The following is a 50,598-nucleotide window of genomic DNA, read 5'->3' as shown; positions in this document are numbered from 1 at the left end:
ATCCAGAAGCCAGTCACATCTCCCATGGCCAAGTGACCACTGTCTGCTGTCTAGATGAGTGTAAAGGACTGATAATTGGTCGTCTCGTTTGTCCTTTTGTAAAATCCTCTTTCCAGCAATTCTTAACCCAGTGGACCTATGAAAGTATAAATCAGATTCTGTCATTCCTCTGCTCAAACCTTCTAATTGCCTTCCATTTCACTGAGAGTATATTCCACAGTTCTTCCTAACACCTAAAAGGCAGTACATGATCTAAGCTGATGTTTGTCTGACTTCAATGTCTATTTTCCTATCCCTTTTGCTCTGCTCTAGCCACATCGAACTTCTCACTGTTTCTCAAACACTCCAGGCACATGTCTGTACTTGGCACTGCCCTGTGTCTGGAATCCTTTTTCCTCAGATACCCTCCTGCCTTGCTCCTTCCATCCCTTCGGCTTTTTACCTCAAAGCCACTTTCTCAGCAAGGCCTTTTCTGGGCATCTAATATTCCCACCACCCCCCTGCAACACAGAGAAATTCATTTTCCTGCTTTAGTTTTTCTCCTCTATCATGCTGTGTATGAATAAACAGTCAGATAAATAAACGCCTGATGATCAATTCCTTTAGAATATTAAATTTTGAGCTTATTGAAGGTAGGTTTCCAAAATTGCCTAGATATAAAGGCTTTTTACTTTTAAAAAACAGAAAGATTCAGAAATGTTTATTTATAGTTAGTTTATTTATAGTTTATGACTGTATAGATCCATCTGCTATAATATCACTTGAAAACAGTTGAAAATACATAGGACTTTTGCAGCGCGTCATGAAACATGTGTTTTGGAGCCAGAACTGCTGGGTTCGCATGCTGGGTCTGCCACTGATCCACTGTCCGTGCTCCAGCCGATTACTTGGCCATTCTGTGCCTGGTTTCCTCCTTTATAAAATACCTCAAATGGTACCTACCTCATGGAATTGTGAGCATTAAAATGAGTTTAACACAGGTACAATGCTTTAAATAAGACAGAGTAAATGCATAGTAAGTCCTGAAAGTGCTGATGAATAACATGATTAAAAAAGTGTTTCCCACCTATAAGCATGTAAGTAATATATTGCAAATAAGTTTTAATGCCAGCAAATGGTTGTCTTTGTTGAAAAGGGCAGTGAGAAAAACCCGGTATATTTCTTTCTGTCAAATAATGCAAGTAACATGTTTTTCCTTTTACTTTGACTGTCAGAAAGCTTGATCTAAATTTAACTCTTTATTATGTCACTATTTATACATGTTTTCTTCCTCCCTTAATGTTACTCTGTTAATGCTTTAATCCCTCTTGTAGAAAATTATTGTATTTTACATTACCTGTAAAACAAAAAATCTGAACACTTTATAAGCAGGAGAAATAAATGACAAATGCAGAGATTTTTATAAAACACAATAGTTTTAGATTTTCTTTGTATTTTACATATTTACTATTTGCCTGAAAGAAATTATTTGTTTTTATTTGTTTTAGGCCTGCAAAAAGAACATTTAAGAAACAGAACAAGGTATTGTGAAATATAAACCATCAACCAAATTATTGTTAAAAATACATTATAAAAGGTAAAGTAAAAAATAGAGAATCTTTTGTTAAAGACATTTGCTTTGAAAAAGTAATTAAGAAATTATAGTCATAGGCCGGGCGCGGTGGCTCTCGCCTGTAATCCTAGCCCTCTGGGAGGCCGAGGCGGGTGGATCGCTCGAGATCAGGAGTTCGAGACCAGCCTGAGCGAGACCCTGTCTCTACTAAAAATAGAAATAAAAATTATCTGGACAACTAAAAATATATATAGGAAAAATTAGCCGGGCATGGTGGCGCATGCCTGTAGTCCCAGCTACTGGGGAGGCTGAGGCAGGAGGATCGCTTAAGCCCAGGAGTTTGAGGTTGCTGTGAGCTAGGCTGACGCCACGGCACTCACTCTAGCCCAGGCAACAAAGTGAGACTCTGTCTCAAAAAAAAAAAAAAAAAAAAGAAATTATAGTCATAGATATCCTTTTAACACAAATCAGTACTTTTAAGAAGTATCTGTGTTTTTGCTCTTATATAAAAAAGGCTAATTACCACTCCTGTACATTTAGTTTATGCTGTAAATATTTCAGGGACATTTTGAAATAGTAATATTATGAATATTTTATAGATGAGAAACCAAACACATTCTATGGATGACCGTGACGATTTAACTTGCTCATCTGAAGCAGCTTCAGAGGATTTTGAGTTGCCTTCCTTTATTTATAAGAACTTTACATTGTTCCCTAAACAACTTGGAAGGCATCGTAGAGGTAAGACCACTGCATAAGTATAAGGCCTTTTTATGTATCTTCTAGTAGTGAATGAACACATTGCTTAGTGCTGTGGCATAGAGCACCGATTTCATGTCAGAAATACAGTTTATGTTAAAATAGAATGAGAGCTAGCATATGTTGTGCACTCTCAGCCAGAGAGCCATGAGAATTCCACTGTACCTTCTTCAGTGTGAATGGCACTCCTGGTTTTCTGTTGACTCTGCTTCTCTCCTCTGTCTTTACTCAAGGTCAGATTACCATTATCTCCCACCTGGCATACTGCAGTAACCTTAGCACTGTTGTCCCTGCAACCCTGTCTCCTGAAACCATGCTCTGCCTGGCAACCATATTATATACTGTTAAAAATTCAGATCTGATCATGTTACCCCCCCTGTTTAAAACCCAGCTACCACTTCTCATTGCTGTAAAGTTAAAGATCTTAATTCTAGCTTTATCCTGCATCATTTTATACCCTCTTTCTCTCTGTGTCCCAGCCACTGTTAGGTGTTTGTTGACATATGTATGATAAACTGCACGTATGTAAAATGTACAATTTGATAAGTTTTGGCATATGTATACACGTGTGAACCCACCACCGTATTGAAGAGAGTTAACATATCCGTCACTTACAGCGGTCTCCTCATGGCCCTGTATGCTCCCTTGTTAAGAAATTGCTAAATTATTTTCCAGATATTTGTACCATTTTCCATTCCCTTCAGTTGTTCTGTATCATTACAAACAGTTATTACCATTGTTTAAATGTTTAGCCATTCTGATGGGTGAATATCATGCATCTGATTGTGATTTTAGTGCCTACCACCCTAATGACTAATAATGTTGAGCATCTTCCCACATGCTTATTTGCCAGCTGTCCATTTTGTTTAGTGAGATGTCTCTTCAATCCTTTTGCCATTTAAAAAGTTAGATTGTTTATTTTTCTATTTGTTGAGTTTTAAGAGTTCTTTATATATTCTAGACACTGTTTCTTTATTAGCTATGTTTTTTGCAGGGAATTTTTCCCAGTTTGTGGTTCGGCTTTTCATTTTCTTAATAGTATCTTTTGAATAGCAGAAGTTTTAAATTTCAATAAAGTCCAATTTATCTACTTGTTTAATTATGGATTTGCTTTGTCATATCTAAGAAATCTTTACCTAGTGCAGGGTCACAAAGAGTTTTCTCCTATGCTTGCTTCCAGAAGTTGTATAGTTTTAGTTCTTATATTTAGATTTATAGTCCATCTTGTGTTCTGCTTTGTTTATGGTTTGAGGTATGGATTCAAGTTCAGTTTTTGGAAATGGAGATCCTGTTGTTCCAGCACCATATTCCAAAAAGGCTGTCCTTGGTCCAGGACATTGCCATTGTGCCTTTGTCAAAAAGAATTTGGCTGTACGTGTGTGGGTCTGTTTCTGGACTCTCTGTTGGGTTCCACTGATCAACAGATTCTCCTCAACTATAGGGTTGCATTCTGATAAAATCATCGGAAGTTGAAAATTCATTTAATGCCCCAATAAACCCATCATAAGGTTGAAAAATCAGAAGTCAAACAGTCTCAAGTCAGGGACCATCTGTATTTGGCTCTCATCATACAGGTTGAGCATCCCTATCCCAAAAATGTGATATTTGAAAGGCTTCTAAATCTGAAACTTTTTGAGTGTCAGTATGACACCACAAGTGGAAAATTCCACCCCTGGCCTCATATACCCCAATTTGATTTCATGCACAAAATTATTAAAAATATATAAAATTCCCTTCATGCTATGTATGTAAGATGTATATGAAACATCAGTGTATTTCACGTGTAGATTTGGATTCCATCCCCAAGATATCTCATTATGTATGTGTACATATTTCAGAACCAGAAAACAAAATCCAAAATTTGAAACACTTCTGGTCTCAAGCACTTTGGATAGGGGATACTCAACCTGTGCAAGTATCGTGCTGTTTTGATCACTATACATTTATAACAATTCTTGATATCAGCCCTGCAATACTGGTTTTATTCAAGGTTATTTTGGCTGTTCTAGATCCTTTGCATTTGCACATGAATGCTGGAATCGGCATGTCTGTTTTTAAAAGGTTGCTGGCCTGCTGGGAATTAGATTGGACTTCTGATGAATCTATAGGTTAATTTGGGGAGAATTGACATCTTATCAATAAGGAATCTTTCCACTCCTGAACAAGGTTATTACTCCATTTGCATAGGTCATAGTTAATTTTCTCAATAATGTTTTATAGTATTCAATGTGTAGGTCCCTCCCTATTTTATCAGATTTATCAGTATTTTATATTTTGAGGAAGTTGTAAATGCTATTTTTTAAATTTTGTTTTTATTTTTTACTGCTAGTATTTAGAAATACGGTTGATGTCTATATGTTGATTTTATAGCCTGTACCTTGATAAACTCACTTATGAATTCTGGTAGCCCTTTTGTTAGATTTTAACATCATTGAATTTGATTTGTTAAAGTTTTGTTTAGAATTTTTTACAGACTTAATTTTTTTTTACAGCCATTTTGGGTTTACAGCAAACCTGAGAAGAAGGCACAGAGATTTTCCATATACCCCTAGCCCCACACATGCATAGCTACACCATAGCAGATGTTTATTATTTCCTTTCCTCTTACTTTGGATTTAATTTGTCTTTCTTTTTTCTTTTTTTTTTAGTTTCTTAAGGTAGACATCAAGCTCATTCATTTGAGATTCTTGTAATATAGACATTCACTTCTAGCAATTTTTTTAAGAACTGTTGTAGCTGTATTCCAAAAATTCTGCTGTGTTATATTTGCATTTTCATTCAGTCAAAATACTTTCTAGTTTCTCTTTTCATTACGTCTTTGACCCAGGGTGGTTTAGATATGTTTTACTTAGTTTCCAAATATTTGAATATTTTCCAGAGATATTTTTGTTATTAATTTCTAATTTGATGGCTTTGCAGTCAGGGAACATACATTATAGGTCTTAAATCCTTTGGACTTAACCTTTTTATTAAGGGATATTGAAATCTCAGATTGTACTTGTGATTTTTGTCTATTTCTTTTCACAATTCTGTCATTTTTTTGCCTCATGTATTTTGAAGTTGTTATGTTACTAGGTGCATAAACATTGAGGACCATTATGTTTTCTTGATTAATTGAATCTTTTATCATTATGAAATGACCTTGTTTATTGCTGATAATATTTTCTTTTGCTATGACATCTACAGTACTTTGGTACTAATACAGCCATACCAGCTAAGCCTTCTTTTTCTAAGGGTTAGTGTGGTATGTCTTTTTCCTTCTTTTATGCAACTTGTGTCTTGCCATTGGAAGCGCATTTCTTATAGGCAGCATGTATTTGGGTTTTGCTTGTTTATCCACTCTGACAGTCAGCCTCTTACTTGGTGTTTTCAGACCAGTTTCATGTATGATGTGATTAGTGATGTAGTTAGGTTTTCTGTCATCATGCTGATTGATTTCTATTAGTCCCAGCTGTTCTTTGTTGTCCATTTTTTTCTCTTTATGCTTTCTTTTTTATGAGTCTAGTAATTTTTATGATTCAGGTTTTTTTTTTCTTTTTTATTTCAACATATTATGATTCAGTTTTTATCTCTCTTTTGGGGTGATTAGCTACAACTCTTTGTTTTGCTATCTTAGTTGTTGCTTTAGGAGTTTGAGTATGTGATTTTAACTTACCACAGTCCACCTTCAAGTAATATGATACCACATCACATATGGGATAAGAAAATACAACAGTATGCCTCTTTTCTTCTCTCCCAGCCAGACCCATCGTGCACCTATGGGATTATAGTTTTTACTAAGTTGAGAAAGTTTTTGACCGTTTTTTATCAAATTTTTATTCTATCTCTCTTCCTCTTTCTTTGGGGACAAATATTACTTCCTTGAAGTTTTCTCATAGATCACAGCATCTCAGATTTATGATTTTTTGTGATGTCTAATCTGTGTTTATTTCTATTCAGTGTAGTTTACATCTCTCACAGTGTAATTTACATCTCTATCTTTTCAGGTTGTTTAAAAAAAAAAAACCATCTTCCATGCCTATACTTATCTTGAGTTATGTATTGGGATAGAGTTGAGTTATTTATAAAGAGCTTGATCTTCTCTGGTCTAGCTTGTATGATTTGGGATGATGCCCTACTTGCAAGGCAAGACCTTTTTGATGATTCATTGTCTTGTGAAGTCTGTGTTTGTCCGGCCCTTTCTCATGGTAATGAACACGTCTTGGCACTGTGTGAGCACCAGGCATGGTTTCCTCCAATTTATTTACATGGTTTTTCCCTCGGTCTCGAGTAGTTTCCTAGCACACACGTACTATTTGTAACTCTGCTCACTACCTAAAAAGGAATCTGCAGATCTCCAGGGTTCTTTTCCTCTACTCTTCTCTCCTCTTCAGTGTTCTGTCCTGTGGTCTCTGTCTGCTTTGGTTTTTTCAGACTCTCAGCTTCATCACTGCAACTCAGAGTCTGGCAGAGTCTACCTCAGTGTTTTCTCCATGTGTCATGTCCTGAAAACTCTGTCAAAGCAGGGATCTGGGACATTCCTAAGGTTTTCTTTCTTTGTTTTTTGTTTCTCAGGGATCTTTGTCTTCATTGCCTAAAGTCCATTGTCTTAAGAATCTTTGTTCAATGTATTTATCCGTCTTATTTTATTTATCTTTTTGGTTGTTTCAGGTAAGAAGGAAACTCAGTACCTGTTCCTCTGCCTTGGCTAGAAGCAGACTACAGTAGAGCTTCAGCACCTGCCCTGGAGTGGCGAGAAAGCTTTTCTTCCCCCTTTGCTTCACCGCTCGCTTCTCACCCTCCATTCCTCAGTGTAGCCAACTCTTCCTCAGAGCCATCTTCCCTGGGCCCAACACGGACCACATCGTCCTGTGTGATCACACAACTGTTTTCTCGCAGCACCTATCTGAATTTATAATTGCCACCTTTTGTCTTTGTTCTTCACTACACTAAAGCTAAATAAGAGCAGAGGTCCTGTCTCTGTGATCTGCAGAGCTTAGTATAATGTGTTCCCCACTGCATGCACTCAGTATATGTTTATTCAGTGTATGAATGAGTGAGTGTAAAAATGTGCAGTCCTTTATATCGAAAAAGTACCCATATATTTTATTTCTATCTTTTTTTCACCCTGATACAGGCTCTTTTAGGCTATTGAAAAAACATACCACAGTCCTTTTATGTGAAAGAATGGCAGCAGCACTTACAGATCACTGTGAAAAACTTACAGAAAAAGCTAAAAAAAATGGAAACTAAGGTTAGCATACTTCAAAAGGAACTATCTGGAACAAAAGGAATAAAATCAGAGTTAGAGCGACAAAAATTTGAATGGGAACGAGATCTCTGCAGTTTGAAGTATGACATTCTAGTTTTAAAGAAATGTTTGAACTCTTTCCTTTAGGCTACAAATATGTTGGAGATTTTTTGAAATTGGTGACTTACCTTCTGGGGTTTAGCAGGGGAGAAATCATCTTAGTCTTGTGGAGTGTAACATTCTTGGAAATAATATAACAAGTTTCTAACTCTGAATATATCTAATAAAAGCATATTTTTAAAATCATAATTTTAATAACTATGTTAGAAGTTTACCATAGAGAAATCTCATTATTTATTTAACAAAGTAAATTTGGGGTTTAAAACTTTTTGTATTATAAGTAATGCTGTTAGAACATTTTTATATAAATCTTTTTCTATATTTCAAATTATTTGCTTTAAACAAATTCTTCAATATAGAATTATTTGGTTAATGTATTGGAATCTTATAAAAATGTCTTGGATCGCTATTCCTAAATTGTGCTCAAGAAAGTTTATACTAATTTACAGTTCAACTAATAGAATATGAATTGGCCATTTTTCTCAACTCAAAAGTAGTTTCTTTAAAAAATTACACACTTTTATTCTTAATATGCAGGGGATAAAACGTAAGATGGGAAGTGATTATTTATTAGCTTATTCAACATCTCTCTCTCCTAACAGATAAAATTAATTTAAAGTTTCTATGTTGAAAACACATATTATTCCTTATCATTTAAATAAATATTAGACCTTATTTTTTTCCAAAAGGGATTTTAAAGTTGTTTATAGAATACATAATAGTCAACAAGATAATTTGAAATTGTTTCCAAAAAAAGAAACATAGAAACAGTTGGGTAACAGATATTAGTCTCCTTAGCCTAGACTTGAATTATAGTAATCTGCAGATACATGTTGTGTGAAAGACATCTGAAGTTGTTCCCTTACACTGCAAATCAGTTTTAGCAATACCCACAGTATTTTGTGAGGATGAAAATTTATTTCCAGTGAACTTATCAACTAGTTTATAAACAGTAACTTTTCAATTAGTTATCTCTAAATGATTTGTCTGAGCTGAGGGGTCATTATGACTGTGTAAAAAATGAGGTAATTTTCAACTTGTAACTTTACTGAATAATTTCGAATATCCTTTTCCATCATATTTACCGGAGTAACTAGTAAAAGAAACTTACCAATTAGGAGAATATTTGTTCATGTCTACCTTGCAAGTGTTATGTTCTATGGAAGAAATTCAAGTGAGAAATTCAAAACCTCAGAACTGGAAAGGAAAAATATTTAAGAACATAGAAATTTTATTAGGATAACAAACCAATATGTGATGAGCCAGATCACAAAATAAACTTTTCATTTTCTAACACAATTAATTTGAAGAAAATTATATTTAACTGCAGATTCACCTTAAAACAAGAGGAAGAGAAGAGGAGAAATGATAATATAGTGTCTGAAGAAACTAGAGAAAAGTTAAGAAGTAAAAAAGAGCAACATAGGAAAGAAGTTGAAGTAAAACAACTTGAACAGACTGTGAGAACACAAGATGTGGAATTGATGGCCCTAAGAAAGAAATTGAACGGGATAAATCAATCTTTGGTAAAAATTTTATGATTTTTATTTTATTTCATCAATATTACTTGTAATATTCCTTTGGTTTAATATTTATTATTTAGTGCTAAAACAAACCCAAAATGTTACCCTAAAAATATACTATGACATTCATAGCTAAAGTTATTTATTATAAATCTTGGCCTCCAAGTAGTATCTTATTTCAGTATAAAGGCCTTTTAAAAATGGTGATATGTGATGTTATGTACTTAATGATGATTTGAGTGTTTTGTTCCTAATAAAATAGTTCAGTGCATTTCCCGTATTTCACATTTATTACTGTTTCAAACATAATGAGACAAAACAAAAATGATTACAATAGCAAATAATCTCATGATTTTCTATGAAAACGTATAAATTTTATCTTACTTATCATTAATGTTTTAAAATAGAAATCTTCTTGAAAGGGTGGAAACTTAAAAGGTGCTCACAGTGGGTGGAGAAAGAATTCTCAGACAAAGTTTAGTATGGACAGAAGTACCAAGTTTATTTATTTTCCTGAAAAAGAAAAGGAAAGAAAGGAGAGGAGAGGAGAAGGGAGGGAGGAGGGAAGGAAGGAAGGAAGGAGAAGGAATGAAAGAGGGAGAGAAAGAGAAAGAAAGAGAAAGGAAGGAAGGGAAAGGAAAGGAAGAAAGGAGGGAGAAATAAAGGGAGGAAGGGAGGGAGGAAGGAAGGAAGAAAGGAAGAGGAAAGGAACAGAAGACGGAAACAAAAGTAAGAGAAAAAAAGGAGGGGGCAGAGAAAGAGAGAGAGAGAGAAGTAGCCATGTCACACAGAAGAAGAAGTGAAAATGATAAGTAGAACTCCATGGCATACATATACCACATTTTATTAATCTACTCATGTATTGATAGGCACTTGGGTTGTTTCCACATCTTTGCAATTGTGAATTGTGCTGTTATAAACATTGTAGTGCAGATATCTTTTTTATAGAATATCTTTTGTTCCTTTGGGTAGATTCCCAGTAGTGGGATTGCTGGATCAAACGGTAGTTCTACTTTTAGTTGTTTGAGGTATCATCATATTACTTTCCATACAGGTTATACAAGTTTGCAGTCCCACCAGCAGTGTGTGAGTGTTCCTCTCTCCACATCCATGCCAACATTTATTGTTTTGGACCTTTTTGATAAAAGCCATTCTCCCTGGAATTAAGTGGTATCTCATTTGCATTTCTCTGATGATTAGAGATGTTGAGCATTTTTTCACATTTGTTAGACATTAGTCTATCTTCTTTTGAAAAGTTTCTGTTCATATCCTTTGCCCACTTTTTAATGGGGCTGTTTGATTTTTTTTTCTTGCTGATTTTCCTCAGTCCCTGAGACCTTACAAGCCAGAAGGGATTGGGGTCCCATTCTTAGTCTTCTCAAACAGAAAAATGATCAGCCTAGAATTCTGTATCCTGCAAAACTAAGTTCCATATATGAGGGGGAAACAAAGTCTTTCTAAGATGAGCAAACACTGAGGGAGCTTGTCAAGGTAAGACCTTCCCTGTAGCAAGTACTCAGAACTGCATTATACACAGATCAGCACAATAGACAGTCACCAGTGTAAAATCACCCAAAATCTAAAGGTCAAAGACCAGATACCGCAATGGCTCAAGAAATAAAGTAAAGCAACAAAGTCCTCCTCAACAGGATGAACAGAAATCCACCCCACTTATCAGTTTTTTCAATAAATCTGAATGGCTTGAACTGCCCACTGGAGAGACACAGCCTGGCTGAATGGATAAATATATACAAGTCAAATGTCTTCTGTCTTCATGAAACACATCTAACCCACAAGGACTCATTTAGACTCCAGGTGTAGAGATGAAAAACCATATTCCATGCAAATAGAAACCAAAAGAAGGCTGTTGTAGCATTTCTAACATCAGATAACTTAGTCTTCAAATCAACAAAAGTAATGAAAGACAAAGATGGTCATTATATAATGGTAAAGGGAACAATTCAACAAGAAGACATGACAATTCTAAATATTTATATACCCATCACAGGAGCACCCAGATTCATAAAGCTAATCCTACTCGATCTAAACAAAATGATAACCAGCAGCACCATAATATCCAGGGACTTCAACATCCCTCTAACAGAATAGGACAGATTCTCCAAACACTACATAAAGAAAAAATGGACTTAAAAACAGAACTCTAGAACAAATGGACCTAATAGACATTTACAGAACGTTCTACCCAAAAACCCCTGAAAATGTGTTCTTCTCAATCAGTTCATAGGACAGTCTCTAAGATTGACCATATCCTAGGCCACAAAACATGGCTCAACATAGAAATTATACCATGTATCTTCTCAGAAAACAGAGGAAAAACTTAGAAATAAACTCCAACAGAAACACTCATCTGTACACAAAGTCATGGAAACTAAACAACCTAGTGCTGAATGATAGGTCAAGGAGGAAATTAAGATGAAAATCAAAAGATTCTTTGAACTAAATGATGAAGGGGACACAAGTTATCAAAATCTGTGGGATACAACTAAAGCAGTCCTGAGAAGAAAGTTCATAGCCATAAATGCCTACATTCAAAAGGCAGGAAGTTCACAAATCAACAATCTAATAATGAATTGTCTCAAAGAACTGAAAAAGGATGAGCAAAGTATTCCCAAATGCAGCAGAAGCAAAGAAATAACCAAGGTCAGAGCAGAACTAAATGAAATTGATAATAAAAGAACTATACAGAAAATTAATGAAACAAACAGTTGGTTCTTTGAAACAATAAACAAAATTGACATGCCTCTCACCAGATTAAGCAGAAGCATAAAAGAAAGGACACTAATAATCTCAATTAGGAATGAAAAAGGAGAAATTACAACGAATACCATGGAAATACAAAATATCATCTCTGAATACTATGAAAACCTCTATGCACATAACCTGGAAATGTGGAGGAAATGGACAAATTCTTAGAAACAGACAGCCCCCCCTGGGCTCAATCAAGAAGAAGTGGAATTCCTGAACAAACCAATATCAAGTACCGAAATTGAAGCAGCAAAAAAAAAATCTTCCAACAAAAAAAAAAGTCCTAGATCAGATACTTTCATACCCAAATTTTACCAGAGCTATTAATACAAAGAAGAACTGGTGCCTATCCTGCAGAAATTATTCCACAACATTGAAAAAGAAGGAATCCTCCCCAACACATTTTATGAAGTCAGCATCACCCTAATACCAAAACAATCCCAGAGATACAGAGATGGTTTAACATATGCAAATCAATAAATGTAATTCACCATATAAATAGAAGCAAGAACAAAGTTCATATAATCCTCTCCATAGAGGCAGTAAAAGCATTCAACAAAACTCAGCCCCCTTTTGTGATAAGAATGCTTAACAAAATAGGCATAGATGGGATTTACCTCAAAATGATAAAAGCCATATACACCAAACCCACAGCCAACATCATAATGAATGGGGAAAAACTGAAAGCATTCCTGCTTAGAACTGGAGCATATGTCTTTTAAGTGGAACATTTAAACCATTATTGTTGAGTGATAGAATTTATATGGTATGATGTGTTCATCATGTTGGGTAGTACCTTATTGCTTTGTTTCCCCCCTTGTGCTATTGTTTTATAAGAGATGTGAGGTTTAGTGTTTTTATATAATTTTACACTGGTGGTTACCTATTGTGCTAATTCGTGTATAATGAAGTTACGAGTATTTCCTGCAGCACAGATCTGGTCATGATAAATTCCCTCAATGTTTTCTTGTCTGGAAAAGACTTAATTTCTTCATCAATTGTGAAACTTAGCGTTGCAGGATACAAGATTCTAGGATGACAGTTGTTCTGTTTAAGAAGATTGAAGATGGGGTCCCACTCCCTTCTAGCTTGTAAGGTTGCCACTGAGAAGCCTGCAGTTAGCCTGATGGCTTTTCCTTTGTAGGTCAGTTGTTACTTTCATCTTGCTGCTTGTAGAATTTTCTCCTTCATTTTGACTTTGGCCAGTTTGAGCACTCTGTGTCTTGGGGATGACTTATTTGCTATGAATGTTGCTGGTGTTCGATGACCTTCTTGTATCTGAACGTCTGGATCTCTGGTGATATCAGGGAAGTTTTTCTGAGTAATTCTCTCAAACAGATTTTCCATGCTTTTAGCTCTTTCTTCTTCTCCATCAGTGGTACGTATAACTCGTATGTTAGTTCACTTCACATGATCCTGTATCTCTCCAAGTGATTACTTAGTGTTTTTTATTCTCTTCTCTGCCTCTTTAAATGTCTGGGTTACCTCAAGAGCCTTATCTTCAAGCTCTGAGATTCTTTATTCTCCTCAGTTTAGTCTGTTGCTAAAGCTTTCTGCTGTGTTTTGAATCCCCTAAATTACTCTTTCATTTCTTTAAGTTCTGTAGTACTTTATCCTCTCTTATGTTGTTTGGCACTTTAGTGACTTTTTCATTAATTTCCTGAAATATTTTTTTGAGTTCTTTTTGTTGGTTTTCAACTTTCTTTTCAGTTCATTGACCTTATTTGACATCCATATTCTGAATTCCATTTCTGTAATTTTGGCAATTTCCTTGTTGTTGTAGTCCACTACTGTAGCTCCATTGTGATCCCTTGGAGATGTGAAACTGTTTTGCTTTTCATGTTGCCAGAGTTCTTTTGCTGGCTTCTTCTCATCTGAATCCTCTTCTCTGTGCTCTAGGCTAATAGGATCGCAGGGCGCCTGTTCTCCTTTGCTGGGAACTCTCCTGTTTCGTTAGGGGAAGGGGAAGACCCTAGATAGAGCTTTTGTGTCCTACTCTGGGGTGTTGACCCAGCAAGAGAGGTGCAGGTGCACTGAGAGCCTATAGAACAGCTGTCCTGTTTTGTCCCATTCCCCTGTGATTCCTTCAGTGCAAGCCAGTGTGGGATGATCTCTGTGCAGGGTAGTGGATTGTTCCCTAGGTCATTATTGGAAGTTTGAGTCGGGGGCTGGATGCAACCCTCTCCATGGAAGCTGTTGTTGTGAGGGTTTGCTCTGCACCAGGTCATCCAGTGGAGGTGACAGTGGCAGTTGAGTAAGTCCATCTATGCAGTGGTCACGGGTGAGTGGGTTGCGAGCATTTGCCCTAACCAGGTCCAGGAATAATGGCTGCTCAAGACTTGGGGGTCCCTGTTAAAGTGTTGGACCCCAGGGTTGTTCTGCCAGCCCAGAGACATTGGTGGAGACTCAAGGGTGGGATCTTGGGACCCAGGCATAACTCTAGAATCTTAGGGGTGGTGTTATAGGCCCATTGGGGGCCCTGGAGCAACAGCTGTAGAGCCTCAGTCTCAAGTGCAGTGATGGACTCTGAGCTGTATCTGGGGAACACAGGAGCAGAGCCACAGAGGTGGGGGCTGTTCCACCAGCAGGGAGACTGCTGCAGCCCAGTCACAGCAGCGTTTTCTCCAAGGGGCCTCATGACTGTGGAGGTGGGCCAGGGCTGCTGGTCAGCTAAGGTTCTCCCTCGACCTAGGTCCCACGGAGGCAGTCAACCAAGGCTTCCCAGATGGTGCTTGTGGTGCCTGAGTCCCGTCTTCTGCTCAGATTCCCCACAGCGGGGAGGGGTGCGTAGCTCCCAGTCACAGCGCACGGCACGGGGGAGCTTCTGTTCTGTGCGCTCCCTCCCTGGCCTAGCAGGGGTGATGTGAAGGCTACTACTGGAAAGCCGAGTCCTGAGCAGACCTGGTGGCATGCACCTAAGCATTCAGGATGGCATTAGCTGCAGAAACCAGGATTGGCAGTTGCCGTATCTCTGCAGCACCTGCTTTCTGTTGCAATGTCTTTGCACAGACTCTGAGCAGTCCCCCAATAGCCTAGAGGTCTACAGAGGTGGAGGGGTCCCCTAACAGCTCAAGCTGCCTGCAACTTTTACCCATCTCCTTAAAAGCAGTGCCCCATGGGCTGCTTCTATTTTTCTGTCTTCTCCTCACCAGCTATGTGAGTTAAGTTGGGATAGCCAGATTAATCTCTTGAGATGGTAAGTGGTGCTTGGGGGTAAGAATCAGCCATGCCCTGTTGGACTGAGTCAGTAGATGCTGTAATGGGCTGTACAAGTGGTTTGTGCTTGCAGGAAAGGGCCAGTTGCAATGTTGTTCTTTGTGCCTGTGACCATGGCTAGCCCCTCAGGAGAAGTGCCTGCATGCCACAGACAGTGGAAGGGGCCCTGGAGCTCCCAGGGGATTCCCAGTTCTCCACCTCAGTGAGGTGGATGAAGGAGTGAGGCTGAGTGGGGCTAGGTGGGGTAAGCCTGCCTTCAGGCTCTGCAGATGTAGGCCCTAGAACTGTCTTGCAAGGATCAACAATCAGCTCCCAGGCTACTGGGGAAAGCTGCTGGGAAGGATGCTGATGCAGTTTCACCAAACTGGAAAGTCTGCTCATGGGCAAGGGGCCATCTGGGATTCAGAGACTGGCTGTCTGGAGTGAGATTCACTCTTCTCCCTCCTTCCCTGCTCCGCAAGTCTCCCTCCAGTGTCTGGTTGCAAATGGACATCTGAACTCACTGAGTTTGCCAGCAACGGTGCCAAAGGTGGGGGAATTCCCTGTCCAAGGTCCCACCCCAGTCTGCAAGTGTGGCTTTCCTGTGGGGGGAGTGGTGCTCCACCTGTTTGCTGCAGTCTTGGACCCACGCTGCACTCTTCTGTCAGTTGTGCCCACGTGGGCTCCCTTTCTTCCCCAGTTTAGTTGTCAGATCTCCCCTCTGTGCCTCCAAGCCACCTGGTTGAGTCCTGGGGTTACAGGACCTGGCCCACATGCTGATCCCACTGGCAGGCATCCCCAGGGAGTGCTGGTGGGAAGGGAACTCCCAGACCAAGCAGCCCTACATCCACCACAGGTCCTCAAAGGGAAAGGTGTGGGCCCCACTCTCTGGGGAAACCTCAGACTCATGGGTACAAGAACACAGGGGAGACAGCCACTTTTGAGAGTCTCAGCTCACTCATTGCTCTTGGCTGCAGTGGGTGAGGGAGGGTGGGAGAAAAAGAGACTGTGAACAGAGGAGAGCCAGCACTCCAGCCCCTTCCGGTCCCTCTCCCTGAAGGGAAGCCCACACAAAAGGTCCAAGCTCCGGGATCACACAAATTCTCCAGGGCCACTGTCGTCTGGGCAGGAGGGGGAATTGTGTGGGAGCAGGTGATGTGAAAACTGAAGGGCCGGTGCTCTCTGGGGTGGACAAAGAGATGCCATTGGCAGAAAAGCAGTATGGTGCCTGCCATCTCGCTTCCAGACCATGGCTGTTTGGAGAGAGCCCAAAGGGGCTGGAAGCCTGGTGCTTTATTTTCAAGAAGCTCCTACTGCATTGGTTGCAGTAGCCCTTGGGCTCATGTTGGTGGAAAAGCTCCCAAGCAGCTTGGAGGCCACCTGAATACCACAGGTGTGAGGGATGGAGAAACCAATCCCCCACCCACCCTCTCCATGAGACACCAGGCTTCTCTGGGGTTGATCTCTGCTGATGTCTTTTTTCTTCCTGTTCTGCTCTGAACCTTCTTCCTGTGAAACCTCTGGTAGGCTCTGGCAACTTCTCCCTGAACTACACTGGAGCTGTGCCCTTTTCCCCCTCTGCTTTCTCTGAAACCCTTCCTTCCCTCCAGGATGATCTGACAGCTGGTGTCTCTACTCAGCCATCTTCCCCCCCTTCTCATATAAATTTTTGAAACTTTGGGAGTTGATGCTGTATAAGGTTTGAGGTTTGGATCCACCTTCTTTTTCCAGTTAGATAGCCACTGATTTGCAACACTTTCATTGTATAAATGTACAGGTTATTTTTTAACTTCAGAGGAAATTATGATATGCCATTTTATTGAGTAACAGCTAACACGCTCCCTTTGTTTCACTTAGATTTCTGCTAGTTGTGACAAAGAAACAGATCTGTTGCATAAGAATCACATGTTGTGTGATGAAATTGCCAGTCTAAGAGTAGAAATAAATGCAATAAAAATGCAAAATGAAGAAAAGGAAAAGAAATATTTGGAGGACAATAAAATCTTACAAGAAAAGAATAATGACCTTCAAAAGACTATAAAACTCAATGGGGAAAGATTCGCCAAAACAATATGCTTGCATGATTGCAATATCAGTCTTTTAATGCATGAGAATATAATACTAAAACATGAACTGGAAGAAGAAAAACAAAACGAAGAAAAACTGAAAACAGAAGTTGAGTCATACAAACTTAGACTGGCTGCTGTTATTCAGGATCGTGATCAAAGTCAGACCACAATGAAAGACCTAGGGTTTGTTTTCCAGCGAGCAAAGGATGAGTGGTCTGGTAGAGAGGAATATATGAATTCTCATGCCAACAACCTTTACCAACATCTTCATGAATCTGAAAGTAAATTCAGAAGGCTACAGGTTGAGTTCCGTCATACAAGAGATGCTCTCTAAGAAAAGACTGGTTTTAGAAGGTGCACAAAGAGACCTGAGGGAGACAATTTCAAAGGAAGGAAATGGGACAAATGTTCCAAGGTGAACATGACAAAGTGAATAAGTACACTATAAAGCAGGAGTCTTTGGAGGAGAGATTATCTGAAGAGCAGCGTAAAAACATGTTACTTCAACAACTATATGATGCTCGCAAGGAAGTTACCAATAAAGACAAGACATTAACTACTAACCAACATAAATTTCATGTGACTGTAAAAACACTTGAAGCTGAGAGTAAAATGCAAAGTATTCTGTTAGAAGAGAAAAATCAGAAGTTAATGCATGAATGTAATCATTTAAAAGAAAGAGTGTACCAACATGAAAAAGAGAAAGTGGAAAGAGAAGTAAGTATTAAGAAATAAATATTTTTCAAACTTCCTAGAAGAAAATTTCATTAATATTTGGTGATGGCTAAATGTTGTATCTGGTTGAATTGTGACAATATCAAGATGATAAATGTGTTTGTGATATCAGCCTAGATACATACCTTGTTTCCAGCAAATAAATGTTAGAGCTCAGAGATGCTTTACTTTGAGTAAAGACAATGAGTCGCTTAGGAAATTTTAAGAGTTTAAGTTACCAATTTTTAATAGATATTGAGTAATATTGCTAACATATTCTTTTAATATTGAAATAATTTAATCTCTTTATGTTGCCTCATTTTAAGACCATGATGATGCAGATAAAGAGAAGTGCTCATACCTGGAATGTGTATTTGGAAGTTAAGATTCAATTAAGTGGCTTACTTTGACAGTTAATACCAGCTTTTCCAGATGAACTGAAGTGTATTGCTGTACCTTCTAATAATTCTTCAGTGGATTTTTACACATTTTAGTTGCTATAATTTTACTTTTATTCATGTCTACTTGACTTAAGTCTGAAAATATTTTAATCTTAAATTATGTATTTTATGATCATTAATTCTTTAAAGGCATCCACTTTTAATTGTATCATAATTTGGGACAAATGGGCTGAAATTCAGCAAAACTATATTTTCTTTAGTCTTCCTACTAGTATTTATAATTTACTTTGAATATTTTTACAAACACTTTGCTCAAAGTTTTCATTTCAACTCTCGAAGATTGTCATTTGGATATAACTTTGTCCAGTACAGAGATTACTGTAGCTATCTGTGGTGTATTAGTTTGGTACTGGATCCCCATTTTCAGAGCAGTCAGGGGTGGTAGGATTTATGTAGAGTGGGAAAGGACTGGGTAGGGGACAGAGTTTGAGGACCTGAGGTCGGGAAGGAAGGTGGAGTCCATGTTACCCAGGGTCTGGAGGGCCACTAGAATTTTACTTTTCTTCTGAGATAGAAATCTACTGGAAGGATTTAAGTAAGGGATTGAATATGTGGGGAACTCAGAGGGAAAACGTTTCATGGTGTAGAACTGACCACCACCTGTCCCACCTGCATACCTATGAAGTTGTTCAGTGGGTTGTTAAGCATTTCACATTCATCAGGGGAGGAATGAATAGTGAAGTAAATCTGTGTGTGAGTAACAGAATACTGATTTGGCAGGAAGATAGCACCACCCGTGGTGTCCTTAGCCAAATTCGGTGATAAACACGAATGGGTACACACAAGGAAAGGAAGGTGAATCGATGTATGTGGTGATATTTTTCAAAGTATATATGTTAAATATTGTTAACATAATTTAATAATGAGTTGATTTATAACATCAGTAACAAAAATGTCTTATCAGGCAGTTGTGAGACAACTTCGGCAAGAGCTGGTGGATACTGTACAAAAGCTCTCTAGGTCCCAGACTTCGCTAGAGATTAAATCACGTTGCCACGCTCATTGAGAAGATGAGGCTCAGAATTCACAGAAGCAATTAAGTCAGGCCAACAGTCAAGTATGTATGAAATTTAACATGTCAACAGTTCATTTAGAGTTGGTTCAATAATATAAAGTATTTTAGGGTACAAGTTTCAGGGGACAGCTTTCTTTGGTATTTTTGTTATGATGAAATGTATTACAATTTTATTATCTTTATTTACACTTATTTCTTAAACTTTGACTTTCATTCTGCCATTTTTTCTAACCATTACCTATATGTTTTCTTATAATATTTACTCTTAGGAAACTTAACAATTATACATCCTTCAGAGAAGTTGAGAGAACATTTTTCCTATTAAAATTATATTTAGTGATATCTCTATTGCCATCGTGAGGCAAGCCAGATTAAATCAGAAGATAATATGTAATGGAATGATCTAGAACATAGTCTTACTTCTTATGTTCATTTTTGTGACTGGATACAGATTCTGTGTATACTTACTTCATGGGTTTCAGGTTCACTTGTACAGAAAGGCTATTATATTCTTCTCCAAATGCTTTAGGTTTACAGTTGTCAGGATAAAAATGAAATGCTTTAATCCATACCAATAATTTCTTCTCTGCAACAGTGACATAATAAAGTTTTATTCTAAATATATTTTAAGCAATCACATGTAAAACTGAAACTACTTGCTCTAATGGAGGAGAACTGTTCAATCAAATACTCATGTTTTTCTCCTTATGAAAAAGAAAATTTAAGTTAGCCTTCCTTCACTATGTAGCTTGAACTGGGATTTGTAGATTAATATCACTGCGCCAGCTGCAAACCTCTGGCTGCAGCCTTTTGGCTGTGCCGTTCCGCACCCCTTAATGTGCTCGTCAGAGTGCTTGCTAATGCAGCCCAGCATACACAGGCGCTGGGAATGAGCTGATTCGGGCATCCTGATTTAGCAACAGGCTCCAGTGTTTTCAGGCGAATGGCTTTACTCTTCCTCTAATGGTCATGTCAGTCCCATACTACTCAAGGCTCGAAGCGCTCTGTGCCCTGCGGTACATGATCATCCCACTGAGTACTACAGAGAGAAGTAAGCTGTGAATTCTTAGAAGTGGACAAAAGTACCACTGACTAGTGGAACTGGTGAGTTTTGTGAAGTACTGGAGGTGTATCATGGGCTTCATGCTTTCTGTTTGATGCCACTTTCAGAGGTGTGAAGGATGATTCAGTGCAACTGTAAGAGATCACTTCCATTGTCCTAAAGGATGCAATATTGTTAGAACATAAAATACAATAAAATAAGAAATCATGTTGTCAAGCTCATTTAGAAGATGAGGCCCAGGATTCAAAGCAGCAATTAAGTCAGATCACAAGTCAGGTATGTATGAAATTTAACTTGTCAACAGTTCATCTAGAGCAGGTTCAATAAAGTATTTTAGGATACTAGTTTCGGTGGGCAGCTTTCTTTCATATTTTCCTTATTAGTTTTATTACAATTTTATTATATTTATAATGCACTTATTTCTTAAACTGTGACTTTTGTTCTGGCATCTTTTCTTGTAATTACAAGTGTGTTTTCTTATAATATGTGCCCTTAGGAAAGTTGAGGATTATGCATCATTCTTCACAGAAGTTGACAGAATGCTTTTTCTGTTAAACAGTGTTTTTAGTGATTTCTCTATTGCCATGGTGAGGCAAGCCAGATTAAATCAGAGGATAATGTCTAATGGAATGTTCCAGAACATAGTCTTCTTTTTTATCGTTGCCTTTGTGACTCGATACAGAATCTGTGTATACTTATGTCATGGATTTCAAGTTAACTTGTACAGAAAGGCTATTATGCTATTCTTCAAAATGCAAATGTTTTAGGTTAATATACAACCTTTTTGAAAGGTTAGTTTCCTTCATTTTCCTTTCATTTAAATTGTGTCATAAAAGCATAGAGATATTCAGGCCATGTATAGCACATATGTGAAAACAGAGAATTAAGAAAATTATCCAGATCCTGCCATTGGATTTTTATTGAGGTCTCATTCACATACCATGGAGTTCACCCATTTAAATGTCTCTTAGTATAAAAGAAACCCTGCATCCCAGAGCCATCACCTCCACCCCCATCGTAGCCCCCCAGCTTCCCCAGTCCTGGGCGACCACCATCTACCTTCGTCCCCATGGATTTGCCTGTTCTGCACGTTTCCTATACCGGAGTCACATGGGACATAGTCCTTCATGACCGGTCCCTTTCACATAGCGTGTTTGCAGGGTTCGTCCATGCTGTAGCGGGTGTCACTGCTGCATCGGTTAATATTGTCCAATAATACCCTATTGTCCAGTGACCCATTCAGCACTTGATGGACCTTTAGGTTGTTTCCGCTTTTTGACTATAACGTATAATATTGCCATGAACATTCATTCATGAGTAATATGTGAAAGTACGTTTTTATTTCCCTGCCATTGAATATTATCCTCAGAGTTAGTTGGTGGATTTCACCATCTTTCTGCCTTTCTCGTGCTATCCTTGCTGCCTTTTCAGTTTCTCGTCATCTAGCCTCATGCATTCAGACCCGGCACACAATTTCCCCTTCTTCATGAAGCTTTTCTGACTGTTGTGACTCTCATTGATCTTATGCCTCAGCCCTTGTTGTCTAGTCTGTGCAGAAGTTAGTCTTTCATTTTGCATTGCTTTGATTTTTTTATGAGAGTTAATCTTGTCTAATCATAAATTTGTCTAAGGGAGGAATAATATCTGATGTGCCCATCACTTATCCTTATATAAATTGAAGATGTTTTATCTTTATAGTTGTTAGGGTAAAATTAAATACTTTGTACCATACCAAAAATCTCTTCTCTTTCAGATTGATGTAGTAAAATTGTATTCTGAATGTATTTTAAGCAATTAAATATAAAATGGAAACTACTTAATCTAATAGGGGAGAGCTGTTTATTCAAATACTCATGCCTTTCTCACTATAAAATAGAAAGTTTAAATTAGTCTTCCTTCATTACATAGTCAGAACTGGGATTTGTAGATAGGCACTGCTTTACCAACTGAAGAGCTCTGGCTGTAGCCTTTCTGATCTGCCACAGCACGTAACATTAATCTGCTCGTCAGAGTGCTTGCCAATGCAGCCCAAAATATACAGTTGCTGGGAACGAATTATTCCAGGCACCTTGATTTAGCAATAGGGTCCAGTGTTCTCAGGGCAGTGGCTTTAGCCTACCTCTGGTGGTCATGTCAGTCCCATGCTGCTCAATCCTGGAGCTGGTCTGTGCACTGCGGTACGTGACCATCCCACCGAGTGCTACAGACAGAGGAAAGCGATGAATTCTCATAAGTAGACAAAAGCTCTGCCGGCTAGTGGAACTGGTGACAGTTCTAGGAAGTACTAGGGATGTATTCTGGACCTCATGCTTCCTATTTGATGCCACTCTCAGTGGTGTGAAGAGTGATTCAATGCAACTGTCGGAGACCACTTCCATGGGCGTGCCACCTGCCTAAAATATAAAATTTTATTAGAACATAAAAAGTAAAATAATAATGTTAATAGTAACTATGTGCCCCATACTTTTCCAAGTACTTTAGGTGTATTCCCCAATGTAATCTTTTCCACATCCCAGGACGGAGGACACTATTATTCTCTCCATTTATAGATGAAGAAACTGAGCCGTTAGTTTGACCTTTTTGCGCAGGGTCACATACCTAGGAATGGTGGAGCTAGTATTCAGACTCAGGTCTTCTTTCCTGTGTGTAGACCTTGCCTCTCAAACTATTCCATGAAACTTCTCATTGTCATCTACAGAATCAACCCCACTGACCCTGTGGGTGAAAATGAAGACATGATCCCCTCACTCTACTGGAATCTGGAGGCTGCCTACCCCGGTGTAGTGATGCATAGAAGTCTAGCTTTTTTTCTCTTTTCCCTTTGTATTGGACTCAGAGAATACACTGTGTCTCTCCATGAATATAGACAGTTCCACTTACCAACTGGTATCTATCTGCTTTCTCTTGTTTAAAACAAGAAAAAGAAAACTTTGTGTGGTCGTATGTGGTCAGCAAAGCATGGCTCTGACATGGTTGGGTAGGTTAGGTGGGCGTTTTAACATGGCTTCTCCTTTGGCATGTTTAATTTTGAGGTTTAACAGTCGTCCTCACAGTTTAAGATGGCACTTTAAAAATAAATTCTCTCCTAGTGATGACGTGAGCCCTGCCACGTGATGGGAGAGTCAGCAGAACCGTAGGGTCCTACTTGGAATTGACATTCTCTATTGCACTTTTGATCCTTTTTATTTTTAAATTGTCTTTTTTTCTCCCTGAAAAGGAAATATGATGGTCAGTATTAGATGTTGAAAGTTTATAAGTTGTCTTGTTATAAAAAGCTAAATATATTCATAAAAATAAAATAAAATTACAGTTCAAGTGGTGGTGCTTGGAACACAAAAATAGAAACGCTCACCATAATGTAATTTTCCATCTTTTCCCATTTTACCACTTTTGTAAATTTGAGTATTTATCTGGTATGATGTAATTTGAAAACAAGAATAATGTATTTTCATCCTAGATCAGGGGTTGCTAAACTTCTGTGTAAATGGCCAGATAAATTTTAGGTTTTGTGAGCCAGAAGATCCCTGTTGCAACAGCGCCACTGTGCGGTTACAGCACAAAAGGAGCCATAAATAATATGCAGAATGAAGGGGTGTGTCTGTGCTCCAATAAAATTTAGCTACACAAACAGGTGATGGGCAGATCTGTGCTAGATTATTATTTTTTTTAATAAAAGTGTGTTAGTCTAAAAACCATGTTTTCTATGTACTACATTTTGTTTATCCATTCATGCATTGATGGAAATGCAGGTTATTTCCAAATGTAATTTTTAAAAAATTCCTTGTTTTAGCTACAAGAAGCGCACAATCAGCTGAAAGAGACTGGACGACGTGCTGAGAAGCTGGAAGACCACAGGACAAAGTACAATTTAAAGCAGCACAAAAAATGACTTGAGTATTATAAAGCAAATAAGCTTATAGTTTGAGAATTGTACCAGTTATGATAATAACTATATCTGTGTGAAGCCAAGGAAAAATTTCAGCTTTAAGCTATTTTGAAATCCATACTTTTTGTACATTAGTTCTAAATTTGCACATTTTCCATGAACACAGCTAGAAAATATGATAGGATTGCCAAATCATCTACTTTTCAATGAAGTCTTTAAGAATTTATGTAGTGATATCTTCAGATGTTTGGTTTGAAATTACATGATATTTTAAAAAATTATCTGAGATTATTTTATGATGTATATTTTAGGCTCAAAATAGAAAATACAAAATTAAAAGTTACCATCAAAGAGCAAGCAGACAAACTTGAGCAGCGTGAGAAACACCTGTTAAGTGCAAGTTCAGTAAGTCAGTCTCTTCCTTTCTGTCATACCCAAAAGGAATTTTATTTCTCCCATAGTGCAGGTTGAGTATCCCTCAAGGAAAATGGTTGGGCCCAGAAATGTTTTGGATTTTGGAATATTTGTATATATATAATGAAATATCTTGGGATTGGGATCCAAGTGTAAACATAAACACGAAATTTATTTGTTAAATATACAGCGTATGCACAAAGCCTGAAGGGATTTTTACATAATGTTTTAAAATAATTTTGTACATGAAACAAAAATTTGACTGTGTTTTCAATGCAACCTGTCACATGAAGTCAGATGTAAGATTTTCCAGTTGTGGTGTCATGTTGACCCTCAAGAAGATTAAGGTTTTGCAGCATTTTCAATTTCAGGTTTTGATATTATGATGCTCAACCTGTAGTACAGATTCTCCTTGACTTACAGTGGTGTCATACCATGATAAACCCGCCGTAAGTTGAAAATATCATAAGATGAAAACACATTTAATACATGTAAACTACTGAACATCATAGCTTTGCCCATCCTACCTGAAACGTGCTCAGAACACATACATTAGCCTGTAGTTGGGTAAAATCATCTAATACAAATCCTGTCATATAATAAATATTGAATATCTCACATACAACATATTGCTAGCCTGGAAAAAGGTCAAAATTCAAAATTAAAAAATACATTGAAATTGGGATGTGTCATACCATAGTAAAGTCAAAAAATTTTAAGTTGAACCATCATCGTTATGTCAAAATTGCAGTGGTTTCACACCATTATAAAATCAAAAAATTGGAAGTAAGACCATCATAAGTCAGGGATTATTTATATATAAGAATATTTTATACAATATGAAAGGTCTCATTGATGAAAACATTTACTCTATTTATAATGATAGTACTTACTAGGAGTAGTGCAAGTCCCCTTGACTTTATAGAAGAAACTGACTTACTTTCTAAAATTAATGATGTAGGTAGTAAGATTTCAATAGTGTAAAAATATTTTATAAATACATATACCAAATTTTGTTTATCCATTCATCTATTGATGGACATGTTGGTTTTCCAAGTGTAAATCTTTACAAATTTTTTGGTTTAGGTGCAAAAATCCCTGGCAGATCAATTGACAGAAGCTTTAAGATGGAACAAGAAGATGGAAGACCACATGCAAAAGTATAATTAAAAGCAGCACGCAAAATAACTTGAGTATTTATAAAGCAAATAAGCAGTGTAATATGAGATTATATCAGCTGTGATAATAAGTGCATCTGTGTGAAGCCAAGGAAAAGTTTTAGCTTTAAGCTATTTTGAAGTGCATACCTTTTGTACATTTTTCTAAATTTTGCATATTATCCACAAAATACAGCTAGAAAAATGATACAGTTGCCAAATTATCTGCTTTTCAAATCTTTAAGAAATTATGTAATTATATTTTCAGAGAGAAAAGAGATGTTTGTTCAAAAATTATTTGGTACTTTAAAAATTTATCTGTGATATTAATTGTTTCAAAATATATATTTTAGCCTTGAAATTGAAAATTCAAAATTAAAAGCAAGCATCAAAAAGGCAATGGACAACATTGAGCAGTATGAGAAGCAACTGTTAAGTGCAAGTTCAGTAAGTCAGTCACTTACTTTCTGTCACACTGAAAGGGAATTTTATTTCTCTGATAGTACAGGTTGAGTATCCCTCCTCCAAAATGCTTGGGATGAGAAGTGTTTTAGATTTTAGAATATTTGTATACACACAATAAAATATCTTGAGGGTAGGATGCAAGTCTAAACACACAATTTATTTATGTTTCACAAATACCTTATGCACAAAGCCTGCAGGTAATTTTATAGAATGTTTTTAAATAATTTTGTGCATGAAACAGAGCTTTGAGTATGTTTGCACTGCAACCTGTCACAGGAAGTCAGATGTGGAATTTCCCACTTGTGGTGTCATGTCCACATGCAAGAAGATTAAGATTTTGGAGCGCTTTGAATTTCAGATTTTCAGATTCAGGATGCTCCGCCCATAGTATAGATGCTCCTTGACATACAGTGGGGTCCTATACTGATAACCCACTGTAAGTGGGAAATATCATAGGGCAAAAATGCATTTGAAACGCCCAATCCACCCAAGCTACTGAACATTATAGCTGAACCTAGCCTACCCTAAACATTCTCAGAACACTTACATTCGCCTGAAGTTGGGTAACATGATCTCACACAAAGTCTACCTTATAATGCAATACTGAATATCTCCTGTACCACATATTGCTAGCCTGGGAAAACATCAAAATTAAAAATTCAAAACATATTGAAATTGAGATGGTTTCACACTATTGTAAACAAAAAATTTTAAGTTGAAGCATCATAATTATATCAAGATTGCAACGGTTTTATGCCATTGTAAAGTTGAAAAATTGTAAGTTGGGTCATCAGAAGTCAGGGACTAACTGTATATAAGAATGTTTTAGGCAATATGAAAAGTCTCACTGATGATATATTTATTGCAATCATACTGATATTACTTGCTACTAGCAGTGCAAGTCCTCTTGACTTTATAGAAGAAACTGAATTCATAAAATTAATGACTTTGGTATTAAGATTTTAATAAGGAGATTATGATAGCCTGAAAAGAATATTTTATATATGCCACATTTTGTTTATCTATTCATCCATTGATGGACCTTGGGGTTATTTCTGTGGTTTTTGCTGTTGAAAATAATGCTGCTGTGGATGTGGGTGCACAAGTCTCTGAGTCGCTGCCAACAGTTTATAATATATTTTAAAATTCTAAGAAGAGATTTGAGGAATGATTCTAGAATTCCAAAATTCTCCTGTAATCTAAAACTGTTCAGTGAAATTTTGAGAATAAATTGGTTTTAATGTTGTGATTTGTATTCCCCATCAAGAATGGGAACTAGGTCATTATGCGAGACTGTTCCTCTGAAGGGATGTGTTTTTCTGTTTGGATTTTAAAACAAAAGAGATGCCATGGCAGGCATTACAGGGTACCACCGTGCTCCTAGCACTGGAAGTTCAGAAACTAACTTACTTTCTCCCTTTCACATGGGTTCATCAGTCTTTTTAAGGCTTAAAAGTATGATCTCAGAAAAGACTGGGGTGTATTCCAGGATACTATAATAATTTATTGATGTGTAGTGAAAACTATGTAACTGTTTACCATGCAGAACAGGAGTCTTGTGTCATTGTGCTCTCCTTTGTAGGAATGAAGATCAGGTGACTTCCTTGTGAGTACTAAATTGGAGTAATGAGGCAGATACACCTAACTAGTTTCTTTAAGTCACAATAGGAAGATTGATGCAATTCTGTTTACAGATACACCTATCGGGGAAACTAGGACATTGTTGTTGACTGGCCTTTTTCTTAGGTTTCATATAAATAGGTCACATTTTATTAGCATAGTTTTCATATAAGTGACATGACAGTATTTTGATGATGAGTCTTCTGTGAGTGAGGATGGCAGGAGACATGCCCTAAATGTGTGTCTTACAGGAATATATTAAGGCATCAAAAATTGAAAAATTTGTAAGAATACTCAAAACCTATTTAGGTTATTGAAAAACAATGAGGGATTTTCTATAGATTCCCACAGAAATGAGTTAGAAATATGGCCTAGAATTACTTACCACTTTGAAGTGTACCCTGTGAATCAAAAATTTCATAAGAAACAGCTTTGTACCAACTGAATCAAATAGGCTTAACTTCTCCACAGAGCTCTCATCTCATGAATTCCTAAGCCAAAGACTGCCTGGGTTAAGGTATTCAATGGACACAATTTTGAGGTGAAGAATCTAGATTGGGAAGACACAATCCTCCAAATGACTGAGCATCTGAAAGAGCTTTACAAGACTTCCATAAGGTCATGTCTCTATGGAAAAGGAGATTATTCACAAGGAAACAAAGGCATATAATAGATAGTCTAACACTCATGGAAAAGTTTTGCATCATAAAAAGAAAAAAAAAGACAAAACATGCTGGTCAACAGCCCAAGGGTGAAGGTGCCCCCAAGATTAGAATATGACACTACGCTCAAAGTAGCACAATAGGAATACACATAGACTGTAGAACAGTAGCTGTATCTGTCTGCACAAGTAATCCACAGCAAGGAATGTTGCTGAGTGTGTGGCTGAGAACATTGTCGGTGAGAAGTGAACTAGAAGGAGGAGCCCTCAGTAAAGAGGTCAGGGCTGCAGACATAGATCAGGGAATCTGGGTTAAAGCCTTGATATTTAAGGGGCTCTGAGAGAATTTAAAAAGAGGAATAGGAGTAAACATCAGGGGTGCTGCATTTAGAAATAAGGTGGGGTCAGAGGAGCAGAGGAGAGGGTATGGTCAGTTGGTTCTGAGAAAAAATCGAATTAAGGACTAAAAATAGGGCCTTGATGGCCCTCAGAATGTTTTAAATGGAAGTATAGGATTGAAAATCAGATTTTAGTATAAAAGAAGACAATGATGAAAATAGATCTCTGGATGAGACTATATATTAAAGAATATTAGAGTACATCTAATCCCAGCCCTTTGGGAGGCAAAGGAAGGAGGATCACTTGAAGCCAGGAGTTCAAGGCCAGCCTGGGCAAAATAGCAAGAGCCTGTCTCTACAAAAAATTAGAAAAAAATTAGCCAATCATGGTGACACACACCTGCAGTCCCAGCTACTTGGAGGCTGAGGCTGGAGGATCACTTGAGCCCAGTAATTGAAGAGGCTGTAGTGAGCTGGGATGGTGCCAGTGCACTTTAGCCTGGGTGATGGAGTCAGACCCTGTCTCAAAAAAAGAATATTAGAGTTCAATGGAAGGAGAGAAACAGGATGATAGAAAACCCACAAGAGACCACACATGGTGGCTTATGCCTGTCATCCAAGTACTGTGCGAGGCCGAGGTGGGAGGATCACTTGAGCCCAGTAGTTCCAGATAAGCCTGGGTAATGGGGTAAGAATTCATCTCTATAAAGAAAATGAAACAATTATCCAGGAGTAATGGTGTATGACTGTACTTCCAGCTACTTGAGAGGCTGAGGCAGGAGAATAATTGGGCCTCAGAGGTGGAGGCTGTAGTGAGCTATGATCATGCCACCGTAGTCTGAGAGACACAGTGTGACCCTGTCTCAAAAAAAAAAAAAAAAAAAAGAAAGTAACAAAACAAAACAAATCAAAACCCCCAAATTAGAAAACAACCAAAAAATGAAAAGCTATAAGAATCAGGCAAAACATACATTATTAATATAGAGAAGACTGAAATTTTATTTTGTTTTGTAGATTTCTAGAGGGAAGGTGGCATCTGTTTTTCCCTTTAAATATTGCAGTTTCCATCAGCATTAAAACTAAATTGGTCTTTCAGATTAATGATTCTCGCTAGAGAATTACTTGATTATTAAGACCAGTTTGCATAAAACAAGAACATTAGGAAAAGAAAAAAATTTGATTTAGAGATTAGACCACACTCTTGAATTGTTCTTAAGAGACATAGTTCAATTTGTAAGAATTTAAAATGACTCTATTTTTCTTTGAATTATCAGATTACATGAGTACCAAAATAAGAATCATTCCTTTTTTAAAATTCAATTTAGTATTGAATTACATTAACTAGTTGATATAGATGATAAAAAATTTTAATTTCTGCTTTTTTGCATATTTAAAATTATTCTCTGAATCACTAACTCAAAACTTAAAAAAAATACAATAACTATTCATATTATAATTATTTAAAAATGTGTACTTTCAATTTGTTTTAGGCAGGACCATCATCTCAGATGGAAACTCAGTGGATCTCAGCGTTACATATGGGGAATCTGAAGTCTCCACAATAGAAACTTCTCAGGACGATTTAGATGAAACCACATTTAGGAGACATAATCAACTCTATTTGAAAGAATAAAAAGGTAGAAAATCCTCATCCAGTGTACTAAGTAAGTAAGTCAAAACATGGAACCATAGAAAATAAAACAAGCTCATTAATTTGCCTCAGAAACAAGTTTTGGTGAGGGAGGCTCACGAGATTAGTTGGAAGTGAAAACTAACTAGATAATATCATTTTGGTGCATGATGTTTGTAAAATTACCTTTGACATATTGCTTTAGGATAGTTTATGTCTTTCTCCCTTTTTCTGGTTTTATATACCTTTTTTCCATGTAATACCATGTAGTTAACTTGATCTCTTAGTCCTTAGCCAGGAGTCTGAGGTTGCTGTGAGCTAGGCTGATGCCACAGCACTCTAGCCCGGGCAACAGCTTGAGACTCTGTCTCAAAAAAAAAAAAAAATTTGTCTTGGCAGGCATGGTGGCTCAGTAATGCAGCTTTTTGGGAGGCCAAGGTCGGAGATTGTTTTAGGCCAGGACTTCGAGACTAGTCTGAGTAACATAATCAGACCCCATTTCTAAAATTATTTTTAAAAATTAAAAAAATGGTCTTCACACCTAAAATTTGTAAAGGCATTGAATATCATATTATCATTACCACCAGAAAGTATTTATCATGTTTAGTAGAGTATTTGAGATCCTGTTCTTGACATTTAGTGAGAGAATACTTTTATATGAAAGAGTCAAGAACATTCTAGGTGGGGACACTTGCAGTGTTGTTGAAATATTTTCACACATTTCGTAGTTCAGTAAATTTGTCAGATATTTCAAAAATTGGTAGTGATTTCTGAAAAGAAGTCAAAGTTACAATCAAAGAGCAATAGATTGTTTTATTTGTTTCTAATCTAATTCAAAGCCTTGAATCAAGGAAATGAAGTTTTAGAACTGGCTTTAATCTATATTTATTCTTCAAGCAGATTTTCTGAAATCTTGTATAAGAATAAGGAAAAGTTAATAATGATACAGACACCATAATATTTTTACTTAATTTTTTGCCAGTAGAATTTTCACAGGACATTATGACAGTAACACTTTCTTCATGTATGTATTTAAGATTCTATGCTGAAAAGTTAATAGCATAGAACATACCTTAAAATTCTAATTTTCAAAAACTGGAGAGTGGAAAGTTCATTTTGAGGAAAAATCCATTGAAATATAAAAAATAAACTTTTATTTATTTATTTTTTTAATTTCAGCTCATCATGGGGGTACATAAGTTCAGGTCATATACATTGTCCATGTCCCGCCCATCCCCCCAAGTCAGAGTCCCAAGCGCATCCATTCTCATTCTCCGGACAGTGCGCCTGGCACTCACCATACAGTCATACCTCCATCCCCTCCCCCCCACCTCCCCGAGTCTGCACCTTCAAGCATGACCATTCCCCAAAGGGTGTGCAATGCACTCATCATGTGGGCATACACCCATCCCCTCCCCCCACCCCCCATCCCAGTCTGATATCCAATTGGTATCCTTCCCCGATGTGCATTTAGGTGATGATCAGGGAAACCAGTTTTCTGGTGAGTACATGTGATGCTTGTTTTTCCATTCTTTGGATACTTCATTTAATATAATGGGTTCCAGCTCTCTCCAGGAGAACCAAAGAGATGTTGTATCATCGTTATTTCTTATAGCTGAGTAGTACTCCATGGTATACATATACCACAGTTTACTAATCCATTCGTGGATTGATGGGCACTTGGGTTGTTTCCACATCTTTGTGATTATGAATTGTGCTGCTATAAACATTCGGGTACAGGTGTCTTTGTTAAAGAATGACTTTTGTTCTTCTGGGTATATGCCCAATAATGGGATTGCTGGATCAAATGGTAGGTCTACGTGAATCTGTTTAAGGTATCTCCATATTGCTTTCCCTAGGGGTTGCACTAGTTTGCATTCCCACCAGCAGTGTATGAGTGTTCCTGTCTCTCCGCATCCACGCCAACATGTTTTGGGATTTTTTGATAAAGGCCATTCTCACCGGAGTTAAGTGGTATCTCATTGTGGTTTTGATTTGCATTTCCCTGATTATTAGGGATGTTGAGCATTTTTTCATACGTTTTTTAGCCATTCTTATGTCTTCTTTTGAAAAATTTCTATTCATGTCATTTGCCCATTTTTTGATAGGATTGTTTGATTTTTTCTTGCTGATTTTCCTGAGTTCTAAATAGATTCTTGTTATCAGTCTTTTATCTGATGTGTAGTATGCGAAAATTTTTCCCATTCTGTAGGCTGTCTGTTTATTTTCGTGACTGTTTCTTTGGCTGTGCAGAAGCTTTTTAATTTAATCAGGTCCCATTCATTTATTTTTGTTGTTGCTGCGATTGCCTTAGGGGTTTTCTTCATAAATTCTTTGCCTAGACCAATGTCTGTAAGAGTCTTTCCTACATTTTCTTCTAGAATTCTAATCATTTCCCATTTAAGGTTTAAATCTGTTATCCACTGTGATTTGATTTTTGTGAGAGGTGAAATCTGTGGGTCCTGTTTCAGTCTTCTACATGTGGCTATCCAGTTTCCCCAGCACCATTTATTGAATAGGGACTCTTGTCCCCAGAGTATGTTTTTGTCTATTTTGTCAAAGATTAGATGGTTATATGAGGATGGTTTTATATTTGGGTTTTCTGTTCTGTTCCACTGGTCTGTGTCCCTGCCCTTGTGCCAATACCAGGCAGTTTTAAGAACCACAGCTTTGTAGTATAGTTTGAAGTCTGGCAAATCAATACCTCCCATTTTGTTTTTATTGCTTAAGATTGCTTTTGCTATACGGGGTCTTCTCTGATTCCATACAAAGTGTATAATTATTTTTTCTAAATCTGTGAAAAATGATGTTGGTAATTTAATAGGAATTGCATTGAATCTATAGATTACTTTGGGTAGTATAGACATTTTAACAATGTTAATTCTTCCAATCCATGAGCATGGTATGGATTTCCACTTATTTACGTGTTCTGCAATTTCCTTCCTTAGCGTTTCATAGTTCTCTTTACAAAGGTCCTTTACCTCTTTAGTTAAATATATTCATAGATATTTTATTTTCTTTGTTGCTATTTTGAAAGGTATTGAGTCCTTAATTTGGTTCTCTGATTGAATGGTATTGGCATATATGAATGCCTCTGATTTTGTAACCTGAGACTTTACTGAATTCATTAATTAATTCCAAGAGTCTCTTGGTTGAGTCCTTGGGGTTTTCCAGATACAACGTCATGTCATCAGCGAAGAGTGAGAGTTTGATCTCTTCTGTCCCTATTTGGACACCCTTGATTCTGCTCTCTTGTCTGATAGCTCTCGCAAAGACTTCCAATACTATGTTGAAAAGTAATGGGGGCAGTGGGCAGCCTTGTCTGGTTCCAGTTCTGAGTGGGAATGCTTTCAATTTTTCCCCATTCAGTATGATGTTGGCTGTGGGTTTGTCATATATGGCTTGTATCATTTTTAGGTAAGTCCCATTTATGCCTATTTTGTTAAGTGTTCTTATCATAAAAGGATGTTGAATTTTGTCAAATACTTTTTCTGCATCTATTGAGAGGATCATATGGTCTTTATTTTTGCTTCTATTTATGTGGTTAATTACATTTATAGATTTTCGTATGTTGAACCACCCCTGCATCTCTGGGATGAAGCCTACTTGGTCGTGATGAATTATTTTTTTAATAAGCACTTGGATACTATTTGCTAGGATTTTATTGAGAATTTTTGCGTCTACGTTCATGAGAGAAATTGGTCTGTAGTTTTCTTTTTTTGTTGCATCCTTTCCTGGTTTTGGTATCAATGTTATATTGGCTTGGTAGAATGTGTTGGGGAGAATTCCATCCTTCTGAATATTGAAGAATAGTTTATGTAGGATGGGCACCAGTTCATCTTTGTATGTATGGTAAAATTCAGGTGTGAACCCATCTGGACAAGGGCTTTTCTTTTTGGGAAGGTTTTTTATTGCTGTTTCAATTTCAGTTCTTGATATTGGTCTATTCAGGAATTCTATTTCTTCCTGATTGAGCTTGGGAAGGCTGTGTGTTTCTAAAAATTTGTCCATTTCCTCCTCATTTTCCAATTTGTGTGCATAAAGATTTTTGTAATATTCATAGATAATGTCATGTATCTCTGTGGCATCGGTTGTGATTTCTCCTTTCATGTTCCTGATGGAAGTTATTAAAGATTTTTCTTTTCTGCTCTTGGTTAGTCTAGCCAGTGGTGTGTCTATTTTATTTATCTTTTCAAAGAACCAACTTTTTGTTTTATTAATTTCCCTTATAGTATTTTTGTTGTCCTTTTCATTTAATTCTGATTTGATCTTAATAATATCTCGCCTTCTGCTGGGTTTGGGGTCAGTCTGTTCTTCTTTCTCCAGCTCTTTGAGTCTATTCATTAAGTTGTCTATTTGTAAGTTGTCTGTCTTTTTGAAATAGGCATTTATGGAAATGAATTTTCCTCTCAGGACTGCCTTAGCTGCATCCCATAGATTTTGATAAGTTGTGTTGCCTTTGTCATTTAATTCAAAGAATGTTTTGATTTCTGACTTAATTTCTTCCTTTAAAAATTGTTATTCAGGAGAAGGTTGTTTAGCTTCCATGACTTTGAGTAGGAATGAGAGTTCCTGTTAGGGTTCATTATTACTTTTATTCCATTGTGATCTGAGAAGATGCATGGTATGATTTCTATTTTTTTAAATTTTTTAAGACATCCTTTATGTCCTAGGATATGGTCAATCTTAGAGAATGTCCCATGAGCTGATGAGAAGAATGTATATTCAGTGGATTTCGGGTAGAATGTCCTGTAGATGTCAGTCAGGCCCATTTGTTCTAGCATTCTGTTTAAGTCTACTATGTCTTTGCTTATTTTCTGCTTGGAGGATCTGTCCTGTGCTGTCAGTGGGGTGTTAAAGTCTCCAACTATTAAAGTGTTGCTGTCTATCATTTGGTTTAGATCGAGTAGGGTTTGCTTTATGAATCTGGGTGCACCTAGGTTGGGTGCATATATATTAAGTATGGTTATGTCTTCTTGTTGAATTGTGCCTTTCACCAGTATGTAGTAACCGTGTTTGTCTTTTATTACTTTTGTTGGTTTAAAGACTAAGTTATTGGAAATTAAAACTGCCACACCAGCTTTCTTTTGGCTACCATTTGCTTGAAATATCAATTTCCGTCCTTTTATTTTCAGTCTAAATGCATCTTTGCCGGTTAAGTGAGTTTCCTGAAGGCAGCAGATACTTGGTTTGTGTTTTTTTATCCATTGGCCCAGTCTATGTCTCTTGAGTGGGGAATTCAGGCCATTGACATTTAGTGAGACGACTGATAAGTGGGACCGATTTCTGTTCATCTTATTGGGTAGAACTTCATTGCTATGTTTTCTCTCTTGAGCCATTGTGGTGGCTGGAATTTGATCTTTAGCTCTTGGGTGGTTTTACATTCGTGGGTCTTTGTTGTGATGATCCGTGTGTAACTCTCTTTTGAGTACTTCTTGGAGGGGTGGTCTTGTCTTGGTGAATTCCCTCAGTCCTTGTTTATCTGAGAATGTCTTAATTTCTCCTTCATATAGAAAGCTTAGCTTAGCTGGGTACAAGATTCTAGGCTGGGCATTATTCTGTTTCAGAAGAGTGAGAATGGGGCCCCAACTTCTTCTTTCTTGTAAAGTTTCAGTTGAGAAATCTGGCGTAATTCTAATGGGTCTCCCTTTGTATGTTACTTGTTTCTTTCTCCTTACAGCTCGAAGAGGGGTCTCTTTAGTGGATATTTTGGTCAGTCTGACGACTATGTGGCGTGGTGTTTTCCTATTTGCTATGAATCTACCAGGGGTTCTTTGAGCTTCTTGAACCTGTATATCTAGAGTTTTAGCAAGGCCTGGGAAATTTTCTTCTATTATGTCTTCAAATAGTTTATCCAGCCCTTGCTTATTATCTTCTTCACCCTCAGGGATGCCTATAACTCTCATGTTAGGCTTCTTCACATAATCCCACATTTCTTGAAGACTCTGATCTTTTTTCTTATTTCTTTGGTCTATCTCTGTGACTGTCATATTTAATTGGAAAGAGTTATCTTCGATCTCTGAGATTCTGTCTTCTATTTGATCTACCCTGTTCTTGAGACTTTCCACTGTGTTTTGTAGCTCCCTGAATAAATCCCTCATTTCTAGGAGTGCAGTTTGGTTTTTCTTCAATATTTCTATTTCTTTAGTGAATTTTTCTTCCAAATCCTGGATTTTTTTTGTGGTTTCTTTGTGTTGGTTATCTATTTTTTCTTGTATATCATTCAGCTTATTTATAACCCAAAACTGAAATTCTTCTGGTAACATGTTGGTATTCTGAATCTGGTTTGTGCCAATTGGAGGAGAGTTGGTATTTCTCTTTGGGGGCGAGGTTTCCGTTTGGTTTTTTGTGCTCCCCATATTTTTCCGCTGAGCCCTTCCCATCTGGCTCTATCGTTAGATCTTTTCTCACAGCTTTAGTCTAGTTAACAGCACGTCTTATACTCTGTTCTTAGGCTGTGAAACAATCTAGGTATGTTGCTTCCTTTGTCTAGAGGGGGAGACTGTTGTGTGTTGTTTAGGGTTTTTTCTATCTCAGTTGGGGGACTGCTTCTGATGGGTTCACCCCCAGAGGGTTGGCTTGACCTAAGACCAGTTTGGCAAGTTAAATCACTGTGTTGTGGACTTTCAGTTAGTAGGCAGGATTCACACTATTTGCAAGCAGAAAGCCTCTTCTCCCTCTCTTTTTCTTTTTTCCCCCTGTCTTTTGGTTCTTCCTCTAGATGTGTGGTTTCTGTCTCTTTCCACAGGAAAGACACTGGCTAGGGGGAGGAGGCGGTGCCTTCGATCACTCAGTGTCCCAGCTGCTGCAGCTCCCACGGGCAAAGGTCTACCCTGTCCCAATGTTCCCAAGGTCCAGGCTCCCCACTCTTGCGTCTGGGGAAGCACTCAGTGTTCACACCTGGGAAGGGGACCTGGGGAGGGTCCACGGACCAGGGGATGGAGGCTCCTGGGGAGCCACCTGGCACCCTATGGCTCTGCAGCAGTTAGACCTTGGACCGCACAATTGCTGCTGCCCACCCGCAGATCACTGGCGCTGGGGGGCAATTTTCAGGGTCTGATAGGAGTCAGAGCTGGGGGTCTGAAGTGCTCAGGAGTATACGGTAGCTCCTGGGCTGGAGAGCCACCGAAAAGGAGAAAAGAAAAAGAAAGAAAAGAAAGAAAAAAAAAAAACCAACCAAACAAACAAGCAAACAAAAAACCACTATAATAATAGTAAAAAATAATAATAAAATAAAATAAACCAATATGAATAACAAGAAAAAGAGAAAACAAGAAAGAAAAGAAAAAGAAAAAGAAAGAAAGAAAGAGATAAAAAATCAATAACAAGAAAAAGAAAAAGAGAAAACAAGAAAGAAAAGAAAAAGAAAGAAAGAAAGAGATAAAAAATAAATAAAAATAAATAAAAAATAAAGAAAAAAAAAAAACAAAACCCTGTTATTCCGCGATCAAGAGTCTTAGCTCTTTCCCACTGATGTCTCCCGTCCACAGAGTTCACACAGAGCCACGGCTCTTGGCATTGGGTCGCGGGCTATGAAAGAGGGAGCTGCGCGGGGACCTGCGCGGCCCCCTATGGACACGCGGTGGCTAAGCTGTGGGAACCGAGATGGCAACCGCGCGCCCGCCGGTCTCCGGCGCTGGGGGAGAGTGTTCAGAGCTCGGCAGGCACCAGGGCCCACAGCAGCTCCCCGGCCGGAAAGTCGCCGAAGGAGAAGAATAGAGTAAAAAAATCCCGCTTTAATATTTCACGCTCGTGGCCCCTCACCTCGGCGCATGTCCGCGCCTGTGCCTTTAAGAGACAGGTCGCCGTGGAAACCCGCCAGAGTCTAAGCTCCTTCCCGCTTATGTCACCTGTCCTCGGAGCTCCGCATCTCCCGCGGTGATTCTGCACCACTTTCAGTCAGATCCCTGACCGAGTGGATGTGGGGGTCAGTGGGGAGATCAAGCCGCTTTGCTGTGGGGCTGAACCCGCCCCACTCGCCGGTGAGGCAGGTACGGCCGTCCCGCACTCCGCTGTCTGTTTTCCGTCCCGCACTCTCCAAATTATCTCGGTCTGATTTCCCACTCACCTCTCTTTTTTCTTGTTCTCTGTGTCCCACGGTGATTCTCCGTGGGTTCACACCGCCGTTCCTGTGGAGAAGCAATCCTCTAGCATTGTGGCAGGTCGAGATCCATGCCTTCCTCTCCGGGAGCACAAATCCACCCCGCCATCTTGCCGCCCCTCCAAAAAATAAACTTTTATAAAGAAGAGAGTGCTTCTAAGAATGACAAGGGAATACATTTGTTGCAAAATATGACTTGAACTGTTCAACCTTTATATTAATAAGAGGAAACATCACTCTTCTGAAATGATGTATGTTCAATAGACCAATATTAATTGTATTTTTTATCAGATTAATCTAAACAGAATTACACATAGATTTTCTGTTACATAAGCTTAAAACAAGTAAAAATTTTATTTTAGTCATCTGACTTTTTTAATTTAAGCAATTCTGAGGTTAGGTCTAGTCTCCAAAAAATGTTATTTAAAGGCCACATTTTGTAAGCAGTATATCATTCTCATGATAATGTCTCTGTTTAGCTTAAACGTTGTAAGTAATATTTGTCTTATTTCATATGCAGGAGTTGGGAAAAAGCATAACTGAGAAACTAGAAGAAGGTGTGTTGCCAAAATGTATGAATTGAGATTAGTTGTTCATTTCTGAAACAAACTGTAAATAGCAAGCATCTCTTTCCATTTCTTGGTAAGAGTACATTAAATATTTTTTCTACCAGTACCATGCTGTTTTAGTTACTATAGCCTTGTAGCATAATTTAAAGGTAAGGTGATGTCTCCAGCTATGTTCTTTTTGCTTAAGATAGCTTTGGCTATTTGAGCTCTTTTTCGGTTCCAAAGGAGGCATAGAATTCTTTTTTTCTAGATCTGTGAAATATAACATTAGTATTTTGATGGGGATTGCATTAAATCTATAAATTACTTTGGGCAGTGTGGACATGTTAACAATGTTGATGCTACCCAACCAATAGCATGGGAAATTTCCCCATTTGTTTGTGTCATCTGTGATTTCTTTCATCAATGTTTATTAGTTCTCCTTGTAGAGGTCTTTCACCTCCTGGGATAAGTATATTCCTAAGCATTTCATTTTCTTTGTAGCTATTGTGAATAGTATTGAGTCTTTGATTTGACTCTCAGCTCAACTGTTTTTGGTATATAGAAAGGCCATTGATTTTTGTAACCTGAGACTTTGCTGAATTTATTTATCAATTCTTTTGGCAGGGTCTTTGGGATTTTCTAGATAAAAGATCATATTATCAGCAAGAATTAAGTTTGTTCTCCTTTTTCCTGATTTGGATACACTTTCTTTCTTTCTTTTGCCTAACTTCTCTGGCTAGGACTTCCAGTACTATGCTGAATAGAAGTGGTCACCATGGATACTCTTGTCTTGTTCCAGTTCTTAGTGGGAATGCTTTCAGATTTTCCCCATTCAGTGTGATGTTGGCTGTGGGTTTGTCACATATGTCTTTTATAATTTGAGGTATGTTCCTTCTATGCATAGTTTGTTCAGGGTTTTTATCATGAAAAGGCGCTGGATTTTGTCAAATGCTTTTTCTGCATCTATTGAGATGATCATATGGTTTTTGTTTTTGCTTCTATTTATGTTCTGAATCATATTTATTGATTTACATACATTGAACCACCCTTGCATCCCTGGGATGAAGCCCACTTGAACATGAATTATTTTTTGATGTCCTGTTGGATTTGGTTTGATAGTATTTTGTTGAGGATGTTTACGTCTATGTCATCAGAGATATTGATCTGCAGTTCTCTTTTTGGTATCTACCCAAAGTAAAAGAGATCATTTTATCAAAAAGACACCTGCACTTGAATGTTTATTGCAGCCAAATTCACAGGTGCAAAGATGTAGAATCACCATCAATTCATGAGTGGATTAACAAAATGTGGTATATATACACTATGGAGTACTACTCAGTCATAAACTGGAATAAAATAATGTGTTTTGAAGCCAGTTGGATGGAACTGGAAATCATTATCCTAAGTGAAGTATCTCAGGAATAGAAAAAAAAACACCACATTTACTTTCTAATAATTAGGAACTATTGATGAGAACATATGGGCACAAAGAGACATAAATGTAATGGGAAATCAAGAAGGGGGATAGGGAGGAGAAGAGGGGTAAAAATCTACCTATCAAGTACAATGAACACTATTTGGGTGATGGACACACTGATAGCCCTGACTTAAGCATTATAAAAGGTCTTCATGTAACAAAAACATTTGTATTAATGTTTTGAAAATTTTAAAAAATTTCTTACACACATCTAATGAAAACTGTGAAAACATAAACATTCATCATGAAGAGTGTTTATATGCTTCATATATTCATTATGTTTTATAGCTTCAAAAACATCTCAGGAAGTCTATGCCTCTTTTTTTTTTTTTTTTTTTCTGGCTCTACACTTTCACTTCTGCCATCCCTGTGGAACTGTCAGACAGCACACTGAAGCTATCCTCAGAAACCAGAGGCCTTATCAACTTCTCAGGTTTATGGTGGTCATTTAAGGCCCAAAGACCCCACACTCATCTAGTAACACTTGGTCAAGCAATTATAGTTCGTAAGCAGTCCGTTGACAGGTGACATTTTCAAGCTCTAGTCATTTACTTGTCATCAGTTTTCTTTTGCCCTCAGGAAATGTTCCAGATTCCTTAGTATGGGACAAAAGCGCCTAAATCAATTTAGTTCTTGTGAAGTTATTTAGCCTTATCTCTCACCACTTACCATATTCTGCCCTTTGCTCTAGCATGTGGACAAACTAGACCACCAGAATTCGCCAGTGTTCTTCCTCACCTCCAGCTCTCTGCATTTGCTTCACCCCTCTGTCTGCTGTACTTTCTCCTTGTCCTTCAGATATCAGCCAATATACTGCCTCCACCAAAAAACCCATCATATTGACACAAACCTAAGATGTGACCCTTCTGTGTGTTCCAGTAGTGCCCTGTTTTATACCTGTCATGGTATCTATGACTCTGTACGGTAATAGGCTGTTGGCCTGTTTATTCAGGTTACAGTATACAACTGTTGAAGGGTGGACTGTATCTTTATCTTGTAATTCTGGTGCTTGCCACAGTACCTTGGCACAGGGTTGTTAAATGAAAGAAGAATGAGAGTAGCAGATGCTCTGCTACTTAACCACGATGATAATTAATTCAGTGTGCAACTATGGGTGAATTATATTTAATAGTAATTTTGTAGTGTTCATGCATATTTTTCATTCTTACTAACTGCTAAAGTTCTCAACTCTTTTTTACTGACTTACACTGAATTAACTATGTGTAGCTATCTGTTAGCTAAAGAGTATAATTCTTTCTTTTCCTTTCTAGCTGCCTCTGAATTTGCATCTGGATCCCATATATCCTCTGCTGATGAGCTCAGTGTAAATCAATACTTACTTTGAAAACCATATGAGAATATATACCAATTTTATGGGAAAAAATCTATGATCTAAAGAATAATAAAACATTATTACTGGGCTGTTTACATGGTGTTTTAATTGTTTCCCAATAAATATATCACATGGGAGAATCCTTATGAAAGGAAAATATTTTTGTACCATATATGTATGATGAAAATTTTTATAGTGTTTTCAATGATGTTTCTTGGCTTCTTTACCTTTTAAGTGAATTTTGCAATTGAAACCAGTGTTACTGAGTTTTACATACTCAAACTGCCCTCATGTCAGCTGTTTAAGCAGCCAAACAACCAAGTTGTCATTAATATTTTAGTGACATGGTGGGGTATTTGTATTTCGTAATTTTGATCACTATCTGTAGTGACAGATTCTGATTTAGACAGACATTATTTTGCTATACTGGTACTGTGGTCATTCTTAATGTTTGGATTTATTACAATTATGACACTGCCATCCAACTTAAACAATTCTTATTCTGAGCACTGATTTATATAGATATTTCCTCATGGAAAAGATCATTAGCAAGATTATTACATTATTTCACAACTTATGTTTATGAAAGCATTTATCCTATTCAAACATGTGCATAAAACAATGCTAATGATTAGAGGTAGTGCATGAACAAATAATAATAGTGTGTCATGAGTAGGGACTGCATGATAATTTTTTGGCTGTAAGGTTTCAAAAAGAGAAAACAATTCTGTGGAATTAACTGGGACCCTGTGACTGGGATGTACATCAGTTTTCTTATTTAATCTTCCCAATAACCTTGCCATTTATGGATTGGATATCCACTTAACATGTGACATCAGTAATGCCCAGAAAGTTTTTCTTAATGTACAAAAGTTTCATGATAGATAATGATAGAACTAAAATATATATACTTAGCTCTGTCGCCTCTGGATTTCAAACCCTCACAAACACTCTTATTAGGGAATAGATACCAGGTGGACATATTACCTGGATATGTCCCCTCTTAGATGAAGCATCAGAGACCCTCCCTTTTCAACACTACATGTTCACATGGTCACACTTCATGCCTGGGTGCCCCGACCAGAGGAGAATCTCTACCACTCACACATTAGTTTCACAGATGTTTCACATTTCAATGTACACATAGACGGAACCAGGTTATCATGTAACTCCATTTTTCACTGTTTCTGATGACCAGGACTCCAGTCCCAACTGACTCCAAATCTCATCCTTCACATGGCTGCATGACACAGCACACGGCTAGGATGTCATCCACTTTCAGTTACAGCATCACAAATTGCCCCAAGACTTTCCCATTTATTTGGTGTACTACTATATCTTGGTATGCTTCAAAAATATTTTAGACATTCCCCAAGACTTTTGAATCTCATAAATTCTCACTTCTCCCATCAATTTCCTCAAAAGGGATCACCATCTACTACCCTGAGGAATCAGGTAGTTTGAAGAAATGCTACAGGTTACTGTCAAGAAGTCTACAAATATTATTGGATTATTATGTATTAGTGACACATCTCCTGTTTAAGTCAAAAATTATGGGGAGCCAGTTACAAATTCCCCCTTTTCTTCATTTATTCCTCAATCTCAAGGAATTGGGGTATCAACTGATCTGGCCACTTCCTGCTGAAGTGGGGTGTAGTCGGGGCAGGAAGAATGGAAGTTTTGAGCTAGTTGCTGAAAGTGCTCATGAGTCATAGGTGAATGATTGAACGTCTCTACTACTATTACTTAACTGTTTTTGTTTGTTGTTTTGAAACAATTTTAGTCCATATTTAATTAATATATTTGTTATGAGGTAAATGAAGAAAATAAGTAGTAAAAGAGAAAGGCTAAATTTCAAGATCCCTGAAAGAACAGAGCAAAGATCCCGAGGAACTCAAAAGAATAGTCTTGAGAATTGATCTCCCATTCCTAGATTATTTCTGTTAACCTGTTCCAACCATGAAGTTGGTTGTCTAGTTTTATCAACATGTATTTCCACTTCTGTGGAAGTATTTATATAAGTGCAGCATGAAGAATTAGCTACAACACAAACACCCCCTTATTCTGCTAAAACATAGTAAAGAGCAATGTGATTATCAAGAACCACATGAGCTAATGAATCTAAAGATTTTTGTTGAGCAGCTATTGCTGATGCAGTTTCATCAACGATAGTTCTCAAGCTTGTGGATAAGTTGTGGAGCACATGTTAATGAGCTGCCACTCCCTGCCAGGGTAGTCAGGTGTACACAAAGAAGTAGTCATCTCCATCTGGGACTTCCCCTGGGAGACACTGTTTTGGGGTTACCCAGATGGAGTCTCCATTAAGATCCGTTATGGACCAAGAAGTGAGTGGTGAGGAGTCCTAATAAACAAATGCCCCGTTGTCCAGCTGTTCAAGCAGTCATAATCCCAAGGAGTTCCTTGGTAACTCCACAGACAAAAATATATCCAAGGGGTGCACACACAGTACCTGTTCCTGTTTGAAGGTTTATAGAACCATTTTAGGTAACATTAGGGTAAAATTTTTAAACCAAGGATCTGTATATGGGAGTTGATCCTGTGCCCCTAGGAGCTGCCAGGCTGCTAGTTTCTCAAAGCCTTGAGGATACAGGTTTTGCTGGTGTACTGTGGTACAGATAGGGATCTCATGGTCCTTATATGAGGGGCTAAAACATTTTTTTAAAAAGATAATTTAAAGAGGGCAGTGTGGAAACTACTGTACTAGTCGAGTTTTTACAATGGGTAAATCTAGAGAGACTAATTGCCCAGTAGAAAGTATACTTATGAGAGTATGGGTCCCTACTGTCCCTTTGTACATAATGTCTGATAAGCAGCTGGGTACGAAAGAAACATGGGACCTCTGAGCAGAGAGTTGTTAGTCATACCCTGTAGGTGATCTGAGAGACAGGCTTTTGTAAGTTCAATGTACAGGAGGGTGCACCAGTGAAATTAAATACAGGGACAACTGTAGGGTCCAAATAGTCTTGCACTGAACAACCTTTAGGATGACAAACCCTGTAGCAAGACAGATTAGCAGAGCAGGCAATTGTTTGAGAAATCCTAACTAAAGAGTCATCTCACCAGGCAAACAGAAATCCCCAAGGAACAAATAAGATGCACAGGGCATATAACTTCCTGTTACTTACCTCTCATTGCTTTTTGTGGAAGAGTAACTTTAGGTTCTCTAAAGGCGCATAAGCCCACTGCTCCTTTAGTCTCTCAGAAGGCAATGAATCCTGCAGGTGTGGGGTCTCTGGCAGGGGTGCCTCTTTTATCTGTGTGGAATTAATCTATGGATTAACTCATGTGAGTTTAACTAATGAGTGAGTTGTCAGGAGCACTTCAGATGGGCTGATCCACTGTGGCTGTAGCTGATCTTCAGGATGCTGGTTTCTCCAGATTTTCAGGAACACCTTGTCCCCGGGCTTTATGGAAAGGAGGGGCACATCCACTGGAAACTGAGCCTGTTAGAAGCAAACTCAGAAATACTAGTCAGCATATTACCAAGCTGTTTTACGTATGAGCGAGCTGCCATCTCTGGGGGCACACAGTCATTGATTGAGCCCTGGCTGGAAGCTCTTAGGAATAGTCTCCCATATAAAATTTCAGAGTGGTTAAGCACCAGCTTACTTCTGGGGACCAACTGAATTCTCAGCAGGGCAAGGGGTAACACTTTGTCCCAAGTTAAATTGGTCTGACAAATGTTGGAGAGAGTCTTTCTAAGGGTCTCCTCATCCATTCAGCTTTCCCTGGAGACTAGCGTCTCCATACTGAATGCAATTTCCAATCGATTTCTAAAATCCTTGATATTAGGTGATTTCAGCAAAAAAGACTGCTCTGTCATCACTTTGGAGAGTTGATGGAAGTCCAAACCTAGGAATAATTTCCTTTAAAAGGGCCCTAGTGATCTCTGATGCTCATTCAGTTCTGGTGGTGTAAGCTTCAAACTATACTGAAAATCATCAGCAAAAGACCAGCAAATATGAAAAATTTCCAGGGACTCACGGCATCATGGTAACATCTACCTGCCAGTCCTCTCCCGGGAAACTCCCCCTCCATTGTGTTTCTTCTTTTAGGGGTGGCTGCAAGGCTTCAGGAGGTGTTGGGTTATTTTTCAAGCATATAGGGCAGCTTTCGACCACTGTGTGAAAGATTCTCTGTAGGTTGCGCCCAGTCACATGAGGCTGCACCCATTGTAAGGTGGCATCTCATTCAAAATGGGTACTTTGCCGAATCTGCCCAAACACTGGTCTGACAAGAGTTTCAGGAAGCAGAACCTTCCCTTCAATGTTTGTGAGCCAATTTTGATCATCATACTTTGAGAATCCCCATTTTTTAAAGGTGTTTTTAGATCCTTTTCAGAATATTGGGGATCATGTTTATCTAATTGAAGAAAAGGAATTAGAGTCAGTTGACAATTCATTTGTTGGGCCACTCTTTTGGCCATTAAATCTGCCATAATATTTCCTTTTATAATATGTCTGTTTTCTGATGTCCCCAGCAGTGCATGATGGCTACCTTCTTAGGCAGTAAAATTGTTTTTAATAATTCAAGAAAATGGGGCCTGCATTTAATTTCTTCATTTTCAGAAGTAATATATCCTCGCTCTTTCCCAATGACTAGGCACCACCATAAAGGCATATTTGGAATCAGTATAAAGATTGATCCACTTATTTTTCCTATGATATAGGGTTCTGGTCAATGCAATCAATTCTGCTTTTGGGGCAGATGTCTCAGAGGGTAGTGTTTGTGCCTCTACCTGTTTGCTGGTAACCATGGCATACCCAGGTGCCATTTTCTATACTCTGTGGACTGCTCCCATCTGCCAAGAATTCCTTATCTGGGTCTGACGAGGACTGATCAGTCAAATCCAGGCAGCTAGAATGTACTTGGTCCATAATTTGAATGTAACCGTGAACCGGAGAGTGAGAGTCCACAGGCAGCAAAATGGCAGGATTCAAGGTGGACGCTGCTTTTAGAGTTACATTAGAATTATCTAACAGAGTAGTATGACGTTTGCCCAACAGGCCAGCCATCAACCAATAGTCCCCTTTCTGTTCTAGTAGGGGTAATACAGGTAATGTGTGGTAACAACAGTTACCAGCTGTCCAAGCCTGAGCTTTTTAGCTTCTTGTAAAATATCACAAGTAGTGCCAACTCCTCTTAAACAAGTGGACTATCCTCTTGCCACAGTTCACTTATGAGCCCCCAAAGTTTGGGCTAGGATGAACAAATTAAAAGGGTTATGCAAATCTGGGAGGCCCAGTAAAGGGACAGTCATTAGTTTTTCTTTAATAGTCAAAAAAGCCATTTGAGGGAGTGGGACAAGATGGCAGATGAGAAAAACCGCCAGCCAGAGTATCTCTGCAAAAAAGACAGATTTTAGAAGAAAGTGAAAAAAAAAAAATGAATAAACAGGCAGACAAAGAGATCGGATGAGGGTCGGAAGGAAGGGTGCCTGAAACTACAGGAGACTCCACAGGCAGAAGTTGCGGAGAAGAACTGGAAGGAGAAAGGCCCCCAGGAGGCTTGGAGACCAGCAACAAGGGTAGGTAGAGCAGTTAAATTTTCCCTCCATTACATCTTGCACTCCTGGTGGGCTCCTGAGTGGCTGGAGAGACCTGCCAACACCAGCCCAGAGACGGCTGCCGCCAGTGAGCAGTGAGCCTCTTGCAGACAGAGCACCAGGCTCCCAGCACCCTCGGGCACCTCCTGGCCACAGACTCGAGCCAATCAACAGGTGCCATATTGCTTCATTCTCCGCTCCCCTCCCCTCAGCTGCTGAGAAAGACAATTTAGCCACCACCTGGAGGCATCTGCAGGGAACGGGACCTTAACTTTAGGGACCCTACAGCAGACTGAGGGGGGTACTCAGACTGTGAGCTCCCTACCCACCAGCCCTCCCAGGTGTCACCTGCCTGGACTCCAGGAAAGCAGGGCAAAACTCAAGGCAGAGAGACATCGATCCACCTTGGGCACCCCATGGGTGACTTGAGAGCAGCACTCCTCTCCCTGGCAGGGTCAGGGATTGACCTCCAGGGCCCAGGGGACAGGGCTGCAGGCCAGATCCTGTACACCCAGGTCTCAATCGCATTGCCCTGGGGTGCAGAAGGGATATTTGTGAATACCAAGGTGTGTGTGCCTTCAGGGGCAGATCAGCATGCTTGAGGGGCAACCCTCCTCCCACAGGAAGTGCCCAGCCCGGGCTGTGATCCTGGGCAGGAAACCTCCCGGCCTGCGTGACAGCCAGGGGAGATCCGCTGCTTGAGGTCCTGCCTGGTGGCAGAGGCCTGGGAGAAATTGCAGAATAGGGGAGGGTGGAAAGGGGTGAGGCCTGCTCCAGACTGCAGGTCTCAGACAGCCCCAACCCCATATGCAGACTTTTGGGCTGAGAGGGGCCATTTCAGCCCCTCCCTGGCAGCTTTGCCCAGAAGCAGAGAACAGACCTTTGACCCCAGCTAACAGCATTTGTGGAGTCTGAGAGCAGGCTCACCCAACCCAGCTCCACCCAGACTCACTCCCCCATGACCTGCCCTGCCCGCACTGAGGTGCAGAATAAGGACACACCTGGAAGTCCCAGGGCCTTACCCACCACCTGAGGCACTAGAGAGCCTCTCCAGAGGAACAAGAGCTAGTTATAAGACCCAAAAACAACACTGCAGCTGCTCCTCCCAGCAAGCGCCACCTACTGACAGGGAGGTCATTCTGCACACCCTTTTGCTGCATCTACTGACTCATCATATAGGGTGTGGTCGAATCTCACCCACAAACACCACCTACTGGTTTAGAGACTAAACAAGGCGTGTCATTATCCAAATAAAAATCTAAAGGTAAGAAGCAACAGCTGATCCAGATGGGAAGGAATCAGTTAAAGAACTCTGGAAGTAGGAAGAATCAAACGGAAAGCACACCCCCAGGGGGGAACACCAGCTCTCTAGCAATGGACATCAATGAATTCAGAACATTAAAATGACAGACCAAGTATTTTGAACATGGATTGTAAGATAACTCAATGATATGCAAGAAAAAATGGATAACCAACACAAAGAAACTGCAAAACAAACAAACAAACAAAAAAAAAAAACACAAACCAGGACTTGGAAGCAAAAATTCACTAAAGAAATTGAAATATTAAAGAAAAATCAAACTGAGCTTCTGGAAATGAAGAATTTATTCAAGGAATTACAAAAAACAGTGGAAAGCCTCAAGAATAGGGTAGATCAAACAGAAGACAGACTCTCAGGAATTGAACAAAACACCTTTCAATTAAATAAGTCAGTCACAGAGACAGAGCAGAGAAATAAGAGAAAACAGCAAAGCCTACAAGAAATGTGGGATTATGTGAAAAAGCCTAATGTGAGAATCACAGGCATCCCTGAGGGTGAAGAAGAAAATACACAAGGGTTAGATAAGCTATTTGAGGATATAATACAGGAAAATTTCCCTGGCCTTGCTAAAAATTTAGATATTCAGGTGCAAGAAGCTCAGAGGACTCCTGGGAGACTCATCACAAATAGGAAGACACCACGACACACAGTCATCAGAGTAATGAAAATAACCACCAAAGAGGCCCTCCTACGAGCTGTAAGGTGAAAGAAGCAGGTAATCTACTTTGGAAAGCCCATCCAAATAACGGTAGAATTCTCAACTGAAACCTTACAAGCAAGAAGAGACTGGGGCCCCATTCTCACTCTTCTCAAATGGAATAATGCCCAGCCTAGAATCTTGTACCCTGCAAAACTAAGTTTCGCATACGAAGGAGAAATAAAGACCTTCTCAGATAAGGAAAGACTGAGGGAATTCACCAAGACAAGACCTGCCCTCCAGGAAGTACTCAAAACAGTGTGACACATGGATCAGCACAATAAACACTCACGAATGTAAAATCACACAAAAGCTAAAGGTCAAAGGCCAGATATTACAATGGCTCAAGAGAGAAAAAAAAAAAAAAACCAACAAAGTTCAACTCAACAGGATGAACAGAAATCTGGCCCACTTATCAATTCTCTCAATAAATGTGAATGGCTTGAACTGCCCACTAAAGAGACATAGGCTGGCCGAATGGATAAATATACACAAGCCAAGTATCTGCTGTCTTGAGGAAACACATGTAACCTACAAGGATGCATTCAGACTCAAGGTGAAGGAATGGAAAACAATATTTCAAGCAAATGGAAGCCAAAAGAAAGCTGGGGTGGTGGTACGGATTTCACATAACTTAGTCTTCAAATCAACAAAAGTAATGAAAGACAAAGAGGGTTACTATATAATGGGAATGGTACAGTTCAACAAAAAGACATAACAATTCTAAATATTTATGAACCTAACTCAGGTGCACCCAGATTCATAAAGCAAATCCTACTTGGTCTAAACAAAATGACAAACAGCAACACCATGGTAGCCAGAGACTTCAACACCCCTCTAACAACACAGGACAGATCCTCCAAACAGAAAATTAACAAAGAAACAATGGACTTAAACAGAACTCTAGAACAAAT

General features: G+C 38.5%; 3 long non-coding RNA genes across 4 annotated transcripts; all 3 read left to right on the top strand.

The window, feature by feature from the left end:
* Window positions 1-2,194: 2,194 nt before the first annotated feature.
* On the top strand, window positions 2,195-17,044 carry LOC123638432. 2 transcript variants are annotated; one of them, XR_006735355.1, is made up of 4 exons: window positions 2,195-2,293; window positions 7,428-7,544; window positions 8,992-9,187; window positions 17,003-17,044. It is a non-coding gene; the product is annotated as an uncharacterized LOC123638432 (long non-coding RNA). The 2 variants fall into 2 exon arrangements; XR_006735356.1 differs by having other exon boundaries at window positions 7,428-7,642.
* An 871-nt stretch (window positions 17,045-17,915) lies between these two features.
* Window positions 17,916-20,717, top strand: LOC123638439. The gene is made up of 3 exons (XR_006735361.1): window positions 17,916-17,931; window positions 19,294-19,446; window positions 20,575-20,717. It is a non-coding gene; the product is annotated as an uncharacterized LOC123638439 (long non-coding RNA).
* A 5,531-nt stretch (window positions 20,718-26,248) lies between these two features.
* Window positions 26,249-42,196, top strand: LOC123638428. Its single transcript, XR_006735354.1, has 3 exons — window positions 26,249-26,371; window positions 30,499-30,672; window positions 42,039-42,196. It is a non-coding gene; the product is annotated as an uncharacterized LOC123638428 (long non-coding RNA).
* Window positions 42,197-50,598: the final 8,402 nt, after the last annotated feature.

The sequence above is a fragment of the Lemur catta genome, chromosome 1, assembly GCF_020740605.2.
Source record: "Lemur catta isolate mLemCat1 chromosome 1, mLemCat1.pri, whole genome shotgun sequence".
Classification (NCBI taxonomy): Eukaryota; Metazoa; Chordata; class Mammalia; order Primates; family Lemuridae; genus Lemur; species Lemur catta.
Note: the sequence above shows the minus strand (reverse complement) of the source record. Positions and strands in the feature narration are given on the sequence as shown.